Source organism: Galleria mellonella, unplaced genomic scaffold (assembly GCF_026898425.1).
Source record: "Galleria mellonella isolate WM207_F2 unplaced genomic scaffold, CSIRO_AGI_GalMel_v1 utg139, whole genome shotgun sequence".
Lineage (NCBI taxonomy): Eukaryota > Metazoa > Arthropoda > Insecta > Lepidoptera > Pyralidae > Galleria > Galleria mellonella.
The window spans coordinates 8,984,555-9,041,677 of record NW_026441995.1 but is presented as its reverse complement, the minus strand read 5'-3'; the positions used below and the strand labels follow the sequence as shown (position 1 = coordinate 9,041,677).

At 31.9% G+C, this 57,123-nt stretch overlaps 3 protein-coding genes and 1 pseudogene across 3 annotated transcripts; 2 read left to right on the top strand and 2 right to left on the bottom strand.

Annotated features, from left to right (window-relative positions):
* Nucleotides 1-1,510: 1,510 nt before the first annotated feature.
* Nucleotides 1,511-6,070, bottom strand: LOC128202590 (uncharacterized protein K02A2.6-like). Its single transcript, XM_052903414.1, has 4 exons — nucleotides 5,413-6,070; nucleotides 3,993-5,262; nucleotides 3,611-3,933; nucleotides 1,511-3,198 (listed from the first exon to the last, which is right to left on the bottom strand). The coding sequence occupies exons 1-4, from the start codon at nucleotides 6,068-6,070 to the stop codon at nucleotides 1,511-1,513; spliced, it is 3,939 nt and encodes a 1,312-aa protein (XP_052759374.1).
* Nucleotides 6,071-22,217: 16,147 nt separating this feature from the next.
* On the top strand, nucleotides 22,218-24,408 carry LOC113513631 (polyglutamylase complex subunit TTLL1-like). The gene has a single exon (XM_026897623.3). The coding sequence runs from the start codon at nucleotides 22,338-22,340 to the stop codon at nucleotides 23,643-23,645; it is 1,308 nt and encodes a 435-aa protein (XP_026753424.1). The 5' UTR covers nucleotides 22,218-22,337; the 3' UTR covers nucleotides 23,646-24,408.
* Nucleotides 24,409-40,766: 16,358 nt separating this feature from the next.
* On the top strand, nucleotides 40,767-42,254 carry LOC113513620 (polyglutamylase complex subunit TTLL1-like). The gene has a single exon (XM_052903587.1). The coding sequence runs from the start codon at nucleotides 40,891-40,893 to the stop codon at nucleotides 42,190-42,192; it is 1,302 nt and encodes a 433-aa protein (XP_052759547.1). The 5' UTR covers nucleotides 40,767-40,890; the 3' UTR covers nucleotides 42,193-42,254.
* A 79-nt stretch (nucleotides 42,255-42,333) lies between these two features.
* LOC116412980 (polyglutamylase complex subunit TTLL1-like) lies at nucleotides 42,334-45,667 on the bottom strand (annotated as a pseudogene).
* Between the last annotated feature and the right edge of the window lie 11,456 nt (nucleotides 45,668-57,123).

Below are 57,123 nucleotides of genomic sequence, written 5' to 3'. Positions count from 1 at the left end.
GATAATTTATTTCCATTCTTATGCTATGAAAAAATACGTTTTACACATTGACCACAATGAATGACATAAATTATATCCCTCTGGTATTAGATTAAATTTGAATTCGTCATGATGAATTAACGGACCTGATACCATACTCATCTTTATATCCTGTTAATGTATGTATTTCAGTAACACAGGTGGTGTTACCATTTCATCGTTATCTCTAAAAAAAAAAACAGTTCTTCCAGCCTTCTACTGCATAGGTATAATTATTACAAAATGTGGAAAATTTAGTAGAAGACTTAGATTCACTCTACTACCTAATTACCTATCTACTATTAAATATTGAAACAGTTATCCATACAGGACATACAGGCCAATTCGCTACTTTGAATAAAAAATCTACAGAATTATTATGGTCAAAATTTCGTTCCTTTGAAATTCAATTATGAAATAAGAGAAATGTGATACGAAATATATAAACGTGTTGCTTGCGAGTGAAGTTAAAAATATGAAATATGCTTTCACTTTGCACTTTAAAAACGTTTACTACTTTTAAACGGTCACGAGTCAAACGAAATTTATATTTTCCAGAACGTTGCCTTTTATCGGTTGGCGGCACAAACTTTCGGGATGAAGCACAGGGCAGGACGTTTTACGCCATTTTCAAGTGGTCCTTGTCCCTTCATTCTTTAATACTGAAATTTCAAAGCAACATACTGTATTTTGTATCTTACTTAGTAGGTTACTAAGGTCGGCCTAATTATGGTTACTGTTTGATCTAAATGGGACTCTTACCCTTGTTATTGAGCGTCGTAACCTTATTGTTGGAATAAATAAGGAAATTAAAATTAATAAATTAATAAAATTTAAATTAATAAAAAAATTATTTTTTTGGATAATGGGGTATGAAAAATGGAGTATAGAAATTCCGTTATTTTTGAAGTATGAAAGTTTGTTTTTAGGTGTTATTTTCCAGCAAATTTTGGAAATTCTACCTCTAAGAGAGTGAGATAGAGAATGATTTGATTTAGATGAAAATTTGCGAGTAAATTTGTTAATTGAAAGTTAGGAAGGTGTAATGTCCAGGAAATACGGGAGCACTCAATTAAACAACCTCAGTTGATACTCCAGGTTTTTAATACTACCTTCCGAACTTTTATTACAAAAGTACCTACACTACATCTCCTCCACAATTAAATTAACAACTGAGGGGAAAGTAAGCACATAGGACTACTTATTAACTATGAAAACTTATATATAATAACTTAGGTCATTATTCACATTTACAGCACAGTGAATGAGAAAATGTCTTAGTTAATTTTATTGATAGTTACAGCTCTATATTTTTCCTCCACAATTAATATCGAGACATTACTACAATATAGATATATAAAAGAAAACCACAAAAATAAAAAAAAAATCTTAATTATTAATCCGGGAAATGCAGACGGGAACCATAACTTAATAAGAAATAATAACTACTAATACTATAAGATATACACTATGCTATAAACCTAATTATATACTAAAAAAATAATCTTTTGGGTGGATGAACTGGGCGTCCCGATCGTGTGCGGCGGACTCCAGGAACAGAGGCGGCGCGCGGTGGTGACCGCTCGGGCGCCTCGTTGGGAGGCGTGCCGTACGAGTCGTAATCGGCATCGTTGGGCGCCCGCGGCTCCGGCGAGCCGGCCGGTGTAGACGGCCGCACCTCGCCTTCCACTCCTAACCCTGGAGCCGTAGTTGGCGAGTCTGACTGAAACGGCTCCGTAGTTAGATCGTGGGTCAAAGAACAGGTTGTCCCGTTGTCGTACTTATCATATGACCAAGCGGAACTATTCACGTTACCATTATAAGTCTTCGCATCCAGTAACTGGTTAATGTGACGCCTCCAAACGATATCAGTGTCCTTTACAGCAACATCGTAAACAACCTTACCGACACGACTGACGACCGATCCTAACACCCACACCGGTCTTTTTGGATTAAATCGATAGTCTCTAATCCAAACCTTATCATATCGCGAAAAGTATCGTCCTTTGCCACCGAAACAACGTCGTTGGCGTTCCTGGTTCAGCCGTACACGGTTATTAATCAACATTGGGTTAGGACCTGTGGCCGACGGTCGGACAGATATGAGGTCGAGTTTACATCGTAGATTCCTACCGAACATGAGTACTGACGGCGATACACCAGTCGTGCAGTGTGGCGTATTTCGGTAATAAAATAAATAATCATCTAATCGGCTACCTATATTTTTTATGGAACAATCTTTAAGCGCGTTTTTAATAAATCGTTTGCATGTTTTAACCGCGTTTTCGGCGAGTCCATTACTTTGCGGCGAATAAACGGGAGACAATATGTGAGTGATACCGTTGACGTCACAAAATTTTCCGAACTCAGAAGATGTAAAAGTTGTTGCGTTGTCTGTCACAATTGTTTTAGGCAAACCGAATCTCGAAAATACTTTTTTTAAATTTAAAATTAAACTTTGAGACGTCATATTTGGCATATCCAAGCATTCAATCCATTTACTATGAGCATCGACTAAAACAAGAAATATTTTACTACTTAAGGGCCCAAGATAGTCCAAATGAATTCTATCAAAAACAGATACAGGCCAATTCCATGATTCCATGTGAGCTTTCGGGGGAGCTGACCGAACGGAAATGCAACGGTCACAGTTGGACACTGTTTGTTCAATATCACGGTCAATACCCGGGTACCAACAACGCTCTCGAGCCAACGACTTCATTTTCATTATGCCTAAATGCGCAGCATGGAGTTCTTGTATCACAGCCGACCTGTATACCTCGGGTACGACCACGCGATGTCCGCGCATTAAACATCCATTGTCAACATGAAGCTCGTGCTGACACCGACTGTATGGCAGCAATTCTACTCGTACTTTCCGTGGCCACCCTTTATTTATATATTGTATTACATCAGAAAGTGTAATGTCGGCAGCAGTAGACGACCGCATCTCCTCCAATGAGGCGGGCAATGTCGCACCGGCCGCCGCTAGTGCGTTAATATAACTAGGCATTTCGGTGTCATTAATTACTTCTTGCGGTTCCATTTCCACAGGAAACCGACTTAAATAATCAGCAACATTATTTCCACTGCTAACGAATTCAATTTTGTAATTATAAGCAGCGAGAAATAATGCATATCGTTGAAGCCTAGATTCAGTCATTTGAGGTACTCCTTTTTCTGGCGAAAAAATTGACAACAAGGGTTTGTGATCGGTTCTCAAAATTTTTTTTTTTTTTTTTTTATACAACTTAGAAGGCAAACAAGCTGACGGCCCACCTGATGGAAAGTGGTAACCGTCGCCTATAGACATGAGCAGTACCATGGACATAACAGATTATACTGTTTCGCCCATGATACCCCCCATGCGCTGCCATTCCTGAGGACTCAGGTGTTATTCCTCTGTACCCAGTAAATTCACGCCATATCCCACTCTTCAAACCGAAACACAGCCATGCAAACACAACTGCTTCACGGTTGAAACACGAATGGGACAGAGGTACCCAAGCAATCGACTTTTGTACAAAGTCTCCCTCTGGTAAAATGAATGGTTGCTGACGGCCATAAAGATACTGGTGGAATTTTTTGATACCATAAATGATGGCCGTCGCCTCCTTTTGAATCTGGCTATATGCACGTTCGCTTTTGTTTAATGCTCGTGACGCATAGCAGATGGGACGTTCGGCACCGTCGTGGTAGCGCGCTGCTAGAACCGCGCCCAGCCCACTTGGCGCCGCGTCTACGGTAAGCACGAGCTGCTGTCGGGGGTCATAGTGAGCTAACACTCGTGATGAACTCAATTCCCTTTTAACAGCATTAAACGCTTTTTGGTGCTCGTCTGTCCACTCCCACTCGATATCCTTTCGCAACAAAGTATGTAGTGGTTCTAGTAACGCCGCCGCTTGCGGTATGAAACTGTGATAAAAATTTACAATTCCTAAAAACGATTTTAATTGTTTCGTATTCATAGGAACCTTGACATCAATAATCTAATTTTATCTGGATTTTTGTGAATTCCCTCCCGATCTATGATAAACCCCAGATATTCCACTTTTTCCTGAAGAAAATAGCATTTAGATTTTTGCAATATAAGTCCAGCATCTCTTAGTCGAATCAAAACTTGTTCTACGCGTTCCCAGTGTAATTCGGGAGTAGATGCGGCAATAAGCACATCGTCGAGGAAACATACGACTCCATCTATGCCGTTCAACAATTGAACCATTGCACGCTGGAATAGCGCTGGTGCGTTTGCTAAGCCAAACACTAGCCGAGTGTAAACAAATAACCCCTTATGTGTATTTATACATGTGTATTCTTGAGACTGGTCGTCTAGTAAAAATTGATTATAGCTTTGTGACAAATCGAGCTTGCTAAAATAGCGACAACCGTGCAAGGAAGCACATAACTCATTCAATTTGGGTAGTGGATACGAATCCACTTTTAATATTTTATTAATTGTACCTGAATAATCGCCACAGATACGTACTTCGTTGTTCTTTTTTAAAACGGCAACAATCGGTGACGCGTACTTCGAATAAGAAACCGGTTTTAAAATACCTATCCGTACCAGTCTATCTAACTCCGCACTCACTTTGTCCTTGAGTGCAAAGGGCACTGTTCTAGCTTTACAAAATTTTGGGACAGCGCCCTCCTTCAAATGTAATGTCAACTTATAGCGATTAAAAGTACCAAGGTTGTCAGAAAACAGAGAACTATATTTTTTTAAAATTGAGCTGTACTTATTTGCTGAGCAGTGATTTACAGTCACTAGTGCTAAATTAAATTTATACAAAAAATCCCTGCCAAGAAGCGAAACTGGGCCATTATTTACCACATAAAAACGAATGTACTGAGAGTTATTATTATACGTAATCAATAAATCACATACTCCAATAGGTGACAACAACGAACCGTTATAAGTACGTAAGATTTTATCAGACTCACCGAGTGGATGGGTTTTAGAAAAATACCTGCGCCACACCGCCGACGGCATTGCCGACACCGCGCTGCCCGAGTCTATTTCCATGCTAAACGGTTTCCCGTCCGCGGTCACCGCCACAGTCATCGGCGCACCCTCAGAACATCTAATATTATTTAACAGCGCATAATCGCTGTTTTCGCTCTCGTTATCACATTCACTGATAAAATTACTTCGCCTTTCGCTATTCCTATTTCTACGTGACTTAATGTTATTACGGTCAACCATACGAACACTTTTCGAGGCACACATACGTTTTAAATGACCTTTAACACCACAATTATCACAAGATAAATTACGATAACCGCACTGAGAAGACGAATGCGATTTAGCGCCGCATACTGTGCAGCGGGGTGTCACGCCATTTGCGCACCCGCCGCCGCCGCCGCCGCCGCTGCCGTTGCCGCCGCTGCCGCCGCTGCCGCCGCTGCCGCCGCTGCCGACGTCGCGGCTCCTGCCAGCGGTCGCATGGCGCCGCTCTGTCCGCTCAGCCGCGTACAGCACCGATTCAGATTTAATATTGAGCGCTGCCAGATCTGAACACGCAACCCGTTGCGCGCTTTCTACTGCTCCTGCTACCTCGACTGCTCGTGTTAATTTGAGTTGTCCAGGATCTTCCCGAAATAACTTCTCTCGTACAACTGGGGAGTCAACGCCGAGGACGAAACGATCCGTCATACACATTTCTAGCGAAGTACCAAACTGACATGTAGATGCCAAGCCACGAATACGCGCAGCATATTCTGGTAGGGACTCGTGGGGGTCTTTCTTAGCCGAATAGAATTTCTGCCGTTCCGCATATATGCATTTTTTGGGTTGAAAATGAGCATCCAAAGTATCTACAATCACACTGTAGGTGGCCGACTCGGGCACAATTGGAAATAACAAATCACGAGTTAACCGATATGAGTCCTGTGACATGCAATTAAGTAATATAGCACGTCGTTTAACACCATTCACGTCGCTTGTATCGTTAATACCATTAGCCACAAAGAAATTTTTCAACTGTGCACTATGAACTCCCCACTCATCACTTTTACAGTCAAATAATGGCACGCTCCCGTAAACTGACATTTTATACTATGTTACTGTGAGTTCAAAAGTCGATCAATTATCAACTGAAAGCCTCGTCGCCACTGTAATGTCCAGGAAATACGGGAGCACTCAATTAAACAACCTCAGTTGATACTCCAGGTTTTTAATACTACCTTCCGAACTTTTATTACAAAAGTACCTACACTACAGAAGGTGAAGTTTTGAATTTAGTTTTTTGATTAGAAATAATGTATTTTATCATTTTTGATGATAACGTTCTCCTAAAAAGGTAAAGATGGTGAAAGATATAAAATGGGAATGTGCTGTATAACTGAACTTCATGAGAACGAAGTCATGAGCCACAATTATAATTAATAAAACAGAAGTAAAAGTGATTCCCGAGAGAAATTTAATACTAATTGAGCAAAAGGAGCATGTAAGTGTCTAGATATTTACTTACATTGGCTTCCTATAAAAAAGAAATTATTTTATACTGAAAAAAGTATCTTCCGTCATCATTAAACTGCATTTTTGTTATTGAACGCAAGATGTTGGTGTTTCGTTAACACATGTATTTGTAAAAATCGATGCAGTTTATAGGTACAACATTATTTATAAATTCTTTGTTATTTAATTTTCGGTTTCCTTGATTCGATATATTAACAGGTGTACCAATTTAGTAACACAAGACTTCCTTTATTGATAATACCGAACCAATTGAAAATTATTGAAGGTCGCATAATAGATGTTTTTAAAGTAAACAGGTATCTATAGAATTTAAAGGATTTCCCGTTCATTGGTTCGCAAAGGTTGGAAGGTTGGATTACAGAGCCTAACCTCACCACATTTTCATCCTTGTTATAAGTAAATGCACGAAGTGATACAACTGTAGATAAGTATTATAGGTAGGTACTGAGGTTTGCGTAACAAGGTAATTTATAATACTTAGATACGTACCTACTTGTACCTACACAAACTAAGGATAACATGCACCATCTGATGGAAAAGGGTGACCTGCATTAGTTAACTTGAACAACACCATAGATATTATAGAATATATCTATGTTTCTCGCTGTACACTTCATGCGTTGCGGTCCTTTAAAACTAAGGTGTTATATATACCTCAATTCTCAGTTATTTTCATATACCGTGCAAACTCAAGAAACCATACACCCAAGAAAGCACACCTGCTTGAAGGCACAAACGCGAGTGAAATAAAAGTAGTCATGCGGAGAACTTTGTGTAATATCACTCTCTGGTTGATAAGGGTAAGTCATATTTTTTTGTGAAATTGAGGTAATTATTTACGTTCTCGGATGCAGATATGAGTCTTTTATGCTTGGGATTTTTGACAATATTTGCTATAAGCAATATTTTAGGCAAACGTACATCATGTTTTATTAAAATCTTTAGCAATTTCATTAAATCGTAATTTCCTTTTATTTAATTTTTAAGTGGAAAGATGGTTACTTGCTTTTACTTCGTAAAAAGGCAGTATTCCTGGAAGATTTTGTCCATTTATTAAGTTGAAAGTAATAAACGTATCTTGTGTAACAGATAATGGGCACACTATATTATGGCAACAAGGAAAAGAAGAGGAAAAACGAAAATATTCAAGAAGATAGTCATTATTTTTATTGTTGTAATAAATCTTAAGAGCGTATGAGAAAGTGCTTTTATTACTTGTTACAATAAACTGCTATTATGCCAACATAATGAATATACTCATATAAAAGTACCTTAATATTTAATTTGTATTATCAGATAGTAATATATGCCTAGTTAATAATACCTAGTTCCTACTGGTCGACATAATCACAAATACTATGAAAAAACAGCTTCAAGTTGGAAATTTTAACAAGTTCTTTAAGTAACATTGTAACTAACAGAAATTATAACTAAAAAGTGTTAAAAAATAAAACACTACATAAATATTAGGTACACGGTAGCAATATCAACGAAAGATATTTTAAATAATCACATACACATTTATCACATTAGCAAAACACTTTAGAAATAGAAATGTTGAATTCTAATATAAATATTTGTATATATTATAGTATTGTAGTATTATTTGGTTTTCATATTATGTAATTTTTATATTTTACTATTACATTTCTATCGAATGTATCTTGTCTCCTATTCCTTGAAGTATATTCAATAAATATAAAAGTTTGAAGATTCTAAAACAAAATAAAACAATTACAGTGGACATCAATATAATTCAAATAACATATTCAACGACCGACTAAGTAATGTTGGAGTTGACACTTTCAGGAAAACAGAACCATTATGGAGTAAATTGTTTTTTATTTTGTATCACATTGGAATATAAGTTGTTGGCTCTGTTAAATCTGTTTGAAGGACATAGGTATTGTTGGAATACATATACTAATATTATAAAGAGAAAAGATTTTATTTGTTTGTAATGGATAAAATCAAAAACTACTCAACCGATTTTAAAAATTATTGCAGCTATATAAACCTACATTAATAGTAAGTAAAATAGGCTATATATTATTTTCTAAACTTCTATCTATCCGTGTGAAGTTGAACCCGGTGTCTATTTGTTAGAATCTACAAAATGTAGATATAGTTCTTGTAGTTAAGGAACAGAATCTTGTAATTCTTTTAGTTATAAGATTACTCTTAAAGTGGTTACATCAAGAATGAAATCTTCATTCGATCATTCTTAATTTTATTTATTATTCAGTATTGGAATTAATTTTTGAAGTTTCGCTTTCTTTACCGCCACAGCGGTCATCCCAGAATTATGGTATTCATAACCTGGATTCTTATAACACAAGATATTCGATCTTGAGCGCCACGCGATTAATATGATAGCGCGGGGCTTATTTATTTATGGTCTTAATATTATATAAAATAAATTATTTAAATTTATGTATATACATGACTTTATAAATATACATATATTTAGATATCGGATATTGAATGTTAATTGAAGTTTTAATACTAATTTAGGTACCTATATAGCCACTTTTAATATTGTATATTAAAGATAAGTACCGTCTAATTAGTATTATATATTTCGCTGTTATACCAATTACGAAATAAAAAAGTTTTAACAAGAATATTAGGTCGTATTAAACCTACGTATTACAATTTCTTAGAATTGTGGTGCTGATTTTCTCTAATAATAGTTAAGATCGAGCTCATTGTTGCTCTCACCGTAATTGAAGAATAATTTGATGTAATAACAAATAATATTATTATAACTAACGAAAAGACAATAAAAATATATTGAGGTTATTTTTATTGTCTTTTATTAGTGTTTATTGGTGGTAAAAGTATTGATTATACATAATGTCTGTATTAAAGGAACAAATAAAAATAAAACATATAAATAGTCATTTTATCATACTTATACGCATTTCCGTACACTTTTTTAAAACATTTTCTTTCACATACACCTTATTCTGACAATTAAAAACATAATAAAAAAAGTATTAGCCAAATAAATGCAACCATTTTGAAGTGATTCGCTTACAAAGATAAATTCGATAATCAATTTTTATTTATATAAATTTACCTTTTCTTGTGCGTTTTGTTTTGTTATCTAAGTTCGCCTCTTGTAATAACCAGCATATGAGGACGTATTGGCGGTATATTGGAAGATGCAAAGAAATTAATGTACAACTACGTTTGATTTATACGCTATAGGAAAGTACAAATTGATTTAGAAAAGTTCATTTCCAAAATTGCTTCGACCGAAAATTGAAGCCGGAACCTCATTATGTAAAGCAATATTCCTACTGCTGTACCACGGAGATATTCAATTGTAATTGCAATAAGAATTTTATTTAAAATACCAAAATAAAAAAGCTTAAAATTTAAATGCAATATACTAAAATATACCTACTCGTATACTAATTTGAATTATATTATCAGTCATGTCAAATTAGGAATATATGTATATAAATTAAACAATACAGATAGTTACTGCGGAACACAATTTTGATAGAAACCAAAACATAAAAAACGAGTGACATTGTACTGTATGTAAATTAAATGCATTTGCAAGCTGCCGTCGTATAGTTATTGCACGAAACATAATTCTCTTGGGCTGTGTGCGGTGGCTCGTGGTGTTAAATGAGGTAGAATTGTGATAGTTGGGCTTACTATACGCATTCATATACCAAATAGTCGTAAGATGAAGGAATATGAGAATTAATGTTACTTGGTAAAGGGAGAATTTATGATGCAAGTGCGTTTAACATAACAGCCCATTTATTTCCTTAACTTAAAGATTTAGACAAAGTATCTATGACTTATCATAATTCTATGTTACTAACATAGCAAGAGTTATTTACTTTGCTTAACGTTTACCTTCTCTTCTTTGACAAAATAGCAAAATTCTGTTTTTCTTTTTTCAAACACAATTTTGCTATTTTATTATCAATTTATGATGTTTTTTTTAAACTATGAGAGGCAACTTTACATAAAAATGTAAATAATATAAAGCTTATTTTATATCCACAAATCACAGAAAGTGTACAGAGTATATACCTACTTTTACACAAAAATATTGTAACTTCTAGGAAATCTGGAGCCTATACTAAGCCGTAGCTTGTATCTGAGACACCAGGTGCTCCTCATATTAAAGTAGTAATTATTTATAAGTTACAGGCAGGCACGTGGAATATTAGTTATAAGTAAATATATTCGTAGTTTTATAGTAGTATATTTCTTTCCCTTTGTTCTGCGTATGCATGTGCACGTGTGTGGGTGTGTGCGTGTGTACGGGTGTACGTGTGTTTGAGAATGTGCGTGCGCATAGACGCCTGTGCGTTTGTGTGTTTTATTACATATATATTATATTACAATTTAAATAGTAAAATAATTTAAATATTAATATATTTTACTCTTTTTATCAAGAAATTAAAAAATTATAGTGAATATATAATACTCTTTTTTAACCGTAGGTAAAACTATTATAATTTAATTACATTATTTAATTTTTCTGTGTCATTATAGGTTTGTTTTAATAGCCGATTCGTTAGATTATGTTTACATTTTTTTTACTGTATTTAAAGATATTTAATAATTTCTTAATTCTGTTACACAATACTCTACTGTAGAATTGGTAAAACTCTGCGCAAATGTGCGACGTTTTGACAGTTACGTGTTCAGAGGCTTGGAAGTGTCTACCTGTGTTGTTAACGCTATTTTTTTCATACGATAGGGAGGAATGTTTGCACAAAAATATATGTAGTATGTATATAAACCTCTCGTACGATAAGCTGTATGCTTATCACGTTTAATCTTTGAGCTCTTTTTAGTGTTATTAATTTGGTTTTGTTACCCTAGGTAGTATACAATAGTTTAATATAGATTTTACAAATGTGTCATATACTAATTTTATAGTTTCGTTTCGTCCGCTATTTCTCTTGAAATCTGAATGTAAAAATAAAACCATAAGATTTTTTTTTTATTTGTAGAAGCTATATACCTAATCAGTACAACCATGAATTTAGAGACTATATTATTAAAGTTACGTAGAGAACATGTATTTCTAAAGTTATAGCCTCGTAACCTGTTGTCTCTCCACAGCTGAGTGCTTAATTTAAAAGAGTTGTGGAACAACTTATCGCGTGTGTTGTCAGAGGGTGCTGGCAGGCTGGCACCAACCCAGGAAACTTCTTCCTAGGAAACAAAACGATAAATCGCATCGCTTCGGTAACACCATAGAATTAAAGTACAAAATAGAAACGCCTCGTAAAGTACGAGTACATTAAAAAAGCAATGTACCACTGCTTTGTACGTATACGTATCACTTGATTGTGATACATCTTCAATAAACAAATAAAAGAGACAGTATATTACAAAATAGTGCCCTAATTGTATAAACAGTTTATTTCATCTCATTTGCTTACAACTTTAACAAATACTAAACAAAAAAATATTTATTTTAATTTAAAATTGAAAAAAAATTAAGTGGTAACGAATTTGCTTACTATAATAATATTGTATTAGAGTCCAAAGATAAAGAATCATTAAGTACCTGGCAAATATCTATGCAACAATTTATATTTGTGTAAGATACAATAAATGTTTAGAGAAGTAACAAAAGAATTTTTTTAATATAAAACTGTTTTTATGAAGTATTACATAACTTAGAGTATTAGTAACTGTCTCTTATAAAGCAATGAGATGGATGTGCTTGCTCATGCATGCAGTAGTATTTAAACGTATTTAGAACTGAAATCCTTTGCCAGTGTCTAGAAATCTTGGTGTTGCAGACGTACTTAGAATACTATTGTGTAAACACTTACTACTAAGTATACTCTCAGATGTTTGTTTCCTATATTATCTGCAACTAGTTTTAAACCACGACTTCGTCTGCGGAATAAAATGTAGCCTATGTCCTTTATTAATTCAAATACTAATTTAATGATGATTGGAGTAACCGTTGAGGCGTCAAGAAGAATAAACAAACCTCAAAATTTATATCACTAGCTTTAACCGTTCGTTCCCATGATCGAGATAAATTGTAACCAATGCCCATCCTAAACAGTACGCGTATAATAGCAATTTCATGGCAATTGGTTTGTCCGTTGTCCGTAGTTCGCAGACCAAGAGGTAACAATAGGCTCCTTTTTATATACATAATATTAATAAGATAAGGATAAAAGATAGAGATAATATGATAATAATTTGTTCCAAGATCAGTCGTTCAATCGAGTTTTTAATATTTAATATCATAGGTATATGGGTAAAGCTAGCTTTTCAACTAGGTAAAGTAGACTTTACCTAGTTGAAAAGCTAGCTTTACCCATATACCTATTATATTAATTAATCTATGATAACCTGATCTATTATTTAGGCAAGTGACAAAGGACTTTGTGAGTAGATCCATTCAGTGTTGCTTAAACATACTCTCTCATTCTATTTTATCTAAAGAAAATATCTACAAATGCAATTTTTCTATGTTTTTTTAAATTAATGTAATCGCTGCTAATTATCATACAAATCTGTCCATCCATGAAAATTTGATAAACATATGAGTATTGTTATTCATATGTTTATCAAATTTTCATCTGTATTTATATTAGTATTTTAATGAATGAATGAAAAATTTTTATTATGCCTCTCAAAGAATGATACAGATTATATATTTTACCAATATGTACACAAAAAAATCTTAAGTACAAGAAGCAAGGTAAAGAATAGCAAGCGACAATGGGCGGCCTAATCGTTGAATAGCGATATCTTCCAGGAACTTTGAAGATAATAAGTAATGATTTGAGTTATTAATATATAAGTATGTCACTTAATATGCAGCCACATAGAACGTTATTTATTTATTTATTTAATACTTTATTGTACACATTAGTTATAAAAATATGACAGAGGTAAACAAAAGTACAAAGGCGAGCTTAACTCTGATAGAGTTTTCTTCCAGCAAACCCAAAGTGGAAAGGAGCATCAATGTCAGCGGATACAGCAGTGTACAATTTTTAAATAGCCAAAATTAAATTAATTAGATTATATTATATAGTACAAATACACACATACATATACATAAATATATACCTACATCTATGCATAAACCTACATATACATACACATATACATACAATATACCTACACATATAGATAAATAAATATATGTTCATAGAGATAGAAGATGCTCTTTAAGTCTACTCTTAAAAATATACGTTAGGTACATTCTATGTGTATTCAGAAATAAATTTGTTGTATGTAAATATTCACGAATAACTATTCCGTTACTTTTGAATTCGTGTATTTACATGTTGAATCAATAGTTGACAACACAAAACCACAGGAAACGTATAAAATATATTTAGGTATTAACACGGTCTAATAAATCTTTATAAATATATTTGTATTCATATTTTCTTATGGTTTTTTCCTATTCGTATCATATTTTTATTGTTTCCCGACATGGTACATTATTTTTGCCACATTCGGCTTTCCCTTATGAGTTGCAGTAAATTTGATGTTGATAATTTTGATATATTTTAAGAATACATTATTAATGCATAATTAATGCTCCTTTCCACTCAGGGTTTGCTGGAAGAGAACTCTTACAGAGTTAAGCTCGCCTGTTGTACATCTTTATTTTATATATATTATATGTTGTAATTTTTTGTGTACAATAAAGAATAAATAATATATATATATAATATATATATATATATATATATATATATATATATATATATATATATATATATATAATTTATAGAAAATATATGTCATATTAGTATTCAGAAACAACGTAGGTTTATATTACTGCTAAATACATTCAGACTTAATGTAGACTGAGACTTAATTTTATATTTTATTTATATAAAGTATATAATTAAAATAGAAAAATAAATTCAGACATCTTACCAAAAGATATTTCTTGGAAATAAACGCGATGAAAATCAATACTGGATGAGACTTAATAAGTAAAAACACCATAAATATAATTTTTAATACATAAAAATATCAATATTTAGTGAAATTAATTAAAATGTTATTAATCCATTGGCTTCTGAAGGTTTTCTTGGCTACGGCTTACTTATAGGTGTCTAAACTACCTAATGTCAAATGTTATCGTATATCGTACCTAATAGAATATATTATTATGATTATACCTATTATGATTTTTATTCTGTTCAAAAATGACAAAGTCATAGCTTTTATTCAAAATATAATTTTATATACATGCAGAAAAGAAATAATATTATTATGTTAAAAAAAAAATAACATTTCCTGAATCGTTATAGAAAAACATCTCGTCGAGAAATAAAATCAGGTCTCCGTCATTTTTGTAATACGCTCAGTGAGTAATTCATGTGAAATATTATTTTCCTGCAGAAGGCGTTGGCAGTGTGGGAGGAAGTCGTCAGGGTTGCCAAACATAAAATAATAGGCCATGTGCGATTTTTGTCATAGATCATGGATAGATCATGGATATATAAAATTTCGAAAAACACTAATTAGATAAGCCGCAGTTTACATGTTATTTAACAATTCTAAATAATATGAAAAGGTATCGTAAGCTGTTTAAGACAAACAACCACCTGAATAATATTACCATCAAAAATTGATATTGTTGACGGTGTTTTTGTCGGTTGTATAATAATTTTCTTTGTAAAAATAGATTATATAACTTCCATGTTTTTAGAATTTCACATATTTTTTTATTGTACATAATTATGTTCATATTTAGCAAAACATTATAAGTTTGTAAGATATCGATATCGTAGAGTGCCACAAGATCTGATTGAAAATTAAGTGAGTTTTGCATGCCAGTTTGCTCTGCTCAACACTGTTGAAGAGACAGCAGCAGCGAAGTCAAAAATCTTTTACAATGAACTACCACGATACCAGGCACAATCTTCAGTAAAATACTTTTATCTACTGCTGGAGACTCAAGTTTTTCCCATATTAATTTTACGAAGATTGATTTTGTCATTATTGCCCTTTTGTTGACTCAGATCCTAAATTAATTTAAATAAATAAATTACAGCACTACTAGAATCGGTGATTGCATAGATGGAGTTTGTATTAACAATATTTGTTATATAAATGATATGGTGTTTCTGCACCCCTCGCACGGCGTGCTCAGACGATAGCTTAGTGGATGTAAGTTCCATGCGGTGATGCATGGACTCAAATATAATGCGAAAAAGAGAGAGTTTACGATATTTTATACAAGTAATAAAAATACTACGTTTAATCCTATTGTTACTGTTGCTGGTACTCTTCTCAAAAAGATCTTGCAATTTAAATATCTGTCTCACTGTATCTATATCTGAGTCATTGGATCACGCAGGTATTATGTGATAAAATGGGCATGGATAGTATTGGATAGAGAACGTAGCGACCTACGCTCTGTATGATATGCTAGGTCAAAGGTCTGCATACTGCACAAAAGAAGTTAAAGGCATGCATATATTTAGTTCTTTTAGATGTGCAGCCTAAGCGTGAGTTAATTACCTGCGTGTACAGTAGTGCTGATGGAACTGCTGCGGTATTGCAAATCGCTGGCATGTTCATCGAGCCTAAGGCCGATGGCTTCCATGTCATCATACATAAACGCAGTGCCTCTTTGCTTAGTTGCCTTCGCGTCAGCTTCAACAGCATTTTGACTGTATTAGTAGACTGGTGACTCTCTGTTTTTTTGCCGCTGAGTACGTCTTCATAATAGATATGCGTCGAGAAAGCGGACGGTCTCAGACGTTAAAAAATTATAATGTACTAACATTATTACATATATGAATTTTGTTATTAACACATGTATGGATGTAAAAGACTGAAATAAATTATTATTATTATTACTATATATTAAAAAAAGATTATTTCAGTATTTTTGTAACATACCTACAATACAAATGTTACTATATCCCTTGTACATACTACACGAAAATAAAATAATTATAAAAAACTACAATAGACAACCCTACGTAGTGGCTGTATTTGAGGTAGAATTTTATTTACCTGCGAGGCCATCCGCGATATTAGGTTCAGGCTTTTAGTACGACCTACGTTTAATATACGTTCTAATGATAGGCAGGTGTTGCGGCCAACCCTGTTAATGAGTAACTTAATTGACCTGTTTATGATACAGTAATTCCTGTGAGTGTCGCACATGGGTTATGATATATTTTGGCTTCATATTTCCAGACTGGATAAATCTTTTTTGTTTATTAGGCAAACAAGATGCTTTATTATATTTATAGTGTAAGGTTGTGTTTATGTAATAAACTATATTATTAATTATAAATATATAAAAAAATATTTATGTATATATTTTTAAATATGTATATATTTATTTAAGATCATCCAGAAATCTCCTTCAAAGCAACATTCTCAACGTTCCTTACGTCACAATGTCACGCTTGGTATGATGGGAGGCGAGTGCAGGTAGTTCATTATATTTCTGTTGTTTCATTTTATATAAATATCCCGCGAATGTTCATTTATTTTTCGCTGCCACCTACTGGTTCCATTTTTTTCGGGATGAAAACTATCCTGTCTCGTAATTAGGGAGAACAATGGAAAATTTTCATACAAATGGAACATCGTTACGTTGGCTTTTTTATATATTGAGATAATAAATCACTTGAAATTAATTTCATTAGTTCATTAGCCTGTAAATAATTCTATGGAAAACTGTGGAGTATATAATAAATAGTATGCCAAATTTAATTTGAGTTGATTCAACTTTTGGTTGTATCGGTAACTTAATAACGAGTCGTTCATAAACATTTTAATATTTAATAATGTTTGTAAAATTGGATTTGAAAATAGAGTTTTTAAAATAATCACATAATTAGCAAAACAATATTTATGAGTGCTCATCTAAGCTAGTTTTAGTTTTTATTTGTATACCTAATATAGGTAGGCAACTCTTTAAATAAATTGAAATAAGTATACAATATAAATATGTATCAAATGTTTTTGAAATTTTGTGTGTGGTTACATAAATACATATGGACATTATAAGTAAAATAGTCAAATATTATAACAACATTCCCTGGTGTGACATCCCTATATCGATTTATAGAAATTTAGTTACATCTTTTTGATGATGATGATTAAAATATATATTCATAATAGAATAGAATAGAATAGAAATCATTTATTCAAATAAACTTACATTGAAGCACTTTTGAAAAGTCATTACATTTTTTTTTTAATCTACCGCTCGTTCGGAAAGCTGTCTCATCACAAGAAGAACGAGCAAGAAACTTGCGTGTTGCTCTTTTAAATAATTTTATTATTACTTTACATTTTCAAGTTTAATTGTGTGAATACAAACCACCAATTAGCACTAATTCAATTAAATACTCAAAAAGAAAAAAAATATTGAATACATAACCAACTGGTTAAACAATTAATAAGAGGAAATCAGTCATAGTGATTAGAGCAGACCAGTCCCTACAAGCAGCACCCGTTCACGAGTATGACGGATGAGCCAGCCATCACTGCGCTCGACCATATTTTAGGGAGCCCAATGACCCGGCCCACCACGCCGCCACAAGTCTGGACATTTTAGTGAGCATGACTACTCAAAACACTAGACCACGTCAAAGCTACTCACAATTGCCATCTGATAGTTATAGTATTCACATTTTACATAAGAATGCATGCGGCAATTAATACAAAAAACCGCTACGCTTTCATATTTCTAAAATTAATCAATTAAATCAAGAAAGCAATGAGAAAATAAAATTATAACGTTGTATGCTAATAAACTAATTATTTACTTGATATGTTGTCATCTATGAATTCGTCTATCCTGTAATAGGCTTTCTTACATAAAAATTGTTTAATATAAGATTTGAATTGCCTCTCTGTCAGATTTAATGCAGATTCCGGCAGTTTATTATAAAATCTTATGCAATTACCATAGAATGAATTACTGATTTTGTGCAGACGGCATTTAGGTAAAATAAGCTTATTTATATTGCGTAAGTTTCTACTTGTACAGTCTTTGAGTTTTTTAAAACTCTCTAAGTTCTTCCGTGTATACATAATATTTTCATAAATGTATTGTGAAGTAACTGTGAGGATATTTGAGTCTTTAAAGCACTGACGTAATGACTCTCTCGAACCCATACCATAAATAGAACGTATGGCTCTCTTTTGTAAAACAAATATAGTATTTATATCGGCTGCTTTACCCCACAGCAGTATGCCATAAGACATTATGCTATGGAAATAACTAAAATATACAAGTTTAGCCGTTGCCACGTCTGTTAATTGTCTAATTCTTCTAATTGCATATGCAGCAGAACTGAGTCTACTGGCCAATTTTGAAATATGGGGCCCCCATTGTAATTTCGAGTCCACTGTTATACCTAAAAAAACTGTATCATTAACAAAATTTACTATTTCATCATTAAGCAATAACTGTGTATTTATTAGTCTTACATTAGGAAGTGTAAATTTTATACACTTTGTTTTGCTGGAATTTAATAATAGGTTATTACATGTAAACCAATTTAATATTGCAGACATAGCACAATTTACATCGTCTAATTGATTACTTTGACGTCCAATTTTAAACACTAACGAAGTATCATCCGCAAACAGCACTATATCTGCAATTTTCTCTACCATAAAGGGAAGGTCATTTATGTAGATTAAAAAGAGAAAGGGGCCTAAGATTGACCCTTGTGGAACGCCCATCTTAATATTAGCTCCCTTAGATTTTACACCGTCAATATCTACAGTTTGAACCCTATCCTCTAAATAAGTTCTCATTAATTTTAGATCATTATCTCTTATACCATAATGTTCGAGCTTGTACAAAAGCGTTTTATGATCCACACAATCAAATGCCTTTGATAGGTCACAAAAAACTCCGAGTGCATCCTGTGACCTCTCCCAAGATTCGAAAATATGTGTCACTAGCGCAACACCTGCGTCAGTGGTAGACTTGCCGGCGGTGAAACCATATTGCTGACTGTGAAGCAGTCCGTTAACCCTGAAGTGATGTAACATTTGATTTAACATTATCTTTTCAAACACCTTACTTAGAACTGGCAAAATAGATATAGGTCTATAGTTCCCTGGCTCAAATTTATCTCCTGATTTAAATAGTGGGATTAATTTGCTAAATTTCATTAAATGTGGAAAAACGCCATTATCAATACATTTATTAAAAATAGTGGCTAGATATGGAGCAACAATATCTATGAAAGAACTAACTACTTTTACAGACATGCCCCAAAGGTCTTCCGTATTTTTTAAATTTAGCTGTTTGAATATTTTTATGATATGAAAGGGGCTAACATGTGAAAATTTAAATCTTAAAGAACAACAACCGATATTAGTCTCTAGTAATTTTTTTGCTCGAGATTGAGATGAGTCCAGTCCATAATAATATTACTATTACTTAATACGATTTAGAAATAGGATTTTTTACGGTCTCATTATATTAGTAGAAATTAACTACTAATTTTTATTTGCACGACAAAATTTTTGCTTTTAATAGAATCTTCGCTAAAACGTAAATATGTCTCACAATCTTTATTGGATTGCTGAATTTTGAAGTAAAACGCGCAATACAATTTCAGATATTTGTAATTCAAATAGGTATAATAAAGTTTATTAAACTTGTAGATAACAAATATTATAATAATAAATGTCCTGAGTACAGTTTACAAAAAGAAATATAATACAAAATTAAATATGTATTAAGTTATATCCAGCTTGTAGATTAAAAAATGAAGTATATAGAATATTAAAGTTATTAAATCATACCGAATGTTAAAATGAGCAGTGAGTTTTTTATTACAGATCTTTTGCATTGTAAGCCTCAAAATGAGCGTCAAGGGACAAAACGAAAGGGAACATAGCAGAGAGGTTATGACGATGCTGAAAACTTTTAATGTTGGTTAGTGAATACAATTTGTGTAATAGTGCCTATTTACGATAATATAAACTTTAGTACAACGTTATAAACTTCATAATATACATTACATATATATGAGATACTTTAAATTTGTATGTTATTACTTTATTAGTTATGCCTTCGTTCTTAAATATAAAAATTGTATCTATCAAAATCTATGTGATGATACTGCCACTTAACTGAATTCTGTCAAGTAATATAAGCATAATAAATAGCTAGTTAGCTTAATTAAGTAAGTAAATGTTTAATAGATGTAATTATTATCTATTCATAGACTAACTATAAACATAAACAGTAAGTTGTCGTATAATAATTAAAAAAGAAAAACAATAATATTATGTCTCGTCTATACGAATTTTTCCAGAGTTATATGATCGTTGTTTTTCGTAATCAAATTTTATTTTCACCCTCTCTTTATCAAGATATTTTTTGCTGTCTATTATAAAATACAATCTAATCTGCTCCTATGTCAGTTCCGTATATTATTTAGATAAAAGGGTTGATTTAATATTTCGTATGTACAGTTAGGACATTTATGTAATGATTAATGTTTTCTTTTCTTATATTTAGGTATAAATATCTACGTTATTTCAATAACAACAAGTTCTTTATTGTTGTAGTATACAATAAATCTATATTGAGATATGTTTTATTCTTATTATGTAGGATTCGTGTTAATTATATAAGTAACTGTTTGGTTTTTATACTATTTATTATTTTTGTCATTTTTATTTTTGATATAAATATTTTTAATAAAAATAAAATATAAATTAAATATTTTTTTATTTATAATCCAAAGAAACGCTGTAATTTTAAATTCTCGTTCGTTCTATAGGAACATATGATGCTTGCACTCTAATTATTATCGCTGTCCGTCCATTCTAATGGAATGTAGGTATAGGATAAAATTATTATCAGTATACTTTATAATATAAGAATTTATATATTAAAATAAATAACATAATATGTATTATAGTGAATTAGGTCAGTAAAGATGGGCATGTACTAAGCGAGCGAATCCTTATTCATTACTTACTTATTTTGTGTTAACGTTTTACGTTAAAAAATATTTATGTGCACTCCAAGAATTTTCATTGCTGTATTACATTAGCTAATATTCCTCCAGACTTCGTAAAATATCATCAAACCCTAACTGCGGTTGTCAACTCGCTTGCCAAGTGTGGCAACTACTGGCAAAACTCCCTTTATGAGGGAGGCCTATGTTTAGCAGTAGACAGTTAACGGGTAGTACGAGTTTAATTAATATTAATTCGCTAATAATTTTAAACATTGTCCTTGTATTTTTCTTTTAGTTTAAATCTAACTAGTTTTATGTGCAGCTTTTGTTCTATGTGCCTACCTAGTTCTATATTTAGTTTTTGTTCTGAGTTCTTTGTTTAACCTTCGTAATGTATATAGAAAATATTTGATTCATTATAAATGGTCTATATTTACTATATAAAACAACTCGTATTTCATTGAATTGAGTGTCTGGTACAAAAAACCACATCAAGAAAAGTGAAATCCGAAATAAGATTCTATAGCAAGTCATACTGTCAGCATGCTATTAGGAGGCTAGTAGATATTAGCTTATACCTTTTAAAGAGAGTCCCATATCTAATAAAGGGACGGTAATGGATTCGTACTATACTAATAGTATACACACATACTACGTATTACTTGTGTAAACCTGAAAATTTGCACGTATCGTGTACCGGTAAAACTCGTTAAAAATCAATATCGGCAATGTTTACACGTAGTCATAGCAAAATGGGCGAGATTGGATATCGCCCAATAGCGAGCTATATTTGTCGAACGCCATGACAACGGTACGCACCTGTGCCGCAAATATTTGGTCAATATACTAAACTTTTCACGTAAACAATTGACACGAGAACAAAAACAATGAATCAAGAAGCAAAGAAGATAACAAATAACTTATACGGGAGAGTTACTGCTCCGGCCCTCGAAAAATGTCGCGTAAACTTTTGCACGGATTTAGAGAAATCCGTTTTGATGAGTAATTTTGAGAGACGAGGCTGGAATCAAGTCGGACCGGATGACGAATGGAACTTTTATTGGGCTTCAACACAAACCTGTAGAAATCTTTTCAGTGTCGAGAGTGGTTATCGAATGAATGACAATCAAATGATTAATCACTTTCCGAACCATTATGAGCTTTCAAGAAAAGACTTGCTTGTGAAAAATATAAAAAGATATCGCAAGGAACTCGAAAGAGAAGGAAGTCCATTAGCTGAGAAGGCAGAAGTTGTTCTGCATGGAGGTCAAGTTGTTACGAGATATATTCATCTCGATTTCGTACCTATTACATTTGTTCTTCCAGCGGACTACAATATGTTCGTTGAAGAGTATCGTAAATCTCCACAAAGCACTTGGATTATGAAGCCTTGTGGGAAGTCTCAAGGCACCGGTATTTTCCTTATAAACAAGTTATCGAAGCTAAAAAAGTGGTCTCGTGAGGCGAAAACTCCTTTCCATCCGCAGTTGAGCAAGGAAAGCTACGTGATTTCTCGTTATATAGACAATCCTTTGCTAATAGGAGGAAAAAAGTTTGACCTTAGACTGTACGTGTTGGTAACTTCTTTCCGACCCCTAAAAGCTTATCTCTTCCAACTCGGCTTTTGTAGGTTTTGCACAGTGAAATACGATACAAGTGTCACGGAATTAGACAACATGTATGTCCACCTTACAAATGTTAGTGTACAGAAACATGGTGGTGACTATAATAGCATACACGGTGGTAAAATGAGTGTACAAAATTTACGACTTTACTTGGAAGGTAGTCGGGGGAGGGTGGTTACGGAGAAGTTGTTTGCGGCTATGCAATGGTTAATTGTGCATTCACTAAAAGCTGTTGCTTCTGTAATGGCGAATGACCGACATTGTTTTGAATGTTACGGTTACGATATCATTATTGACAACCAGTTAAAGCCTTGGTTGGTAGAAGTCAATGCTTCACCTTCGTTAACATCAACAACAGTTAATGACAGAATATTGAAGTATAAGTTAATAGACAATATTTTGTCAGTGGTTTTACCTCCCGATGGTGTTCCAGATGTGCGTTGGAATAAATTACCTTCACCAGAATCTTTGGGAAGTTTCGATTTACTTATAGATGAAGAACTTTTGGAGAAAGATGAATCTGTAGCTTCAAATGGACGTGTCGGTAAAAATAGCAAAATGAGTAGATAAATATGTCTACAATAACGAAAATAAATACTAGAAAATTCTATGATAATGACACCGTCAAACTTATAATTCGATATATCGAAGTTATTTTAAAACTGTATCAGTAATACAAAACTAATGTATAAATATAATTAATAGCCTTTTATATTTTTAATACAAGTATTCTCCTCATTTATGCTTTGTGCTACTATTTTTTAATTATCATCGTGTTCTTTGACGTATAAGGTGCAATAAAGATTTAAATAAATTAATAATAATTTTGTTTGTATTACTGCAATATATTTCATAATTCATAAATATATTTATCTAGGTATGATTTTATTAAGGTATATAATATTAAATACTATATTTGAATGTAAATTTTTTTGCATAGTTTGCAGTGTTTATACTTTTCCACATATTAACATAGCCTGAAACGTCACTTCAAAATGCATCAAAAAGCCAGCTTGGGAGTTGTGCATACCACATATTTGCATTTTAATGGCACCACAGAAAAATAACGCCACCCAGCTATTTTATATGCTAAGCAGCTGAACTTTGCGCCGATTAATGTTGCATAAGTTTTATCTAACGGAACTTGCCTTAAAAGTCCATAATTTGAGGGTTCAACATTGCTGGCTACTATTTAGCTACTCTAATTTTATAATAACTAAAACCCTGAATATTTAAATACCTGATATGAATTACCCGAATATTTAAATAATTTATTTATGTAAAGAAAATTACGTTGATTTAGAGTGTATTTTTATAGATAGACGAAAAAATGAGAGCTTAATGCAAATTTTTGTAAGATAAAAGTTTAAATTATTTATTACTAGATTACTTTTTCCTATTTTTTTCAATCTACATTAGTTTTACTTTTAGATAAGGTTCATAGAATGTTTGAAAAAATCGATTCAGTAATTTAGTTTTAATTAAATTAAATATCATATTAAGTAAATATATATATGAATTAAAATCAAAACAACTAGTTTTGCCATAATTGAAATCTGTTATTTTTTGGATAATAATGTCTTAGTATTTGTAGGATACTACTGCTTATTAATAATTATTATGTATGTAAAATAATAAAATTATTTATTTCAATTGAAAGTTCTTGGGACTAAAACAAACATTGAAGTTAGTTTCATTTAAATTTATATTAGTGATTTTTTAAATGAATGCAATAATATCCATAACCTCTCATAACAAGTATCTAATATTTTAACAGGTATTTATCGCTTTATCTCAAGAGTAATCTATATATTTAAGATAAAATAAAAATAATTCTCTATAAACGTTCCTTTTAATATTAAATTACCTGTAAGATTATAACATATAAATCTAGCACCATTAGTAGGTTAGGTATACCTATTACTGTAGCTTTTGGCTCCTTTCAAAGCATTATAAAGCGGCTTAACTTCGAGTGACGGGTCCATGAAAGCGTCAAAGCAATATGTTAATTTTGTTCGATCGATTGACTTAAATACAATGACAGTCATGCTTACAAATTTTAGGATTATCCATCTTTGAATATAAAATACTAGCTATATCTTGTGGCTTGGCGTGAGTTGGAATATAAAGGGATAACAAATGAAAAAACTTATTTCTTTATATGTAATATTAGGTTTTATTTTATTTTCATATACAGACAAGTACAGTATAAAAATGCGTTGATAAAAAATTGAAAAGTTCGTGTTAAGGTTGCCCTGCCTTTCTTATTAGATACCCACACTATAATGTTGTATATAGGGTATTCTTATAATTTGCCATAGCACGACAAGATATCGTGCGATTTTTATCATTATGAGTCATAAGAAAGAAAACTGTAACATTTTTAATCTTCCGCGACGATATTGTGGACGTGCACGGAAATTTAAAAGCATTTACATACAGTTGCATATATTTTTCTCTCTTATTATGTCTTCAAAGTTAATTAAAAAAGATTCCAATTTGAGAAACACTCATAAATATAGGTACCCGAACGCTTTCAGAGCAAGCCTCGCCCTAAAGCAATCTAGTACAAATTACCATAATTAAACTCATAATTAATGATATAAAAAATACTTGGAATTTATGAAGAAATATTTTTAAATATCTGAATAAAATTAACATGATATAAAAACAAATATATTTTTTGCATAAAAAGAAACACCTACTTCAATCTTGACAAAATATGAATATTTCGTTCGCATTTTATATTGAAAATATTTGAATATAATACAGAGAATCGGGTATATATATGTATAGACTTTACTTGGCAATATGCATATTTTCATACCTTATTATGTGTACTTAATGATTGAACAACAACAACAAACAAAAAGAATTATTAAAATTATCAAAGTAAGTTCAGAATTGGCGACGTAATTACGTGGCAAATCCACAAAGTAATAAGAACGAATTGTGAACTTTTACCTTTTAGAAGTCTCATAAAAATACATATGTAGATACGTGAGATACATTGCAAATTCAAATATACCTATAACTAGATAGGTTTTTCAGAGCTCGATCGATTACACTTCGCTGCCGTTGTGAATATTTTAATGTCACATTTTTTGCTGGGAGCTTAGAATCTCGTTTCAAGTTCGATTGAAAAATCCACGAACCGCCGCGTCACTTGCATTATCAATCACATTTCGGAATTCCGTCGAAACAAACTGAAACAAGAAAAAGAGAATTTTAAATCCAAGATTTTTCCAACTCGTTTCTTAGTCCATTGATTATATTTGTTCTGGATCTCTTCATTAAGAATTCTTGCCAATGTTTGTTTCCTCTTACTGAGAACGAAGTTTGCAAGATAAAGAAAAGTAAAATATTTAACTTAGCTGAAAAATATGTTGTAATCTTGATAGTCTATTATTTTGTAACATAACCTACATATGGATGTCGTAAGAGGCGACTAAAGGACGGCGAAGGATGGACAGCAGCGTCCCTCTTAAAACATCTCTAAAGACTAACTACGGTTGCCAATCCGGCTGCCAATCGTGGCAACTATTGGCAAAGGTTTATGTTCAGCAATGGACAGTTAAGGTCTGATATGATATGGTTTTGATAATTTATGTAAAATATATTAATTACTAGCTGTGACCACGACATTTACTTCGTTTACCTAGAAATTACCACGAAATTGGCTAAGCCAAGTTGAGTTAAAGAGCCAAGAAATAACTATCTAATTTACTTTCATATTTATAAATATTAATAAAGATTGAATATATATTATGCATTATAATGGGCGATAGACTGAGTAGGTATAATGATTAAATTAATTTCGGTAATCTAACATTTTGCTCTGCAAAAAAATATCAAATACCTAGGTATTATTTTAGATAAAATAGGATACAAACTGACAAAATAAATGTAAATTAATCGTTGCAGGTCATATGTACAAGAGGTTACAGTTAAAATTTAGATATCTACTCGTATGTTTACGATACTATAATATTATTACAAACATTTTTGCAGTCTCTTTCTCTTTCAGAACTACCTAAGTAAGATGTTTCAGCAAATGTCAAGTAAACAAGTAATGTAAATCAATTATTTTTAGCTTTTAACTTTGCAAACGAAGACGCCCCAAATTGCACTGCCAAAAGTTCGGAAGTAGTAGGTACCTATCTAAAATTCCTTACATATTCCGTAATTCCGGTGGTGAACAGGAATGGCGGAATTGACGGAAATTGCACTCAATTGGAGACAGCATCACGTGCCTACGAATTACGTATAGTATCTGTGTATCTATACTAGGAATAGAATATCGAATGAGACCTAATACTGACGCCTGTGCCTTAAATTAAAAAATATAAATGTAAAAAAATATGTTTAAGCGAAATAGATAGGTCATTTGAGTACATACTAGAAACCTATAGGGAATTGATGGGAGTTATGAACAAAATAAATACTTATTTATGCTCGCATTTTGATGTGTAGTTTAACTGAACGTAATTAGTTAAGGTATAGGTATAGTTATTTATATAGTAAAAAAATATAATACATACATTAAAAAACAATAAAATTAAATATTTTACGCATATGAATGTTTTAAATGTTAATTCTTTAAATGCAATTTAAAATATTATAACTGTTGTATATATACCTAATGTACTGAATGCCCACAATTATTAAGAGTACGTGATTATTCCTAATATTATATAGGTAATATTTTTTTTTTGTCTCGTCCTTAGATAAGTTATCCAATATCTTTAATCTCGCCTCTCTATCACTGAATTGGCAGTCTGTAAGTACGAGAATATGTTCTAGGTACTACGTTTATGACTTGTGCACTATGTACGTGCTACTAGGTAAAGTTTAGAAGCGGAACGAAAGCGCTATTTTTACCAGAATAAGTAAGCTTTTTCTTTATTCCGATCATGCATATATGAATTTTTGAAGTAATATTTTCCTAATACGTTCTGTTACCGTTTCTGGAAAATACTAGGTTAGTATGAAATAACTACTGTCTATAAGTAGAGGCAAGTAAGATATATTAGTGTCTAGTTATGCTTTTGTCTACTATAAAGGTAATAGAGTTAGAAAGGAGAAGAAAAATTATAAAGGTTAGATATATTCGACATAAACTAAATTTCTATTTTTTTATTTTTGATTTTTTGTTACTTATATAATCTAATAGCTAAATATATAGCTAAATCGCTAAATCGAAAATAGCTAAATCGATTTCAAGGAATTTTATAATCAAGTAGATATTAATTTAACTTAAAAACTGGTATATATTGCATCAAAATCGGTTGAGCGGATTAGATGACGTTGCTTGTAATTATGAATGAATGGTAATACTGCTTGAATAGTTAATACACAGTCGCTACTTTGTGAGTATTTTTAACTGTATATTATAGAAAGTGTTTTAAAAATTTGTTCGGTTTGATATCTGTTACTGAATACACCATCATACAACTCGTCACAAACTAAAGATCTGTCCTAACGATTTGGTACTCGAGTCTTCCATCGTGTCTTTTTTATGGCACTTTTTTCATGTAGGTACAACTATGTTTTGGAATCAACTCCCAGCAGCATTCATTCTCATCTGTCACCCTTCACTGGTGCTTCGCCAGCGTATCCCGTTAGCGCAGGCGGGGTTACCATACTATTTTCACACATAAAAAAAAAAAACTCCCAGCAGCAATATTTCCGAACTAATACAACATTGTAACGTTTTAGAAATTCGTATATATCTTTCTAAAACACAGGCACTATCTTGAAATCCAATTAAAAAAATTCAATACTAATATTAAAAAAAAAAAAACAGATTTCCGAAAAGTTGCAATTGAAATACTTTCTAAATGTGCCGTCAGATTTATTAATAGTATTTCCAATTCTTAAACCCGTAAACAAAATATAATGTGTCTATAAGTAATCGAGTATCTACAATGTATAAATTTATATAATATTAATAAGGTCAGTAGTACCTCTAAGAACTTCTCATATTTAGAAATACTACTTCAAATAAATTATTTAAAACTAATTTCCGATTCTACTACATCGTCGTAAAGTTAAGTACGTGCTAGTTGCTACGAAATACAGTTGTACTAAAATTTTGCTCATGATACGAGTTTTATATGTGAATATCGATAAGGAATTAGAAGCTATTTACTTAATAAATGACATTACAGTTTATATCATATTATAACTTAATAATAAGTTAAGAAATTATTTGACAAATTTGCCAACTGACAATATCCTTTCGTGATGTAACTGTAAATACATTCACTTCGATTAGCTGAGAAATGTAGGTTCAAATAGAATTATCGAAAAGTAAAATTTTTCAACCTAATAAAAACATGTACGGTCATGACTGTAGTTTCTATCAATCTATCTATTATTGACTATGTCAGTTTCTTTACTTTTTTTTTATCAGTCTATTGTTATGAAATTTAGTATATCTACACATTTTTTATGAAATTCCTAAAACGCAGCTTTATCTACGAGATCGATATTTTATTAATTGACCGGTAGCATATATGCTTCTCCATCCTAAGTAAAACGTATACCCATATTAAATTTCACAATGATTATCTTATTAGTGGTAAGACTCTAATAAGTAACACACAAACTCATTTATACATTTATATTATTAGTAGAGACATAAGCTAGACCATTAATCTATCGTAATATGCAACCGATATTCGAATTACAGCAAGACTGGTTGCAGTAGAGTCATAACTCAAACCGCACGTGTTCTCTCCACCGAATGCAATTTTCCCAGTAGTTTTGTTGCCGCATGACTGTTTGTCGTAACAGTGTAAATACTGAGAAAATGTTGCATTTAATAACATTAACCTACTAATATTATAAACGTGAAGTTATTAAACGATGTATGTGTGTGTGACACTATTCAATCACACTGAACAGATTTGAATGACATTTTGTATGCACAGAGATAAACTTCAGCCTAGATCGATACATAGCATGTTTGTTATTATAATTCACAGGGAAAAATCGAGAGGTATCAAATAAAAATAAAAATAAATTATTTTTTTATTTTATCACTACAATTTATAATAGAAATCAAAGTTATAAATACTAAGTATTTCTTACATTGAAATTGACAACAATAGCACGGTCCAGATGAACGTAAACATTAACCGACGTGTGTAATATAATATTATTTAGCTATGTTTAAACATCACAGACAATGTATTTTACTCACTACTTAATTGAACGTGTTTATGTTTTACTCTTAAAGTGGTGGAAAACGATTACCGTAAGTTATCTTAGCAATACCAGGAGTGTCACGTCCGAATGGCCGACCCTTAAGGGCCTATATTATGCCCTTTTTGAAATACCCGAAGCTGTGTTCTCTAGGGAAAAGCTCGGCAAAAATCTCATCCCATAACCTGAGCGTTAACGAGAAGGAACTCATTTTTTTAATCTAAACTGTATGTGGCCATTTAGGTACTAGGGTGTGAGGATAAATACCCTATTTAAAGTGATGATGAAAAGTGGCTTTGGTTATCACGTTAAACAAAATCTTAGGATATAGTTATACAAACAATAGGATATATAAGGAATGCAAAGTTTCGCCTCAGACTTACCCGCTTGTGAACTCGCGATCGTTAACAATTCTTATAGCTTGTTTATGAACCGCGAGTGAAAATTTCACTTGGAATAGACGGACACTAATTGCGCTCCCAATGTGTTCCTTGTTAGACATCATTCTGTTAGGGAGAAAGAGGGAGGGGCGGCGGCATTGTGATTGTTACTTTTTATTAACAAATGAAAATGGAATGGTATCTAATCCTGACTGTGCTATTATATTGGTTTATACTAGCTGGGAGTGAGAGATAGATAGGATAGATGAGAATGACGTTAAATCAGTCGGTCCGTCGAGACAAATTTATTAGGAGTTAATCATGATGATTTACAAGGAATGTGTAATGGCCTTAATTAAAATAATAGAGAATAGAAGAGGCAAAATGCTGGGCCACCTTATACGACATGACGATTTTTTAAGAGCATAGTAGAAGGAAAAATAGAGAGCAAAAGAGGAAGAGGAAGACCGAGGAATAACTACATGGGACAGATAAAAGAAACACTAGGTGTCATGTTGTGTAGGGAGGTCAAGGATGTGGCCTGGGATAGAGCTGCCTGGAAGAAGATGCATGAATTAGTTGCACCGACAAGTGGAAACTCTTAAATGAAAAGAGAGTGTAAAGGCCACTGGATAGGCTATGTTGCTAGTAACGAGGTGGCTAGTCACCGTTACTAGTAATTTTTTTATTCATTATAATAAAGTCTGTATATTTAAATATAACCTAGAACTATGTTCTATCATTAATATTTAGTACTAAATGCCAAGGTCAAGTTACGTTAAAGTATCAAAAACGTCTGTATATTATTTCAACTGTAGCGTGGGTTTTTATTTTGAGTTCTTTTTCTTTATTTCAACATAAAACTCTCCTCGTAATTAAAGTCAGATCGAAGTTGTTTGTATAAAATCGGAGAGTCGACATTTTATGTCATTTTTCGAATTATTTTTCTTTTAGGAAAATGTTCACTTTCACCTGTAGAACACTCCCGTAAAAGGATGCTTACGATTTTACTTTCATATACGCACGATGTAAATATAGAAGAAACTAGTAAATATAATTCCCCATTTCACCCATCTGTAAATTCCACCCGGAGCTGTTTGTTCCTGGCATTTAGTAATAACTTCGCAAAATAAGAGTTACGCTTTGCGTACCGAGCATATATTTCACATAGATAAATGGAATAGAGCGACCCTTTCAACGTTTTTGAAAACATAATGGTTTAACATTACTTATATTTTTAAAGAAATACAGTTCATTTATATATTTTAAATGTTTATTTAAAAAAAATCAAATATGATTTAGATTTAGATCGAGGTTTTTATACTTTCAGGAATACTTAATACAGTGAAAACTTAATCCAATTTGGTGTAGAAGTTTTTTGTGTAATGAACAAACATACAGACAGATGGATAAACAGATTGACAAAATATCTAAAAATCATTTTTTATTATTATTATTTCAGCTGACTGTCCACTGCTGGACATAAGGATAATTTTGCCAGTAGCTGCCACGCTTGGCAGACGGATTGGCAACCGCAGTAAGGCTTTGGAGATGTTTTAAAAGGTACGCTGCTGCCCATCCCTCGCCCTCCTTTAGTCGCCTCCACAGACACACACAAAAAATATTTTTTTGCTTTATTGACATTTCCTATACCAATTTTTTTCAAATATCTCCCACGTATAAACATGGTTTAGTTACAGTTTTATTATATGAGTAAGGTAATTTAATATATATACTTTTTTAAATTGACATTCAGACCTGGGTATTTTAAGTTGTGCGCTCAATTATTCGTCCTCATAATACAGGGTATCTTAGCTTAAAGACCAGCAATTCTGAGATGTCGATCAGCGATTGACGTAGTTAATTGATAGTAAGGCATTTTATGTATTTTTATTATGTCTTAGCCAAAACATACTTGTAAAATCGCGAAATACAACGACAAAATAATAGTTTAAACGGCATGCATGATGGGATAATAAATAATTAGAAACATTTTCCTTTGATCGTTGTGACTAAAATAAATCGTAATATTTTACTTGTTGGGCATATGGCATATATAAATATTTCTATAGAATACACTTTTTTTAAATAAATTCCAACGCGGAGCTAGTCGACCGCCGTCTGTCATATTCATTCAAATGTCAATTAAAATGTTGGAAACAATAAGAAACGCCGTTTGCCAGCACAGAAAACGTGGGTTGCAAGGTTAAATTGACATAAAGATTTGGTGAGATTTAGGCATTGAGATATTTTTATACGACTGTTAGAAAAAAAAAAGATATCTATTTTTTGGATTATAGATATGTATGTATAAAAATCAATAAAATATAAGTAATAATGTATATTATAATTTATATTTTTTTAAATACATATACATGTAGGTTTGAATAAAGAAGTATAAATGGATCTTTATATGCAATAATAGCAATGTCTCAAAAACCATAATTATGCCACGTAACTAAATAAATTAACTGAACAAAATAAGTAAAGTAGATGCTCGCTCATTTCTATGATCAAAATATTATTTTCTTAACATAAAAATGTTGCCATAAATATGATTTTAAATGATGATAGACCACATGATGACAGTATAAATAAATTTATGATAGCCATAAACTGCAAAAAACTTGCGAATTTTTACAGCCGGGTGTTTGTGACTTTGTCAACTTCCACTTGTTAAAGTGAAATATTACCTCGGCCACAGTGCCTACGTTTTTTTTTAATTTCCATGCAAAAGGGAGATAACGTTTTCGCTCAGGCGAAATTCAAGGAAACAGTAAATATATACAAACAACATTATATTGACAAATTAATTAAATTGCTTATAAATGGAATATATTAATAACCTGGTTTGAGTATTTCGTTTCCTTCCATCTGACTGCTCAACGTAATTCAATTCCGTGGTGAACCTCGCTTAGACAGTGTACCATGAAAATTTCCAACTAACAAACATAAAATCCGCCTCGGATGGTATTAAATTTTATTTTTATTGCACTTCCGCGTGTTTCCATAAATGTTTAAGCACCAAGTTTTTACGCTACAGACGTTGAATATATTATTATTATTTTTGATAAGCGTAGAGAAAATTATATGAATTATATTGTATGTGGAAGCTAATTAGATAGCTTTACTATAAAGTTTATTATAACTAGCTATAAGTTAAGATTAAGATTCAACGAGTGTTTGTGTGTGTGTGTGTGTGTGGGTGTGACTGAAAGTCCAGAGATAATACTTACCTTGGCGGGTTATGTTCAACAAATGAACTATGGAAAACTGGTAGCAGGGTTCTTAGAATTATGAGTTGTTTGAACTACATTGCTTGGCAAAGAAAATAGAAGAAGGATTGTGTACATATGTTACTCTGCCATTATTTGGTGACGAATACAACTACGAGTAGCTGCAAACCGAAATGAAAATTGAAAGCGTTCCAATTCACAAAATATCTTTATAATTAAATATTAAAACAGAATCAAGATTCATTCAGTCGATTTAATAGAGTAAATAATGAAAATCAAAAATCACAGAATTGATCAGAATTTCGTTGCTAACATCGAGCCAATTAAACAGTTGTCTATGTTGTATCAAAATACTGTACAAACAAAAAGAGGAGGCTATTTTCGTTGTTCCGTTGTCGAGTTCTAATTGAAATTGCGTTGACAGTGTTGCCCGTGTTTGTACCAAATATCGGCCTTCTCACTAAATTTGTAGGCAGTGTAATTGAACAAACTGTGACGTCATTGTATACCTATTCCCATGGACTAAGTATAAATTTAAACTAATTTTAACATTTTGCTGTAATCCAATATAAATATTGGAGGGGGGGAGGGATGGGAGACGGATTGTTAGTAATGTGGACTATCAGTTACATTGCTAGCAATATACCCTATTAGGTCAACCTCCACGTGGTCTCCCCTAGAAACCATGGTGCTGAATTCTAGGTGTATTCATCACGATGGGCTGACTGACCTGCCCTTTTATTCCCACCTATCATCCCTCACTGGTGCCCTGCCGGTGTATACCGTTAGCGCAGCGGGGCCAGCATTCCATTATCATCCATCAAAAAACGTAAATATCGGGTAATATAACATATTTTAAAAAACAATATAGCGTAAAAATACCCCGTTATTTTGAAACACACCATAAATGCGCAACAATTTCCTATAAAGATAGACAATAACGTGGAAGTTGAGTATACGTAAAACAAAATGTAGCAGTACTGTTGCAAAAATGTATGATGAATGTATCGCTCGGGAAATCCATTGGTTCGGAAAACAATGCAGTGGACGTAGTACACTTTCAATACTATAAGACATTTTTATAATATTATAGATCAAAGTCCATAAGGATAGGGTATCGAAGACACATTTTACTATCCTTGTATTATAATTTGAAAAATATAACTTTTTTTGGCATTAAATAGATGTATTTTTTTAATGGGTGAAAATGGAATGGTAACTTCGCCCACCCTAACGGTATACACCGGAGGGGTATCAGTGAGGGATGATAGGTGATGATGAAAAGCTCTATTAGCCCATCGTAATAAGCTTGGATTCAGCACGATGATTACCAGGCGGGACCACGTGAGGGCCGACCTAGGTATATTGCTAGGAATGGGGCCGTTAGTCTTCATTTTTAACATTCTTTCCCCCCAATAGATGTATTTACACGACTATGTTTCGGATTAAAAGTTGAGATATGGCAATGAAAATGTAAGGTACACAGGTATAAAATATAACACATCAGGAGTGGCGACTCAAAAGAAAAGTATGATGGACATCAGTGTCTTTTGTAAAGTTCATGATATTTTTATATACACAGGGGCAAATACCGATACACATGAGCAAAAAAAAAAAAAAAAAATTAAACGGCCGGCTTTTAAAAGAAATATACTGTTTGTCTTAAATGTTGCGATCATGTTATCATTTTTCCTTAAGTGAGCTTGTTTGCTATTCTAAATTACATAAATAATATCGTGTTTTTGCTTTTAAAACTACACTGCGCTAAAAATTATACTATCTACTTTCATACTTAATGTTACTTCATAGCCAAGTCTCAGTTGAACGAAGTTGTAAATAATGTTACGGTAATTCATTAATGAGAAATTTTAGTGAAAATGCAAGCCATTCGAGAAATAATTAACATAAATGGAGTGATATGGGCTGCTTAAAATTTGTATGAAGAAAGATTTTGCGTTTGCGACGATAATGTTTGTTGATGATTTTTAATAATGCATATAATCTTCAAGAGTAATAAATCGATTAAAATCTCTATAAGAGAAAAATATTGGTTTACATTTACCATAGAGAATGGAGGATTCGTTGTAGGGTTTTGTTTATTTGCTTTTTTCTTGCATAGATTATTTATATTTTGCTTCGCTAGTCGTTTCAGCGAAAATTCGTCATTACTCAAATGAATACTTAATTATTTAAAAAAAAAAGTATAAGTAAAATAGACTTTATGTTTTATTTAAAACGTATAGTTTTCCAAGTACATTGAAAGAAAACGCCGTAGATTCATATCTATTAGTATGATACGAAAAGCGGTTCGATCACCGATATTTGTGAAGCACCTCAAATTAAATGGAAGATCACGAAATATAAAGCTGAAATTTGGCTCAGGAAAACAAATAGGTATTATTTATTGTGCTATTTTTTTCCGTGAACCAAATAACAGGATTATTATTATGCTGGATAACTTATATCATATAAATTAATAATAAAAATAAATAAATATCATATTATTATATAAATATAAGGACAAGTATTGTTTAAAGTACTTGTACCTTCCATCGCTTATTTTTTTAATGACTTTCAAAATATCGAGTAAAATTTGTGGTAATTTTGCGTGATTATGTTGTCAATTCTGTTTCGCATTTATTTTGTTACTAAATTAAAATAATTTCAATCTAATTTGTCTATTAAATATGTTGTCGTTAATCGATGTGTTTGATTACGATTGGAGTCGCTAAAATTTTTTCGCCGAGTAAAATTTTATCTTTTTTTTTAAACCACTGAGGTGGCAAACAAGCATACGGCCCACCTGATGGTAAGCGGTTACCGTAGCCTATGAACACCTGTAATACTAGAGGTATTACGTGTGCGTTGCCGACCCTAAAGAAATCTCTTTCCCTCCTTTTGAACAACCCCATGCTGTAGTCTCTTGGGAAAACCTCGGCAGGGAGCTCATTCCACAACTTGAGTGTTTGTGGGAGGAAACATCTCTGAAACCACGCAGCACGCGATCATTGAGGCTGTAGGACATTTACCAGAGGGAGACTTTGTACAAAAGTCGATTGCTTGGGTACCTCTGTCCCATTCGTGTTTCAACCGTGAAGCAGTTGTGTTTGCATGGCTGTGTTTCGGTTTGAAGGGTGGGATATGGCGTGAATTTACTGGGTACAGAGGAATAACACCTGAGTCCTCAGGAATGGCAACGCATGGGGGGTATCATGGGCGAAACAGTATACTCTGTTATGTCCATGGTACTGCTCATGTCTATAGGCGACGGTTACCACTTTCCATCAGGTGGGCCGTCAGCTTGTTTGCCATTCTAAGTTCTATAAAAAAAAAAAAAAAAAGGATGAACTCTCTGTCGTTGGCGAGCCGTACGATGGTAGGAAGTGGCTGTGGACATCATATTGAACTGTTATGGAAGCACTTCCAGTATGTGGCACGTCTGGTGATCTTAAATCAATGTAGTTTTATATCTGTGTGTTAAGGTCGCTATGGTAACTAGATGTTCATATATGGTTGTTGATTCTAACATAAAATATATTATTCTTGGCTGATTCTCTTTAATATGAAAAATTCCTCTGAGCACAATCCATTGTACAGGCGGTAGAACACGCAGAGTGAGGCAAAATCTCTCCTAAGACTTAAGGGTTCAATACCGCTTGTGAGCGTGAGATCATCGACAATTCTCATAGCTCGTCGTCGCAACGAGTCGAAAGGTTCAAGTTGGTATTTAGGTGCTCCGGCCCATAAGTGACAGCAATACTCCATGTGGGGTCGGATTTGCGATTTCTAGAGCATTAATCGCTGATCTGCTCTATTGAGCACACCGAGTTTTTTGGATGCCAGCTTCACCTTATCTTCGAGGTGGCCACGGAATTGTACATCACTAGAGATGTCGACACTAAGGATCCCAATGCTTCTAGAGATGTTAAGAGACGTGCCTTGAAACTGTGGAGCTACAGCAAATGGGATTTTCTTCTATTTTAGCAAGTATAAAATCAACAAAACATAATGTCACATAACTCGTCTATAAAATGACTGAGGAGATTTTACTGGCGATTGAACAGTTTATAACGATATTACTCACATATCGGATACTTTGGAAATAAATGATCGTAGTCGTAACATTTTTATTACGTATGGTAGAAATATGGATAGTACAGAATTCAGAGTATCATAAGTCTTTTATGACTGAATTATCAGCAGTCTTATCTCATTGTTACAGACAAAAACACAAAGTTAGCTAAGAGAACAAAAATATTAAAGTTCTCTAAAGACAATTTTTAAATATTTAAAAATAAAGTACAACATTTATGTATATAAATATGTATAAAATGTTTTAAGGTGTTCAGTCTGTCATATGTACCAATATTACATTTGTTTGTTAATAAAAGATTAAGTAAGATAAATATGTACAATAATGGAAAAATAAAAATAAACTCAGTAAATTATATGTAAGCTCATAAATCGAGGATTTTGCAATCGAATAAAAATTGCCTATACAGTCTCAATACATAATCGAATTGTTCAGTGAAGTAGCAAGGCCAGCTTTGCATTTCATATTCCATAAAAGAGAGCCATGAAATTATTTTTTAGCAAACTCAGTAAAAATGTAAATTTGATATTCGACTCAATTTATTAAAGTAGATATTTACTTACATAATAGGAAACTTTATAAAATTGTTTTCAGTAAAATGATAGTTTTGAGATAATTTAGATATTTAACGAAAACACAACAATTGTTCGGAGGATAATAAATAGTACGAAAATATCGTTGATCAGTAAATTATTTTATAAAATTTCCACAAAATTAAATAAGAAAAACATTGACCCAATTAACATTGCTTAAAAGTCTTTTATAACATAAACATGAATAATTTGGTTATCTGAGAAGTTATTTTAAATAACCTGTATTGTTTTATTTTACAATTATAAAAAAAAAGCGGAGATAATCGGTCGAAAATGATTGGGAGAGGGATGGTATTTTTATTACATAAGTAAAAACTATACAGTATTTAACTACTTCTTTCAAAATGATATTATTAGTAGTTGCTGAAATATAGCGCTATGTTTTCATAGAATGGCTAAAGTGGCATCATAAGGGTTCCTTTGTACTTTTATGTTACGGTATCCTAAAAATCGAGGTAAATATGTAACAAAGTATGCAACTATGTAGCTATATAACGAAACTCGTATCACGAGTGGGGAATTTTCTCAATTGTCGTCGCCAACCGCCTAATGCTGATTATTTTTATACAGGTATAAAAGTGCTGACTGATATCAAGCAAATCAAAATCACTCCATTCGCTGCCTCGCAATCACGAGGGATCCACTGTTTCCACGATCCGTTAGACAGTACCCCAATTTGCAACGAAATTTACATCACTCGAGTTGTGAAAAAAGATGGAAATATATTTATTATTTGGCCGGGTCAAGGACTTGATTATGCTTCGCTATGTTGTTTTCGTAATGAATGGAACGTAAAGCTTTATACCTGCGAGTTGAAAAATGAATATCTCTTTTTTGAAAGAGAGAAAGATGATTTTTTTTTAATATGGACTTATAAAATTACGCCTAACTAGCAATTTTTCATGAATATTCACGTGGAAGCTTATTAGAATAAATAGTATATAATTATTTAAAAATATAACATATGGATACCTTAATTTACTAGAACAACAATTAATTCTAGAAACCTATTGATTCAATGGAAATAAAATGAACATAAATACGTAAGTGTTTAAATAATTTGTAATGGTTTGCTAAAATACTATAATTGTATATTGTTGTTGAATTAAGTACGCAGAAATTGTACGTAAAAATAGAATTACAGCAGCAGGAAAAAATATCTAAACAAATAATAAAGCGTATTTCCTGTTTGCATCATAAAAGAGTCATATCGGCAATACAGAACTGGAGATGATCATAGCGCAGTTTAGAGAAAATAACACAAACAAAAGTAGAAGAAAATATTGAACAAGATTTCCTCGGGGGATTGAAGTCGTCCTCACTAAAATTGGATGGTAAACTGAAGACACAATAGGTTTTATTCTTTTTTACCTTACTCCGTCGAAGGGAAAAATCCTTTTCATCGCATGATCATCAATCAAGATTTATTTGTGTAATTTGCTTTTCAATACACGAACCATATTCAATACTTCCCTCGCACAGGTAAAAAAATATTGCTTTCCAAAACTTTCTTTGTAAGAATATCTATTGGAAGTGTATTTTGTTTTGCCACGTTGTTTGAATTTTTACCTCACAGGTGTAAATATTGTCTTTTGTATCTATCTCGGAAGTGAACAAAGGAAGTTGTTTTTTTCTAGTAACTTGAAAGGAAATGTATATGTGTATATATAATGCATGTAGTCTAATATTACAAATAAAATAAAAATACACGTCAATATTTTAAACCAATTGCACGTACCTATATCTTTTGATTTTTGATAGTTATCTATGTGACAGAGATTTACAAAATTTTGATAAAAAATGACTAAGTTTATTAAGATTTTATAACAATGACTTTTTATAAAATGGTTAGACAATTGGTCAGTAATAGTAGCAGATTATTGATTTTTTTTTATCAGATTGAAATTATCTTAATAGATTCATATAAATATTATAATAGTACGAAAAAATATTATATACGGAAAGATATTTGTAATATAATCAAGTTTAAATGGATAAACTTTAAAATAAAATTATTATTCTGTTACAATAACTTTTTGTGTACAATAAAAAATAAATTGTGATTAGGTGTTTTGAAATTTTAGTATTTGGTGATAAAATATTTCATTTTTTTGATAATAAAATAGAAGAATAGTAATGATTAAGTTAAACTTATGAAAAAATAAACTTAATGTCAAACACCGCATAAAGCAGTTTTAGAATATAAAATTGTCAGTATGAAATTGTCATCTTGCCTTTATATTTTATTTTGATATTGTTTTTAAATATGATTTTTGTAATTATGCTTTAATTTTTGTTCTAAATATGTCACAAGAAATTAGAAAAATATATTCAAATATTCACGGAAGATCTTCGTCGGCAACCATTGATAAAGGTAGAGTGACATACTGTACTGATTTGGAGAAATCTGTAATTATAAGCAATTTTGAACGTCGAGGTTGGATACAAGTGGCTCCAGATGACGAGTGGAATTTCTATTGGGCCTTCACGCAAAATTGTAGGTCTATTTTCAGTATCGATAGCGGATATAGAATGAACGATAATCAAATGATAAATCACTTTCCCAACCATTACGAGTTGTCCCGGAAAGATTTATTGGTGAAAAACATCAAAAGGTACAGAAAGGAACTTGAAAAGGAAGGCAATCCTTTGGCAGAAAAAACCGAAGTACCACTGCTTAATGGCCAAGTAGTCACTCGCTACGTTCACCTTGATTTTATACCGGTTACTTATGTTTTGCCAGCCGATTATAATATGTTCGTTGAAGAGTATAGAAAATCTCCACAAAGTACTTGGATAATGAAGCCGTGTGGAAAATCTCAGGGCGCGGGAATTTTCTTAATAAACAAACTTTCCAAACTGAAGAAGTGGTCTCGGGAAGCGAAAACACCATTTCACCCTCAACTCAGCAGTAAAGAAAGTTATGTAATATCGCGTTACATTGACAACCCTCTCTTGATCGGTGGCAAGAAATTCGATCTGAGACTATATGTCTTGGTAACATCATTCCGACCGTTGAAAGCCTATTTATTTCAACACGGGTTTTGTAGATTTTGTACGGTAAAGTATGATACAAGTGTAACTGAATTGGATAATATGTACGTACACTTGACAAACGTAAGTGTACAGAAACATGGCGGAGACTACAATAGTCTACATGGTGGAAAGATGAGCGTTCAAAATTTAAAATTATTTTTGGAAGGGACTCGTGGACGTAGTGTGACAGAAAAATTATTTGCAGAAATGCAGTGGTTAATTGTTCATTCTTTAAAAGCTGTATCTCCAGTAATGGCAAACGATCGACATTGTTTCGAATGCTACGGTTATGATATAATCATTGATAATATGCTGAAGCCTTGGTTAGTAGAAGTAAATGCTTCTCCATCATTACAATCAACGACCCACAATGATAGAATATTGAAACATAAGTTAATTGATAATATTGTATCAGTAGTTGTACCTCCTGACGGTATACCTGATGCAAGATGGAATAAGATCCCTGATGCTGATGCATTGGGAGATTTTGAACTTTTGATCGATGAAGAATTAATGGAAAAAGAAGATTTAAGTTCGCGGTATAATAAATATCACCGTTTCAAACTATAATACCGTTTGGGGTTTGTTTATATTCAATATATTTTTGCTTTAAATTAAATATATACACTTATTATGCATTTTTTAGTCGTATTAGTTACATTTTACAATAACTCTAAAAAATATGTTCAGTAGATATTAAGGGTATAAGCTTTATTTGAAACGATTACATAATACTTTATTTTTTCTCTCTATGAGTTTTAGATTTTCTTTGTACACAGAATCTTCATCAATAAGTACTCTAAAATCCCCTATAGCTTCAATAATGGGTGGTTTATTTCAACGAGCGTCCGGAATTTCATCAGGGGGGAGTACTACAGATAAAATGTTTTCAAGCAGTTTGTATTTTAATATTTTGTCGTTAACAGTGGTAGTGGTCATTGAAGGGGACGCATTAACCTCGATTAGCTAAGGTTTCAAGTTGTCATCTATGATAATATCATAGCCATAACATTCAAAGCAATGACGGTCATTTGACATTACAGGTGCTACGGCCTTTAATGAGTGTACTATCAGCCACTGTATCTCCTCGAATAAACGTTCAGTGGCTTCATGACCTCGAGTACCTTCTAAATATAGCTTTAAATTTTGTATACCTAATTTGCCTCCATGTTGGCTATTATAATCTACTCCATGTTTTTGCACACTAACATTTATTAAGTGAACATACATATTGTCGAGCTCAGTTCCATTAGTAGCATACTTCATTGTACAAAATCAACAAAATCCGTTGCGAAACATATAAGCTTTTAAAGGTCGAAAAGATGTAACAAGAACGTAAATCCTCAAATCGAATTGCTTTCCTCCGATCAGAAGTGGGTTTTCTATATACCGTGATAGTTACTACTAACTTTCACGGTATATAGAATGTATCTTTGCTAGTCAGATGGTGTTGGAAATATTTTTTTGATTCGCAATACCATTTTTTTTATTATGACAGCTTATTGATAAGATTAATTTCAACACCCTGGGATTTGCCATATGGTTTTAATATCCATGTAGTTTGTGGAAATTTACGATATTCTTCAAGGAACATATTGTAATCTGAGGGTAACACAAATATCAAAGGTATTAAATCTAGATATAAATATCGACTGATAACCAGACCACTTGGAAGTTTGACTTCATTTTATTCTGCGAGAGAATTGCCATCCTTTTCTATTTCTTTACGATACCTTTTAATATTTTTCACCAGTAAATCTTTGCGAATCAGTTTGTAATGATTTGGAAAGTGGTTGATTAACTGATTATCATTGAGTCTGTAACCACTATCTATAGTAAATAAATTGCGACAATTTAACGTACTAGACCAATTAATGTTCCAGTATCCATCAGGATTTACTTGTTTCCATCCTCTTTTTTTAAAGCTATTGATAACTATTAATTTTTCAAAATTAGTGCAGAAACGTATACTTGTATATCTTGGGCTTAACGGAGTATTTAGTATCCGACCATATATCCTAAAAGATGACTTTTTACTGTAAGATGCTATAGTTTAATTATTTATTAGCAAGCATTGAAGGGCAAAAAATACATTAGTCAGGATTCATAAATATTTACCATTTCTATAAAGCTATGAAATTGAGAGATTTGTTTATTTTGACAAGTTAGATATCTTCACTGATTAACATAAGAAATATATAAAGTATTTCTTGTCATAAAATTAGAAAAACATACTTTCTATATTAAAATATGATATTGTTTTTTATTTCTTTATATTCTTATTTAAGTGTTCAATAAAAACAGCATCTAATGTTATTATGTATGTGAAAGAGTTGCTGTTAAATCGTTAACAATAACCTTTATAATTTATGGATATTGTATCCGCTGTTATCCTCGTCGGCTAGAGTATGGAGATTATACTTGCTTTTGCATACATATCATTTATTATTAACAATATCGCGCACTTATTTCTCTTAAATTTAAGGCAATAGGTGCCTAAGAGCATTGTTGCATAATGTTGTTCTACAATGTGTAACGGTTCGTCATTTGTGTAAAAATACATTTAACGCCATCTTGTGGAGAGGTGTTGAACTTGCAAGAAATTTAAATAATAATATTATAATAAATAAATTAATATTTTAATGTTTACAGAAAAATGTATAACGCTAAAAAACGATTTAACAAAATTAATACTATATGAACGTTCATCTAATATTAATTTATGATATTTGATATTGATGCATTGTTAAATAGATGTTCAAAATGGTTACGGTAACCACTTATCATCAGGTGGGCCGTATGCTTGTTTGCCACCTCAGTGGTATAAAAAAAATTGTACGTCGTCATCATTATTATCCATTGACTGAATTAATAAAACTACTATTTTCATATGAAAATCGTATATGTTACAAAATGTATAAATTAGAATATTTAATAAATTTTAAGTAGGATTTAGTGAACTTATAGGCATACAATTAAGACTTAAAATTAATTATTTCTCTGTCAAATTTTACAGAAGAATAGGGAGTTTGAAATATATTCTACATTTTGGCGTGAAGAGGGCGCTTTGCGTGAAGCAGTTGTGTTTGCATGGCTGTGTTTCGGTTTGAAGGGTGGGATATGGCGTGAATTTACTGGGTACAGAGGAATAACACCTGAGTCCTCAGGAATGGCAACGCATGGGGGGTATCATGGGCGAAACAGTATACTCTGTTATGTCCATGGTACTGCTCATGTCTATAGGCGACGGTTACCACTTTCCATCAGGTGGGCCGTCAGCTTGTTTGCCATTCTAAGTTATATAAAAAAAAAAAAAAAAAAAAAAAAAAAAAAAAAAAAAAAAAAAAAAAAATTAATAGAAATTCATTGATTATAAGATATTATTTTATGATAAAAGTTAGTAATAAAATAAGAAAGCATTATAGTGAAAATATAATTACTTAACTTTAAAAAGAATAATCTATTTAATCGGACACTAAATTTACTACCACAGATAAACTGTCAATTCATAATGATATTTTATGTACGTAGGCGGGAAGAATTTAAATTTATCTCCTGACAAGGTAAAGTAATGAAAGATTGCATGTCTATCTGGTGCAGAAATAATGAATGTTATCGTAGATTAAAATTTATATTATATATTTCATAAATTTGATAAAACTATGATATTAGTATATGTTTTGATTCTGAATGATTGTATTTAGGAATAATACAATTATAATTTATGAAGGTAGTTGGATGATATGGTATTTTGGCGCGAGCCAATAGAAAGAGAGCACATAGGTAACCTAAAGTGGGGATAACCAATAGGGATGAATTGAATGAAGTTTTTGGAAATTGGAGGGAAAATGAACTAAGGATAGAGTGATGAAGGAATGTAGTAGAACGAACGAGTGGAGACCTTATAATAGAGCTTGAATGGAGGGGCTCGCGCTCTTTTCTTATGCGGCGCGCTAGCAGCAAAAATTAGAAGAACACTCATCGGGTCCGTGAAGAAGGCTCCCATTCGTGCTGGTCGAGACTCTGCCCGATTCGCTTGGTTCATTTATTTTAAAATTTATAGTGTAAAATTTAATTAAATTCGGGAGTGAATCGCGAGTGACTCCTGGTTGGCGCGGGTTTTTGATTTCTGGTAGCTGATTGGCGTGTAGCAGGTTCGAGGTTAGCGTAATCCAGTGAGTTCGCTCCGTTTTCTTGACTGTACTAATCTATATTATTTCCTCGTGTTTTCAGGATATTTAGAATAGGATTCGGTCAGCTTAGAGTAGTTTAAATTCATTATTATCAAATTTAAATTTTAATAATTTAAATTCAATTTTGCATTAGATATAAGAATAGCTAGGTTTTTAATAGGGTTTTCAACTAGCAAAGATTCAATATTTCAATGAATTGAGAAGAACTTTTATCATTAGATTTAGCGAATAGCTAGGTATAGTTTTGCAAATAATAAATTCAGAAGGTGTTTAAACATTAATAAATTTTGTTAAATAATTTAGAACTAGCTAGGGTTTTGCTAGGGATTTCAGCTAGCGTAGGAGAACATTTAAGATATTAAAACATAAACTGATTAAAGAAATAATGTTAATAAAAATGGACGAAGCAGATAATCCACAATCAATAATGCTTTGTGTGACCTAAATAATTATTAATTGTATGCTGAAAATAACATTATTGTTATTTTCAGCATCTATTTGTTCTTTCAGCATTTACTTTAACTAATTAATTCTAATTCAGCAATATAATTTTATGTGCATGTGTTTACCTATAAGTTCTCTATTTTATCATTTAAGTTTACTATATTCATTTTTAAATTTTATGTGTATGTATGTATTATTTTTCTTATTTCATAATTTGGTTTATCGTGTTGCTTTGATATTAGAAACGATTCGTAATACTCTGAGATCAGGACTCCTTTAATCCGTCTGTGGGACAATTGTTGCTTTATATAGTGGCTTATTGTCATACAGATGCGTTGTTCTAAGCCTGGTTCAACGTCAGAGTATGGTATAGGGAACAATTAGCGATCTGTAACATTCTTAATTATATAAAGGCTAATTATGTACCTAATACCTTTATGAAGTTTCAGCTAAATCAACTGATCTGTCATTTTATAGCATTTCATATGCAATTATTTAGATTGAAATAACTTTTTTATTTATGAACCGATTGAATTAAAACAAACACTAAATCTAGTAAACTAATTTGCAATGTACTAGTGAAAGCCGCGTTTAAATCGGTTAAGCCGTTTCTAAGATTATCGTGCACAAACGAACGAACAAAAGTTCTGAAAAATTGTTGTTTTGGTTTTATCATATTCATAAATATAATTTCTTATATTTACGTCTTCCATGTACTGACGGCGACTAGTTGCAATTTTATTACATGTATTGATTGCGAAGCTAACTTTAGCGAATCATTTTGCTATGTACGTTTTACATATTAACTAAGCCGATTTCATTGATTTTTCTATTTAGTTATTATAGTAATGCGTTAATTATTAGGTAGACTTGACATTTCTTTACTTAAACATTATTAGCTCATTATCCAAATAAGCTGAATTCTAAGCAAACTTTATCACATAAATTTATCTAATCACTGCGTCATATATACTAACTTAACCGTTTCTAAGTAGTCATTATAGTTATGCGTTATTTATTTATTACTTTACTCCATGGACAGACTGCGACCAGTTGCAATTTTATTATATGTATCGATCGCAAAGCCGACTTTAACGAAACTTATATCTATATACTGCGTTTTACATACTAATTTAACCGTTTCTAAAAAATTATTATAGTTACGTGGTATTCATTTATTACTTTACTACTAGGTAGATTAGTTTATTTAAAATGTCATTGTATTTAATTATCCGAATAGTCGGAATTTAAACATTTATACTATTCACTAAGCCTTCTTTAGCGTAACATTTTATTTAAATACTATGTCTTACATTATTAATTCAAATGTGACTTCGGCCTACTTGAGAAACACTCATAGTAGCTCTCTTCCTTCGGGTTGATCTACTCTTACCTGGCTACGGCCTATTCAACACTCTTAGTAGTTCTCTTTCTACGGGTTGATCTACTCACACCTGGCTACGGTCTCTTCAACTAACACTCTTAGTAGCTCTCTTCCTATGGGTGGATCTACTTATACCTGGCTACGGCCTATTGAACACTCTTAGTAGCTCTCTTTCTACGGGTTGATCTACTCATACCTGGCTACGGTCTCTTTAATTAACACTCTTAGTAGCTCTCTTCCTACGGGTTGATCTACTCGTATCTGGCTACGGCCTATTCAACAAACACTCTTAGTAGCTCTCTTCTCACGGATTGATCTGCTCATACCTGGCTACGGCCTATTCAACAAACACTCTTAGCTCTCTTCCTACGGGTTGATCTACTCGTACCTGGCTACGGTCTATTCAACAAACAGTCTTAGTAGCTCTTTTCCTACGGGTTGATCTACTCATACCTGGCTACGGCCTATTCAACAAACAATCTTAGTAGCTCTCTTCCTAGGGGTTGATCTACTCATACCTGGCTACGGCCTATTCAACAAACAATCTTAGTAGCTCTCTTCCTATGGGTTGATCTACTCATACTTGGCCTACTCGACATTCACAAAACCTATCTTATTCCTTGAGTATTCTTGGTATTAAGTAAATTATACAAAATTAAATATGCTATGTTTATATATAGCAGCTAGCAAAATTATATTGGTTTTGCCAATCTTACGGTGTGAAAGGTAAACCCTATCATACTATTCTACATATTAATCGGGCTGTCTCCACGGGTTGATCTCTAATGTCACAATATAGAGCCGAAACGGAGCCTCTCCCATACATTATTAGACGATTACACATTTATTAATTTGGCCAAATGATCGAGTGTTCACTATAATGATCTAATTATATTTAGGTGTTTAGGGTTCAAAAGGTTAATGACCTTTATTACTTTCCAAAAAAATTCTGTAGGGAGGGGGACCATTTCACACGCGACCATCAACACTTGTTCCTGTTATAAATTTATTTTTATTCCTTACTTATTTGAAGAATTAGAATATTTGCACGTCTAAAATTCTTAATTTTTGGAAGTTTATTATTATATATAAAATTGATTAAATTTTATCAATTACGAAAATTTATTTTATGTCAAAATTTTGATTACAAATACTATTAGTATAAATATGGTATTCCGAACATACAATTACGAGTATTATTATATAAATTGAATGTACATCAGTGACATTTAGTCTTCACGTTTTTAAATGATTAATCAAATGTAAATATTACTCTATTATAGGTTACTGAGCATCCCTTTGAGGGGATCAAATTAATTTACACCCTTGTATTCGGTAGGTCCTTGTATAACAAAAGTGATTAGGTAGTCATTTGTTCCGAAGCGAATATAATTCCCAGTGTTCCGTAAATGAATAATTACAATGTATCTATTTATGAGTTAAGATGAACATACGGGCCTAAATTTTGCCAAACAAACGTTCACACATGACTAAAAACTAGAGACCTCTATGTTTTAATAATTTTCTTTAATATCTAAAATTGTGATTGTATTAATCAGCGATAAACCTAATTTATCTATGACACGATAATATGACCACTCTTCAATGGCGTACAATTTAATGTTAGGCATGGGTAATATCTGTACCACTCCAATATTTATATATTGGATATTCCACTGGACATTGACGGCGGAGAAAGGGTCATCCATTTGTACAAAAGTCGATTGCTTGGGTACCTCTGTTCTGATCTTTATTGTATCGGTATACAGTAATCGGTGTGTAATACTGCAGACTACAGAAAAAAACAATCTTTTTTCTACATTGTTTATATCTTACTTATTCCAGTAAAATATAACCTCTATTTTACTGAGAATAATTAAAATTGATAATAGAACATTATTTGCTGTACACATTCAGCAACCCTATGTTTTAGTCTATAGAGAGACAAACACGCGGAAACTCGTGAAATATTGTTCGGATGATAAATGGAGTAGGGCGAGGTTATTAGACCGTAACATGTAAAATATCCGACATGGTGCTCAGCGTCTACAACTGACACATGTTCTGATATTATCAAAGCTTTTGATTTTGTGGGAGCTGTTTTACTTTACAATTTTCACCACTGTTATTGTTAATAATATACGCATACTGCAAAATTTTCCATGCAATGATGTGATTAACTGTGAATACCTGACACATAACTGATTGGGGACCAGTTTGATCGCATCTACAATTAAGTTCATTTTTGTATTTTCTTATTTATTCTATTGTCTACACTAATATTATAAACAGAACAATTTAAATTTTGTATGTTTTCGATTGAAAAAACTCTTTCAGCTATAGAAAGTTGCATTATTAGCGAGTAACATCTTCTGTCTGTCCATGCAAAGCCGGGACGAATCCCTAATTTTTTATAAAAATATTTATTATATTACTGTTATTAGTTTTGGCGAATACTAATAATAGTAATATAATAAATATGTTTCTTATTATTTTCCTTTTTAATTACTTCTTTTAATTATCAAGATTGAGCTTATTCGTTCAATATGTAATTGAATAGATATTCAATTTTCAAAATGTAAAAATAAATAATTAGTATCCGGTGGATCTTTTTCTAACTAAATTTGATGCAGACAAAATGAAATTTTTCTTGAACATAATCCGTTCGAAATTTACATCAAATTAAGAGTCTTCTCCTTTTGAAACTGAATCCTTTTATAGAACCAGTAGAATTTATTTATAATTTATTTATGTAACTCTTTTCCAATTAATTTATGAAAGAATGCGATGTAAATTTCTAACATAAATAGATACTGGGAGTAGATTTATTCTATTTAATAAATTATTTATTCAACATTTTTTTTTTTAAATAAATTTACTAGGTAACTTATCAAACAATGGGCTAGTAGGTTCATAAATAAGAATTCTGCTGTCGAAATTTAACCAACATGAAGATATGAATGAATGAATGATATTTCATTTCAAACCATAGTTAAAATAGTATTGGTTAAATTATCTTTAAGAAATAGTAATAGTAAAAGTATATATCAAATGTGGAGTCAAATATCAATGTCGCAAGTTTTGGTTTTCTAGTTTTAAAAAAATGGGTTTTTGACAAATTCTTGAAAAATTTACATCTAAAAACAAAAGTAAGTCGATATAAATAAACAGCTGTAGTTCAACACGAATCACGAGAATCATTACTTAATATACTTATTTTATTTGCTATGAAGTCTCCCATAACAAGTAGGTAAGCAATTGGTAGATATTATCATAAATTATTTAAATCCATTTATTTATTTATTCATTAGTACAAATATGTGTACATGGCGGACTTAATGTTAAAAGCATTCTCTCCCAGTCAACCATAGGGAAGCGTCAGAATACTCGAATGCGGTACTACTAATTATTGATATACATACATACTAAAATTACATATATAAACGAATAAATATATTGAAGGTGTATGAAATGAATTTTAAAGATACTTAGTTGACTGCAGAACTAGGATAACATCACTAATACACAATTCTTCCGAATATAAATAATAAGACTTCGACAAAGCTGGTGCCAGGCACGTATCATTTTTCTAAAGTGGGAAACAAACGGTAAGAGGCTATGAAGGAACCCATTCGATCGTGTGAATTCCCTCTTAGATCCTCGCTTTTTATATTTCACTCCACAGAAAAGCGGAAGGAAATTGTTTTCTGATTGCAAAAGGCCTTTAGATCGTTCGTGTATATTTTTAACATTAACTTTATGCTACGTGGTGCGTTTGATATCAAACATTAAAAGTACATTGCAATTGAAAATTTTTTGATAAAGGTTGTTAAACAGTTAACGAATAAATGACGATATAAATAATACCGCAATATTTTAATTAAAGTTGATACAATGGTGTTTTTATAAATAAATATAAACCTAAAATTGTATTCATACACAAATTGCATACTCAATCACAATAACGGCTGAATGGATTGAATGAAATTTGGTACATAATCTATTTGGTACGGATTATATACATTTTTTTACATTTGTGACCATCATGAACGGTAGGTAATTATTAAATTATTTTAGTTGCAGCCACAGACAGAGCGACAATAAAGGGGAAAGATTTAATAATGTAATATACAAATCAGTAATAAAATCAGATTATTCGTTTTTTTATACAACTTAGAATGGCAAACAAGCTGACGGCCCACCTGATGGAAAGTGGTAACCGTCGCCTATAGACATGAGCAGTACCATGGACATAACAGAGTGTACTGTTTCGCCTATGATACCCTCCATGCGTTGCCATTCCTGAGGCCTCAGGTGTTATTCCTCTGTACCCAGTAAATTCACGCCACATCCTACCCTTCAAACTGAAACACAGCCATGCAAACACAACTGCTTCACGGTTGAAACACGAATGAGACAGAGGTACCCAAGCAATCGACTTTTGTACAAAGTCTCCCTCTGATTTGGGAGCCATGATGTCATACAGCCGGAAGACTTCTATGTAATATTACCTTCCACTTTTTGTATCAGTAGTAACTAAGTTTTAGTGATTAATGATAAAGGCCAGCAGCAGTAGGTTGGCTTATCAGCTCATAGGCTACTCCATTCCTTTCACGTGGGTATCGTAAGGGGCGACTAAGGGAGGGCGAGTAATGGGCAACAGCGTCCGTTTTAAAACAACTCCAAAGTCTAATTGCAGTTGCCAATCCGCCTGTCAAGCGTGGCAACTACTGGCAAAACCCCCCAAGGATGGACGGTTAAAGGCTTATATGATATTATGATATATCATAATAATATCTACTATAATATATAATCACAGCATTATTATCTAGACTTTCCTAAAGTTGAAGAAGCAGCCTGAATCGTTATGAAAGAATTTTAAATTAAAATCACTGAATATACTTTAGGTTTTTGCTTCTACCATGGCGAGGTAGTTTCATCTCATTACGTGAACCTAGTTTGCAAAATGTTAACTAGATAAATAAATCTAAAATAATTGTCGACATATAAATTGACGTTTAATATAACATTACCACCAAGTTTATTTACAATACATTTACTTGTAGTATTAACGCATTTGTCTTTATAGCATGGTAAATGATCGTAAACATTTAACGTTAGGATTGTTGTTGACTATGTAGTAAAATTGTTATTAATTCGATGTTATCAAGTCAACAAGGGAGAGAAATGAAAATAAAAATAAGTGAGATAGAAATTTAATATATTTTAATTTCAGAAAATATGCATTTTTATAACAATAATAATATTGTCAATATCTCAATTCTATGATATAGATTTATTTTATATAATATGAGGATAAAATTGTTTACTGTTAGTAGCATATTAGCTAGAAAGTTTGTTATAGGGTTTTATTTCGAATTTCCCATCTTTTGCGCTAGTGTGTAGTGCTTTGTTCTCGTATTGGTCTTTTACTGGGTATGAAAAAGTTGGGTAACACATTTTTTCGATCAACATGTTGATAATTAGCGGCCCGCGTCAACTTTCTATTAATTTTTTTAAATAAAATAGTCTGTTTCTCGCTGGTAACTAGATACAAGATTACACAGATGAAAGAATTTTTAAAATCAGTTGAGTAACTTTTGAGTTTATACATTACAAAGAAAAATTTAAAAAATCAATTTCTCTTTACAATATTAGTTTGATAAAAAAATAATTAAATTGTACTACTGAAGGGTATTTTTTATGTCACTGAGGTGGAAAACAAGCATTTGGCTCACATGATGGTAAGTGGTTAGGTACCGTAGCCTATGAACGGTACATAAAAGGATTGCCTTTAGTCTTTTTTATATTTTTTGTTGTCTATTTTCTATTTTGTTTTATAGACAAAATACAATATTTTACTGAACTAGGTGCTGTCCTGCAGAAGTCTATATCACTGGTTATCTGATATTTGAGGTTCAGAGCGTAGTGTTAACCGATTGGTGTCTAATTTCGCAGTTTGAGCGCAGATCGATTCATACTAGTTCCGAGCAGCGATTTAATAATTTGTCTGAAGATGCCTCGTTTAGAGTGAGACACGTGCCACACAACGTGCGCGAACAAAATGGCTGTCGGAGATTGACAATTAATATGGAAGGTTGTGGACCTTACGGTAGTAATAGTAGTGGGCAATCTTCGAGTGTCTGCAGTCACATACATACTAATACGAGTAGTAGTGAAAATAAACAAAATAATTCTAATAGAATAACAAAATACAATTACATTCATGTACTCCGGTTCTACATAGGAATTTGCTAATATATTATTCTTTTAGAAATATTATAAAAAAATAAAAATCAGATGCTGTTAAGCTACTACTTCACTGCCATTCGACCGTAGTTTTCAATATCTATGCATCATTATTTTGTCGTGGAAATTCTTGCACGCAAATTGAATTTGCATGTAATTATGTAGTAATTGAAATAGTCCCAACAGATGTAATATACCCGTTATTAATAAATAAATCAACAAATTATAAAAAACTTAGACATTGGGTTTAAATATTTTTTTATTGACAATTGCAGAGTTTTTCTCTATTTCCTGATGGGTCAATGACCGCAACAGTATATTCCCGTATCGCTCGATAAATGTCGCATGGGTGTTCTACTCGCGAGCGATTCAAATTGATCGGATTCTGCGATAAGTTGGGTCGTGTTGGATTCTGATAAAGACACCTTTTCGTAATTTAAATACCGACAGCGTATTAAATGTACCAAATAATTTAAAGATATCGTAAGTTTCTACGTTGTCTTATTTTAGATATTATAGAATTCAAATAAATATCAAAAGTAATAAATAAATGCAATGAGAACAATTATAAAATTATTTTTTAGTACGTAGATATTAGGATTCTATAAATTTTTATGATTCACGATTTGAATATTATGAAATATTTTTTAGTTTTATCATGCCTCATTAATATTATCATATAAAATAAATAAATTTGCTATAAAGCTCAAAATTAGATACAAAATATATAACATAAAAAAAATTTGAAAGAACCAAGTTGGTAATTGTTCATAAATATATTTCAGTATGTTCAATTTATTCGGTAAAAAAGTGAACAAAACAATTTTTAAAATCCATTATTCATTCCAAAATGAGTAGAGTTTGTATAGCGGACTTAGCGGGCAATTCGAGAATATGCTTTCGCTTCCCCTGCAATCTCGGAGCTTCCTCGGCTTATTCGATTATGGAAAAGAGCTTCAAACATTGTCTTATCCAAGGGAACGACGCCGACACGATGTTCGTTACTTGAGTTACAGAGGCTTACTACTAGAATACTCTCCTCGCGACTTTGTCTGCTAAACTTCGTAAATTGTACAGTTTGTTTCAAACTCAACGAATTCATTATACAATTAGCAGGAACAGTGTCGAAACGTAAAGTTTTTTTAAGAAATATTCGTAGTCTGCTAGTATAATTAGACACAATACAATATTTTAATAATGTAGATTATGAATTATGTATTAATAATATGGAATTATGTAGTAAATTGCCAAGTGTCTAATCATAGATAAAAATGTTAGTTTAATAATTCTTATTAATATTGTAAAAGTGAGTTTGTTTCTGTTACCATTTAGTGCTCATTATGAAATTTGGCATATACATACGATATAAGAAGAGCATTAGCTACTTTTTATTCTGATTAATTAATAAAAACTGTAGCGGTTACGCGGACTAAGTCGCGGGTAGAAAGTACTAGAATATAATATAAATGATAATTACATTTTTTATTTTTTATTTTTATACAACTTAGAATGGCAAACAAGCTTACGGTCCACCTGATGGAAAGTGGTATATGCATACATGCACTATTGTTTATGTATGAAGTAAGCATTTAAGCGCTCTTGGTCCTAAATGTTGTCTACGTTCTCAAAATTACAACACCAAAATTTTTATTAATATTTATTACATTAATAAAGTGTCAGATACTATGAAATAAGTTTGAGATTTTTTAGTCGGCTCTCTGAAGCCATTCCATACAATCTATCCACAATATTGTCGTAGAGATAATTTGAGACAAGAGATATTAGGGGTACGTAATGTGACGCCTACCTATATAAAATCGATATTATTAAGTCGGCTGTGAACGTAAATTCAATTTTATTGGAACAAATTCGCAGGTGATAACGGTTCTAATAAAATCATCACTACCTATTACTTTTCGTTGTATGAACCTGTCAAAATTGCGGCATTTCTTACTTCTCTGATTATGTTTGGAATTTTTAAACATCGAACGCAATTGAGTTATTGTGACTGAAAAGAACAATTTCTACTTATCGGTCTAGACAGACAAAAAAGGATTATCGACTTGTTGGTTTTAAAGGACATTCAATGCAATTCTTTGAGTTAAAGCTAGTAACATGTTTATTTTAGTTTATTGTTAGCCATAAAATTGAAATTAGACTTCCTAGCTGTGCTATTTATACAAATAATAACAATTCAATTCAATCATGTATTGTATTTTTATGTTGTAACAATATAGATCTTAAGCATTAGAGGTATAGTATCAACATGAACTGTGGAAGGGCACAGCAATTACAATAATAAATATTACATAAAACACACATCTTCATTTTTATATTATACATGCATAGTCGATTAACACAAAACAAATAAAACATTATTAAATTAAAACAAAAAAACTAGGTACAAATACAATTAAATTATCTTATTGAAAAATTCCTGCAGTGTATAATAACTTTGTATAATAAGAAGTGCTTGCTGGTCCATTTTGATTAATAATGTAGAAACATTATTTTGAATATATTTTACATCTATCTTTTTATATAATTACTAATAAAGCACCTTACAAACCTTGCCAAGCTTTTACTATATTTCTATTATATTTTTGAGCAATGACATCGTAAAAGACATTTAATATCTAAAATCATCAAAATCAATTGATTTAATTAGATAAAGAAAAAATAAAAATCTTATTGTCTATCCGAATAAGTAGATTAATTGATATTTATCAACTAACTTTAAAAAGAAGTAGGTTTTCAATTCGGTTATATTATTTTTATTTTTGTTAACTCATAATTCCGTCAGTTATGAACTGATTTGGAAAAATATTTTTTTATCCGAATGGATATGTTTACAGATTGTTCCCATAGAAATTTTATTAATATCAGATCAATAGTTTAATTTTTAAAACAAAGTAACTAGTTTTCCCACAATTGAAGTCGGTTTTTTTTTTTGTAAAACACAATTTAATTATATAGGTAAAAATTAAAATTTTGCGAGACAAATGAATTACACAGACAATTTAGTTCTCAAGAATGGCCAAAGAATGGATCGGCAGCAGCTCGCTTCTTAATACATCACCCAAGTCTAACTGCGGTTACCAATCTGCCTGCTAAGCGTACCAACTACTGGCAAACCCCCCAAAAGGGCAAAGTCTTTGTTCAGCAATGGATAATAACGGCTAATATCATCAATATTATCGCAAGAATGGCAACTGTAAAGATATTTTAAGC

Coding starts and splice junctions, on each gene's coding strand:
- LOC128202590 (XM_052903414.1), bottom strand. CDS start 6,070: ATGTCAGTTTACGGGAGCGTGCCATTATTTGACTGTAAAAGTGATGAG. Junction 5,263..5,412: donor CGGCGGCAGCGGCGGCAGCG/GCGGCAGCGGCG, acceptor GTGGTGTTAAAG/GTCATTTAAAACGTATGTGT. Junction 3,934..3,992: donor ATTAGATTATTGATGTCAAG/GTTCCTATGAAT, acceptor TTTTTATCACAG/TTTCATACCGCAAGCGGCGG.
- LOC113513631 (XM_026897623.3), top strand. CDS start 22,338: ATGAATCAAGAAGCAAAGAAGATAACAAATAACTTATACGGGAGAGTT.
- LOC113513620 (XM_052903587.1), top strand. CDS start 40,891: ATGTCACAAGAAATTAGAAAAATATATTCAAATATTCACGGAAGATCT.